Source organism: Hypanus sabinus, unplaced genomic scaffold, assembly GCF_030144855.1.
Source record: "Hypanus sabinus isolate sHypSab1 unplaced genomic scaffold, sHypSab1.hap1 scaffold_809, whole genome shotgun sequence".
Taxonomy (NCBI): domain Eukaryota; kingdom Metazoa; phylum Chordata; class Chondrichthyes; order Myliobatiformes; family Dasyatidae; genus Hypanus; species Hypanus sabinus.
In genome coordinates, this window is record NW_026781661.1 from 46,937 (window position 1) to 115,000 (window position 68,064).

Genomic DNA, 68,064 nt, shown 5'->3' on the forward strand with positions numbered 1-68,064 from the left:
AAGAAGTTTCACTATATGCCTCTAACAGGGAGAGAATGACTGGACACTGTTGGAGGAGGTTTAATTAGGGCGATGGGACAGTGTGGAGAAAGCTACACTCCGTGTCTGACCCCGGGAGTGTGCAATGTGATGTTGTGGATGGAGCGTTGCTCAGTGTATGACTGTCGGAGTCATCTTCTCATAAAATTCTGGCATTAGGACAGGTTTCAATGAGAAACAATTAGAAAGCAGTGCCACGAAGTTTTTATTTATTTATTTATTTGTTTGTTTGTTTGTTTGAACAGCGAGCAAGCGATGAAGCCGATTCATTAAACAAGTGCAAGAAATTATGACATTGATTGTTATTTTTCAGTTAATCTATAGTTTGCTTCTTTATAATTGCACAGTTAGAGCAGTAGGAATGTCTGGCAAGACAGTTGAATGGTTTCATTGCAGGGCATGGGACGGAAGAGAGATTTCCAGTCACACCGATGACGTCACCTGTGAGAAGTGCATCCGGTTGGAGTTTCTCGCACTCGGCGAACACTAGGGGGCGCCAAACCGCTCCACGTTGCACAGCCACCTCATTTTCTCTCCCAGCGAGTAACTTCTCAGTTTACACCTGAACTGCAGTGGACATCACACCTCAGTGGGGCGTTTGCATTAAAAAGGGGGAATGGTGCGGATTAAACTACAGTTGCAGGGGATTGAAAACCAGACTGGCATAACATGGAGTGGTTGTTGGGGCAGATGTTGGGTAATTCCTCTGACAAAGTCAGGAAATAAAATGTTGAGCCTGCTGGGACTCATGTTCTGAGCTGCGTACATTTCAATGCAGGAAGTATTGTAAGAAAGACAGATGAGATCAGCGACTGGAATTATGGTATTTCAGTCGTTACTGGGAGGTGCTTGAAGGGCGGGCAAGCCAGTTAGCTCAACATTCCGGATTTTGGTTAAGGAGGAAAGAATTCAAGGGAGATGGGCGGCTTTAACTGTCACATCAGATGCATTGACAAACACAGGGGAAGAGGGGTTCAAGTGGCTGTTTCGCTCTGAGTTTGACAGACGGAGTCGTTGTGACAGCGCCTCGCGTTTCGTTGAACCACAAACTATCAGGGAAGCGGATTCATCAGCAAAGACTAAAACACATGAGACAGGAGCCACTGTTGATGTATTTGTTTTCAGTTTATTTATTGTTTCCTTCAATTAGAGCAGTAGGCCATGCCTGGCAGGAGAGTTGAATGCTCCTATTTCAGGACGTGGGGCGGCCGGGAGACCTCAGTGTCTCTGACCACTTCACCTGTGAGAAGTTCATTCTGATGCAGCTTCTCAGATTCGGCGTTAAGGCGTTGGAACTGTAACTGGATGAATTCGGGATCATTCGGGAAGCTGAGGGGATGACAGGGAGGACATATTGGGAGGAAGTTAAACCTAATGTACAGATGACAGGAAACTGGGTGACGGTCAGGATGTTGAAAAGTGTTAAACAGTAGAGTAGAGTGCCCCCTGTGGGCAACCTCCTCAATAACAGGTAAAACTACTTGTATACTTTTGGATGGGGGGAGGGGTCAAATGACCAAGTAGAGGGAAGTATCTCAGGTCAGGTCTCTGGCACTGGTTTTGGACTTTGGTTCAGAAGGGAAGGGGAGGGCGAGATGAGGAGAGGTGTGATGAGAGGGGGCCATTTGTTAGGGAATGAGAAAAGAAGTTCTGTGTGTGATAGAGGGATTACTGAATGGTATTTTGCCTCCCGAGGTGTCGGGGACACTACCACACTGAGCGGGTCCTCAGCAATATTAAGTGGGAGGGTGAGCAGGCGAAGTTCGGTACGTGCTGATGTGGCCAGAAATAGGAAGGCAACACCTACTAACAGGTGGCTAAGGTGTCGAGGTATGAATGAGGGCTTCTGATGGCTGGAACATTGGGTTCTCTTCTAAGGAAAGTGTGACAAGTGTATGAGGACTGTTTCAATATAATCCGAGTTGAATTTTCATTCAATCTTACATGAATAGGCATAAAAGCAGCCAGACGAAAAAGCGTTACTCCAGAACCAAGGTGGAAAAACAACTATAATATATGAGGCTTAATCTAGGCCACAACGCAGCTTGAGTCCCGGGGTCCACTGAATGCGACCGAAGTCTGGATTAGAGACCAACAAATGTTGTCTTCTGCCGTGCGAACACTAGAGGGCGGCACATACCTGCCCGGAGGCTGCGCCACAGCGCCCCCACGTGGCGCAGCCCCTTCATTTTCTCCGCCACCGAGCAGATCTCACTGTTTCCACCTGGACTGGACTGGACTGGAACTCATGTTCCATTGGGAAGTTCTGTCGTTAAAGAGGAGGAGGGGTGGGGATTGAATCAGAGATGCACGGGGATGAAAAATAGAATGTCGAAACAAATAGCGGAGTGTTTGTTGAGACAGATGGGGTTAAGACCACAGACAAATCAGGAAGCCAAAGATTGAGCCTGCAGTTAGTCATGTTCTGAGCTGCCCCCGTTTCTCTGCAGGAAGTATTGTAGGAAAGACCAATAAGCTCAGGGCAGGGGTCAGTGGCCGGAATTATGATTGTGTAGACAGCAGTGAGACGGCGTTTCAGGGCTGGCAGGAGCATCCGCTCAACATTCCCGGTATCGCGTGTATTAGTCGTGATGAAGCAGGAAGTATTCAAAGTCGAGGGGCGGCTTTATTGGTCGCATGAGATTCATTGACAAACTCAGGGAGAGAGGGCTTCATGTGCCTCTTTGACAGGGACGTTAATGTGAAGGGAATGCAGGGAGATGGTTGTTGTGCAGTCAGAAGTGATTTACTCAATTGGTATATCACAGCATTGTAGGCCGAAGGGTCTGATCTGTTAGGTGACTTTCGTTCACTGCTCTGCAAGAGTGGCAAAAGACAAATTTCAACTCTTCGAGTGGGCAGACAATGGGGTGCGTTATATCACAGACTCTGATGATAGATACTTCAAAAAGGAGTACAAGAACTTCACAAACAGCATCGGCAGTGAGCGAGACACACAGTTGTCATTGTGACACCTACACACACCTCACCGTGACATGGACATAACCCCGACCGGACGCTAAGCGACTCCAACCCGTGACACCCACACGCATCTCGCCGTGACGATCGGCGTAACAGGGATGGAACTGGAACGGGATGAACTCGGGAATCATTCGGGAAGCTGAGGGGGTGATAGGGAGGACTTATAGAGAGTTAATTACAACCAGGGTGTAGGATACAGGAAACTGTGTGACAGACAGGCAGGTGAAAGGGGTTAAACAGCCAGAAGCAGTGCAGAGAGCCCTTGTGGCCAACCCGCTCGATAACAAACAACCCCCTTGGATACATCTGGATGGGAGGAGAGAGGTGCAAATGACAAAGCAGGGGAAAGTCTCACCGGTCAGCTCTCCGGCTCTGACTATGGTTCTGTGGCTCTGCAGTGAAGCGGCTGAAATATGGCGAGCTGTATCGATAGGTTTCTCTTTTTTTGGGGAACGGAAAAGCGGTACTGTGGACGAGTACGGGATTCCTCGATGGTATGCGGTCGTTACCGTCACCAGCGTATTGGAGGGAAAAGGGACTCTGTTCTCCAAACTTATGTATGTGCAGGGGTGTCCAAAATTAGAAATTTAGAAACACACACACACACACACACACACACACACACACACACACACACACACACACACACGCACACGCACACACACTCGCACGCACACACACGCACGCACACACACACACACACACACACACACACACACACACACACACACACACACACACGCACACACACACACGCACACACACACACACACACACACACACACACACACACACACACATATTTATGCAGCTTGAGACACAATGGGCATTTTTAATGTCACTGTATTCTACATTAGTTCACAGAACAGGTTTTATTCTGCCGAGCGAACACTGGGGGGCAGCACAGACTCCTGCCTGGAGGCCGAGCCACTCGGCCCCCACCTTGCTCAGCTCCTTCATTTCCTCTCTCATGAACAATTTTCTCAGTTTGCACCTGAACTGGAATCGAACTAATATCCCAGCGGTAAGTTTTGCCATTAGAAGGGAGAGTGGTGGTATAAACTAGAGTTGCAGGGACATGTAAACAAGAACACCATTACAGATAGTTGAGTGGTTGTTTACAGAAGTCTCAGCAACAGTCAAGAAGCAAAAGGTTGAGCCTGCTGGGACTCATGTTCTGAGCTGCGTACTTTTCAATGCAGGATGTATTGGTCGAAGGGCAGATGCTCTCAGGTCAGGGGTCAACGCCTCTAAGCCTGACACGGCAGATATTAGTGAGTCTAGATTGCAAGTGGGACAGTACCGTTTGCATAAGCTATGAACGAAACACACAACCCTCACTGTGATAGGGAGACGTTCTTCAATGGAACACTGAAAGTGTTTCGGTGTCACTGCCACAACCCACATCTGACGTGAACACGCCCCTCATCGTGACACTGACAGAGACAGGCTCTGCACCACAGCAGGATCTCACCACTCAACGATACCAACACAGAGTCAGGCCCTGCACTGTAACTCGAATACAGTCCTCCCCGTATGCATAACACCCTCCCTCTCCAAAACCACTCCCCTACTCCATCACCCGACTACTTCACCGTTCCCAATCACCGTCACACAGACTGCAGTACACCACTCCCGTCTCCATCACGCGTCCCTTGCCTACAAGCAAACCCATATACGTGATCCACACCCTCTTCTGCACACTTCGCCGTCTCCATCATCGGTTACGTACCCACACGCCCCGCCCCTTCCCTGATACACTCCACCCGCTAAATGCTTCCCATCTACGTCGCCTTCCCACTCTCCTCGCCCCCTGCGACACAGGCAATTGTGCGGAGTATGAGGGGGAGATGATCGCTGGTGTTTCACCTCCCCCCGTACCCTGGCTATCGATCGCCAGGATCTGAACCTCTCCACAACTCTGCATGCGCATGCGCGTTGTTCCTCACCACTTGCATCAGTGTTTGCATTTTCACCACCCTTTCCCTGGCCTCCTCTCTCCTCCCCTTCCTTCCTCTAAAGGCAGCACACAATCCGCTCACACAAACACACACACCATCTCGGAGAGACACACACATTTCAAGGCTACTGGAAAGCAGAATATTTGGGCATTGGTGAGTGGGCAGACGGTTTCGTACTTTTTTCTGATTCTCGTAGAGTGTGCTGCGATGGTGCGGGAGGTACTTCACATGTCTGACCCCGGGAGTGTGATGGGATAACATTTGGGTTACGTTGCTGTTTATCTGACCCTGGAAGTTGGTGATGCGACGGTGTGGACGGAGCTTCATTCTGTGTCTGACCCCGGAGTGAGAGCTGGTACAGTGTGGAGGGCGCTGCACTCTGTGTCTAATCCCGGCAGTACGTGATGGATCGTTGCGGAGGGAGTGTTACTCAGTGTATGTTACAGGAAAGTGTGGTGGGATTGTATGGAGTGATTCTCGGTCTGTCTCTGACTCCGAATCAAGGGTCAGTGGATTTCGGCTTTCAAACAGTCCATTCAGAGATAGGGACCAGGAAAATGGCACCTTACACGTTCTGCTCCAAAGGCTGAATCTGACCCATTTCTATGGCCTGTACTCTCCTCCCCATCCGTCCTGTTTTCTCAGCGCACCATTCATTCTCTATGATTCTCATGTGGGTGAGTGAGCAGCACGAGGTCCTGTTCCATATTGGTACCCGTGAAATCGGTATGCATGCGAAGGTGATTCTGCAAAGTGAGATCAGGGATTTTGCAATTGAATTAAATAACAACCGCACTACCCGCCCTAGTGAGGCCGCCTCAGAAGTTTGAGCATGATGCGACTGGTGTCCTGACCTGCGGATATTTAAAGACAGGAAGCTTTAAAGAGAGGCAGTTGAGCTCAGGACTGAATCAATACATTGAATTATGACATTGTAGACATTATTGAGAATTGTGTGTAGGAGGAGCAAGCAGGAAATCTCGATATTTCGGGATTCCCTCGCATTAGACCAGAGAAAGCGGAAGGAATAACAGGAGGTGGGGCGACATTACAGGGCTGAGAAAATGACACCGCAGGGCACAGTCAGAACAGACAAGAGAACTCGTCTCAGTGAGGCTTTATCGCTGAAAATGAAGAATAAGAAATGTATGACCGTAATCATTGGGCTACATTATAGACCTGACAACAGTCCGCTGGAGGAACAGGAAAGAATCTGTCGAGAAATCGCTGGCTGTTGCAGGAAAAGTAAGATTATGTTAGGAGGTGATTTCAGCTTTCCACCTGTTGACTGAGTCCCAGACTGAAAAAGGACCAGTGGGACAGAGTTTGTCAAACATGTTCAGGGAAAGACCCGTAATAAGTACGTAGAAGTCCCAATGAGAGAGAACAACGCTTAATCTCCTACCAGGACATGAAACAAGTCAGGTGACGGAGGTTTTTGCAGGGTGTTATTATCATAGAAGATAGGACAATACAGCACAGTACAGGCCGCTCGTCCGGCCATTAAACCATGCCTGACATGAATGGATAATATGAGGGATATAACATTAAGGTAACTGGAGGAAATTGTAGAGGGGATGTCCCATGTAAGGCTTTTCTTTTCCTTTTGCTTACACAGAGAATGCTCCGGGCTTCGCACATGCTGCCAGAGCTGGTGTACTTGGCTGAAAGATTACGGGAGTTTAGGCGACACATGAATGGAAGTAAATTAGAGGATTATACAGAGGAGTCATTTGTTATATCTTGGAATAGGTTCAGTGACGGTGGGACTGGTACAGAAAAGACGACTTGTATCTGAACTGAAAGGAGACTAATGTCCCAGAGACAAGGTATGTTAGTACTGCACACAAGGTATGGGGGGTGGGTGTAATTTTAATAACCGGGGGAATGCGAACCGGACGGCCAGATCACTGGAGAACTCGCCTAGTGAGGTGTTCCCTGTCCGAAGGTTTTCGAGGACTGGATTAGTGGAATTCCCAAACTGTTGAAAGAAACAAAAGGTGATGAAAGTTGAATTTAACTTTCCAGATTTTGACTGGGAATCCCACACTGTAAAAGGACTGGGGAGAGTAGAGTGTGTCGAATGTGTTCCGGTTAGTTTAGTACATCAGTACCTGGAAGTCACAAACGTGAGATTGTGCAAAACTTGATCTGTTTTTAGGAAACGAGAGAGATCCGATGAGAGACGTTTGCGTAGGGGAACACTTTCCAGTCAGTGATCCGAATGCCATTAGACTCAAAGTAAATATGCGTAACAGACAGGTCTGGTCCGCTAATATTGGGCTGGACTACAACCAGGCGTGTTTGGTTAAGGTCTAAGGTGCAGACATAATGTCGGACAATGTGAAACTTTTTTCACTCAGAGGGTGATGAGAGTATGGAATGAGCTTCCAGAACGAGTGGTTTATGCGAGCTCGATCTCGACGTTAAAGAGATAGTTTAGAAGGCAGGGGTATGGTCGGTATGGTCCCGGTACAGGTCGATGGGAGTGGGCAGTTTAAAGAGCTCAGCCGAAGGGTCTAATTCTGTGCTGTACATTTCTCAGACTCTTTAACTCTGACTCGTTGATTCCTTGGTCGCGGATTCACAACAGACCACAGGTTGATCACACAAAGGACAGAGTAAATATCAGAAGTTGAATTATTCGAGCTAAATTCAAAACGAAAATTGGCGGATATTCTCGGGTATGTTTTGAGGTTGTTACAAACTGCCCCGCCCACTGCTCCAACCGCTCCCCCTCGCCGATCTGGGAAGAGGCCAGATGATGGATTGATTTGGAACATGCGGGTTGTTTATCTGTGAGAATCGGGGCGCAGGAATGTGTGTCAGTAGCTGTCTGGCCCTGCGCATTCTTCAGATCGGGGAGCGGCATTTCTGCCGAAACCAAATCCAGACAGTTCGACAATTTACTCTCATTCGACTCTGAACAAAATCACTTTAATATGGTATTTAAGCAGCTCTGCTTCAGGGAAGAGCGACAGGAACTTTAACGTGATTCAATGAAAGCTGCCTGGAGTCTCGAACCCGCAACGTTACCGGTGACAGCTGCTGCCCTATTGGCAGGGAGTTTCCAGCATTTTATTGTTTACAACAGACTCGCATCATCTGCAGCAGTTAATATATATACACACACACACACACACACACACACACACACACGCACACACACATACACACACACTCAATATATATCAAAAAATTGAAAATTATAAAGAAGGGTTGAATAGATTCGATTTGTATTCCTTTGAATAAAGATCTCACAAAGGTAGTCAAAATGAGGGGTTGATAGCATAAATGCAAGCAGTCGGTTTCCACTGAGACTGTGTGGAGTTACAAGCAAGAGGTCATGGGTTAAGTGTTGAAGATGAAAAGGTTAAGGAGAGCATGAGAGGAACCATCTTCACTCAGCGGGTCGTGAGAGTGTGGAACGAGCTGCCAGCTACACATGTACATGCGAATTCGATTTCAACATTAAGAGATAGTTTGGATGGAAGGGGAACGGAAGGTTTTGGCCCAGTACAGTTCCAAGCAATTAGGCAGTTTAAATGGCTGATACGAAAGGCCTGGTTCTGCCATAGAACGACAGAAGCATCGAACATGACAACACAGAAACAGGCCTTTTGGCCCTTCTTGGCTGTGCCGAATCATTTTGTTGTCTAGTCCCACTGACCTGCACCTGGGCCTCCAAGCCCCTCTCATCCATATACCTGTCCAGGTTTTTCTTAAATGTGAATCCTGAGCCCACATTCACCACTTCATCTGGCAGATCATTCCACACTCCCACCACTCTGTATGAAGAAGCCACCCCCCCCCCCCACGTTCCCTTTAATCTTTTGCCCCTTCACCCTTAACTCATGACCTGTGTTTTTCTCCCCTGGCCTCAGTGGAAAAAGTGTGATTGCATTCACTCTATCTACACCCATCATAATTTTATTCACCTTTATCAAAACACCCCTCTTTCTCCTACGCTCCAAGGAATAAAGTCTTAACCTATTCACCCTTTCCAGTCCCGTCTACGTTCCTATTTCTCCTTGATCTCTGAATCGAAACAGAGAAAACGGGTTGATTAAACAAAGATCAGAAATAATTATCAGAAATATAATTTTTCACAGCCAATATTCCCCAATACTATTCTCAGAACTAGTATATGTTCTGGTCTTTTCAAGCTGCCACTTCTCGGAGCTCAGGGTCTGTGTGTTTTCATCCGCTGGACCCTCGGAACAGGGAGCGGCCTTTCTGCTGAAACCAAATCCAACCGGTTCTACAATTCACTGTCATTCAGGTGTGAAATCATTCACTTTTATAATGTATTTAACAATTTCTGCTGCAGGGAAGGCCGATAGAAACATTAATTTGTCTTAAGAACCTGGGGTCTCGAACCCGCAACGTCATCCGTTACCGTGTTGCGAGTGTTTGCTGCGAGTTTCCAGCATTTTACGTTCCCCTCCGACTCGCATCATCTGCAAGTATTCTACAGGTTTTTTCAAGATTCCTTCAAATAATGAGTCCATGGCATTCCTTACTGCAACATTAACTTGGCTATGTTGTCAGTTGCTGTTGACAGTAATATTTAAATGTTTCCTGTAACCTTGAGGGTGAGGGGGAGGGAGAGGCTGATGGAAAGGAGAAGAGTGCGGTTTGATGGAGTGAGCAGCCGGAGGAGGGGCAAGATGAGTGTGTAGAAGTTGGAGAGGGGTAAGAGGAGGGTGGGGTGAGGGAGAGGAAGGGTTGTGGACGAGGCGGGAGAGTGGGAGGGGTGAGAGAGAAAAGCAGTGATCAAGAATGGTGAGTGACTGGGAAGCATAGGAGAGAGGAATGAGTGAGGTGGGCAGCAAGAAGAGAGGGGAGTGTAGGGGTACTCTATGCATCTCGTTATCGCAATGCCACCAGATTCAAAGGAAATATGGAAAAGGGTATCTGCGTGGGTTCAGATTAGAATTTGGAAAGGAAAATGTTGATGGCATCAGAAATGACCCTGTGGAAAGGACAGGCCTTTTTCCGGCAAAGGCGTTCTAATAAGCGGGAGACAGTCAAAGGTAAAACTTTGAGAGTATAAAGTGTATATGTGCCTATCAGAATAAAAGGTAAGTGGTTTGAAGAAACTTTATTTTTCAGAGAGATGTTGAGTCTCTGGTTACGATATAAAAGGATGATGTTACCACAGTATTTTTAACATACCCATACAGTACCACAGATTTTACCATACGCACCAGAGTAGTTTTAGGCAGATAGGTAATGATTGAGTGTACGAAATGCAAGGTAACACTCAGAAAGAAATCAAGTGTGCTAAGTGAACGCTTTGGGTGAAGGCCGGTTCTAACAGATTATTCAGATCAGAACAATAGGATTGCAAGGGATAATATTGGTCCTCTGAAGGATCAGAACAGTAAATCATACATGCAGCCAAAGGAGTATGGGGAGATGAGGAGATGGAAGAAATGGATTTCCTGCCTCTGAATTTACTCGGGACAAGGATACAGAGTGTGTATATGACTTGAGGTCCTGGATCCTATGTGGATTAGAGAAGATCATCCATTTCAGAAAAGGTCTAAAACTCTGTGAGAATGTTAAAGGGATGTGATCAGTAGTGGGAAAGATATTGGGAGCTATTCTAAAGGATAGGATATATGAATTATTTGATAGACATTGACTGATTATGGATAGACAGCATGGCGTCGTAAGTGCTTGGTCTTGCCTCTGCAATCTTATAGATATTTTTGACGGTGCTACCACAAAGGTTGATGAAGTCAAGGAGGTGGAGATAGTCTTCATCGAATTTAGAAGGGAATTGCCAAGGTCCCGCATGGGAGTACTCTCAAGACGGTCCAGTCACACGGCATTCAATAAACTGGGTGATAGATTGTCTTGGTGGGAGAAACCGGAGAGTAGCAGCATCTGGTTCCCTCTCTGACTGGAGCCCTGTGACTGTGAGCTGCAGAGATCAGTGCTGGCTCGGTTGTTCTACGTCATCGAAAGCAACAATCTACATCACACTGTAGTTATTCGGATGTTGCCGGGTCTGGGCGACCTGAGTTAAAGGACAGATTGAGAGGATATTATTGAAACCATGAGGCATATGGGGAGGGTAAGCCCAAGCAAGCTTTTTCCACAGGGACTGCAACCAGAAGTCATGGGTGAAGGCGGAAAGATGAAAAGTTTAAGAGGAACATGAGCGGAAACTTCTTGGCTCAGACGGTTATGGAAGGAGCGGCCAGCAAAGATAGTGCATGCGCACACGATGTCGCTGTTGAAGCGATCGTTTGGTGGGTAGGGGTATGGTGGACTATGGCCCACACTCAGACCGGTGAGATTAGGCAGTTTAAATTCCTCGGCTGAAGCGCTGTTTCTATGCTGTACTGTTCTATGACTCTTTGACTCCCTAATCTCCGATCCATAATGCAGACAACAGTCTGATTAAAAGATGGCACAGAATAAATATCAAAAGTTTAATTATTCACACCCAATTCTCCAAGAATACTCCAACAGTGCAGATATGCTTGAAGTCATTCCACGCTGCCCGTCCCTCTGCACCACACGCTCCCTCACGCCGATCTATCGTACCCATGGAACACACTCAAGATGCTGGAGGAACTCAGCAGGTCAAGTAGCATCTATGAAACTGAATAATAATTTGATGTTTCGGGCCGAGCTGCCTCTGTGGAATTGGAAAGAAAGGGGGAAGAAGCCAGATCATTGATTTGGATGATGCGGATTGTTGTTCTGAGCTCAGGGTCTGCGTTCCGGCTCTGCTGGTCCGGGCACATTTCTTAGAACAGGGAAGGGCTCTTTGCTAAAATCAAATCTATTCAGTTTGACAATTCCCTCTGCTTCGGGTGTGAACAAGGTCACTTTATATATCGTATTTAACCATTTCAGCTGCAGCGTAGAGTGTTAGAAACTTTAGCATAATTTAAAGAACATTTCCAAGGGTCTCGAATCCGTGACGTTACAATTTACAGTTGTTGCCATGTTTGCTGTTTGTGTTTACCTCAGACTCGCATAATCTGCAGTTGGGTTAAAATAATCTCCAAAGGTCTTGTAAATAAATCAGTCCATGCTCTCCCAATCGTGACTACATCCCTTAATGTGAAGGTCATCACCTCCGAGCTGGAACCTGCGCGTTCCCAGTTACGGATTCTTCGAATCATTTCAGTGCTGTCGAGGTGAGGGTGAGGGGCCGGAGCAGAGTGAGGTGTGAACAGGATCAACAGGCAGCTGTAGATGAAAATGAGTGTAAGGGCAGACAGCAGGTTTAGAGAAACAGAGGGGGGGTAGAGGGAGAGAGAGAGATGGGAGAGAGAGCTTGAGAGGGGAGAGATAAAGGGAGAGAAATGGAGTGGACGGTTGGTGACTAGTTGAGTGAGAAGGATAGTGAGGCTTGGAGATTGAAAGAAATGGGTGAGAGGGGGAGATAGAGAGGAGAGAGGAAGAGAATATGTGAGCTCAAGGGAGAGTGTGAGGGATAGGAGTGAACATGGAGTGACGTGTGAGTTAGGGAGAGAAGCTGAGGATTGTGGGGTGAGAGTGGGAGTAAGAGAGTTGAGTTGTTAGGACCACAGACAAAGTCAGGAATCGCAGGTTAACCACGGTGCGACTGATGTTCCGAGCTGCGTACATTTCAGTGCCAGAAGCATTAGCTGCGTACATTTCAGTGCCAGAAGCATTGAAGGAAAGGCAGATGGGCTCAGGGCATGGATCAACACGTGGAGTGGTGACATTGTAGCCATTCGTGAGGCTTGGTTGCAGGAGGAGCAGGAATGGCTGCTCTGGATTTCCATTGTTTTAGATGCGACAGTGCATGTGGGATTAAATGGGGGAGGGGTGACGGGAAAATGTCCCGGCAGTGCTCAGTCAGGAAAGACTTCATGGGCAGAACTGTGGAATAAGAAAGATATGACCACATTAATGGGGCTATATTACAGACAATCCAACAGTCTGTGGGATTCAGTGGAGCAGATTTGCTGAGAGATTGCAGTCCAGACCTCTCCTGCATGCTCTGGAGGCAAGTGCAGAAATTGCAGGGCCCGAGCAGAGATCTTCAAATCATCCATGGCGACATGTGAGGTAGCGGAAGACCGGAAGATAGATAATGTTGTTCCACTGATTCAGAAAACCTCCAATTATAAACCAGGAAATTCGAGGCCGGGAATCCTGATATAAGTAGTTGGACAGTAATTGAAAGCTATTCTAAGGGACCAGATCTGTGATTATTTGGGTAGAATTTGACTGATTCGGGATGGTCAGGTTGGCGTTGTGCCTGGTAGGTCGAGCCTCAGCGTTCTTATAAAAGACAAGACAGTGCATGTTACCTAAGTGGACATTTGCAAAGTTCAACTTGGGAACAGGATTCAGTTGCTGGACACTCAAAATAAGGCAGTAAATTGAACTAAACAGTGGTTTGGTGGGGGAAGCCGCGATGTGGTCGTTGATGGTCCCCTCTCTGACTGGAGGCCTGAGTACAATGGAGTGCTGCAGGGATCAGCGCTGGCTCGGCTGTTCTTTGCCAGCAAAACCAACAATCCGGACGATATTGTGGTCAACTGGATCAGCAGAGTTACAGAGAACGCCGATCCTGGGGATATAGGGATCAGCATCAATGGAACTGGACAATGTCAATGCTTCAAGCAGAGGCCCATCAGTGAAATTGGAAATGGAGGGGGAAGAGGACAGATTATGGATTGATTTGAAGGTTCGGGTTGTTGTTCTGTGAAACTCGGTGCTCAGGGCCTGTGTGTGAGCTGTTGCCTGTTCACGCACATTCCTCAGAACAGGGAGCGGCCCCACTCCAGAAATCAAATGCAACCGGGTCTGAAAAAAAAAACACCCTCAGGCAGGCGCAAAGAAAGTCACTTCAATATCGTACTTAACCCTTTCTGTTGCAGGGAAGAGCGAGATGATCTCTGACATGATTTACACAGGGCCCCGAACTCGCAACATTAACAGTTACAGTTGTTGCCCTGTTTGCCGCGAGTTTCCAGCACCTTATGTTTATCAATTCCCCTGAATCGAGAGGCGCTGAGGAAATCTTTGTCCAGATTTGTTACAGTTGAGTGTGAATATATATGGTCGGAGGTGTTTGGATTAATTTCAGCAGAAAGGCGGCTCCCCGCACCTGAACAGCTGAGTGACGTTGGAGCTGAAAATACCTACACCGGGCAGTCCTGTTTACACACAGGGGGCGGAAACTCAAACCCTCCCAGAACCCGGGCTGGATCAAATTTTTAGCCTGGGACTGGCTGGGTTAAACAGAGAAACTCTGCCCCACTTGTTGCGATGAAAGAAAAAGCAGCGATCAACGCGGAAATCCGGACAGAAAGGTTAACGCAGCCTGTTTGTTTTCCTCTTTAGGGTTGCCTCATTGATCCCACTCCCGCCTCCTCCTGCTGTCAGACCCGTCCTGAGCCGGTGAGAGTTAGTGTGACCCGGACCGCGGCAGTCCCGCTCTACCCCGGCTCACCCGGCCCTGTCCATGGGTTCACAGCCGAGCGGCCACGGGAGCAGCAGCATCGACTCAACTCTCCGGACAGGGAGAACAAACCGGTTCCAGGCCCATTGACGTCACACCCCGATATCAGACTGTTTTCCCGGGACCACACTGATCACCAACCGGTTACGATATCAGAGGTAAGTGGTGTCTATGATTCTGCACAACAATTCAGCGAGGCTCGGCTCTGTTCGGGATCGGGAGTGAACTTCATGGGAAAAGGGAGTCCTGACGTGTTCGTGCTATCGAGTCCATTGTCCAGATGGATGAAGAGAAGCGTGCTGGGTGCAACTGAGTGCGAGCAGAAGGAACCTTTCACCCTGGTAGAAACATATGAAATATCCCCCGGGACAGCGACCCGTCACCGATCTCTCTCGAATAAGAGAAAACAGCAGATGCTGGAAATCCGAGCAACACACACACAATGCTGGAGGAACTCTGCAGGCCAGGCAGCATCTGTGGAGAGACAGTCCAGTCACCTTGGAGGCCCCAGGTCGTGTTCTTTACATCGCGCCATTGGTTAAATACAATATTAAACGGCCTTCACATCTGAACCACAGTGTCTTGTCGAACCGGTTGGATTGGATTTCAGCGGAACGGCCGCTCCCTGTTCTGAGGAACGTGCACAGACAGGCAGCCGGTTACACACAGACCCTGAGCACCGAGTCTCACAGAACAACAAGCCCCACCTTCCAAATCAGTCAATCATCTGCCCCCTTACCCTTTCCACTCCAGTCCTGATTAAGGGTCTGTTTACACCTATCCAGAGATGCTGCCTGACCTGCTGAGTTCCTTCCAGCATTCTGTGTGTTGCCATGGTTACGAAAGTTCCGTGTGCGGCGTTCGGCGGGGTATTTCTAAGAAACGGCCCACAGTACCCACACTGTCAGAATGTTCTTGGGGAATTAAGGTGAGAATAATTCAACTTCCGATTTTTTTTTCATATTTATTTCCAACTAACTAGTTGTCTGTGCTTTGGATCAGCGAACAAGGAGATATTTGTTTTTTTTTACGCTACTTCTGCTGCTGGTGCTCTTTGTGTTCCTACTGTTTTCTGTTTGCACGAGTGACATTTTCCACAGGTCAGGTGAAGTTTAACATCAGCGCCCAACAGTTTCAATGCAAGGGTGCGTGATGCAAACTGCAAGCACCGTCTCTGTTTCCGGAATTTCCTATTTCAGACCAATACATCTATTGTTCCTGTGTCGATTGAGGGTGTTTTGACCTCTTCTCCACAAGGGCCAGTGGAAGCAAAGACGGTCTTGAAGTGATGCAGGGATCCGCATGGGGGAATACGTAATGACATTTTAGATCAGTTCAGCCGTGTTCTCATTATCTACACGGCAGTTTCGATTGGACGGGTGGTCCAATTATGGGTTTAGTTGCGTTGACTGAAAAAACTCTGACAATTCAATTAATGTGAGCTTACTAGCATGTGAAAGGAGATATTATTTTATTTATATAGTTGATCTGAATACAAGAGGTTTGCTTGATTTAATGATTTGCGTTCAGCTTTGTGTGTTAAACGTGTGCCCCAGCTGTATCAAGGTGTCGAACTTCTGACTCATTCAGTGAGCTGGCCAGCACAGTACGGGACCGAGGGACGCGCTCCCCGTTCCCCATCCCTGACTCTGCAGCCTCCACATCTGCCGCGCGCTCCAGCTCACCGCCCCGCCCACTGCCCTCGCGCGCACCAGCTCACCTCCCCGCCCACTGCCCTCGCGCGCACCAGCTCAGCGCCCCGCCCACTGCCCTCGCGCGCACCAGCTCACCGCCCCGCCCACTGCGCTCGCGCGCACCAGCTCACCTCCCCGCCCACTGCCCTCGCGCGCACCAGCTCACCTCCCCGCCCACTGCCCTCGCGCGCACCAGCTCACCGCCCCGCCCACTGCCCTCGCGCGCACCAGCTCAGCGCCCCGCCCACTGCCCTCGCGCGCACCAGCTCAGCGCCCCGCCCACTGCCCTCGCGCGCACCAGCTCACCGCCCCGCCCACTGCCCTCGCGCGCACCAGCTCACCGCCCCGCCCACTGCCCTCGCGCGCACCAGCTCACCGCCCCGCCCACTGCGCTCGCGCGCACCAGCTCACCGCCCCGCCCACTGGCCTCGCGCGCACCAGCTCAGCGCCCCGCCCACTGCCCTCGCGCGCACCAGCTCAGCGCCCCGCCCACTGCGCTCGCGCGCACCAGCTCACCGCCCCGCCCACTGCCCTTGCGCGCTCCAGCTCAGCGCCCCGCCCACTGCCCTCGCGCGCACCAGCTCAGCGCCCCGCCCACTGCCCTCGCGCGCACCAGCTCACCGCCCGCCCACTGCCCTCGCGCGCACCAGCTCAGCGCCCCGCCCACTGCGCTCGCGCGCACCAGCTCAGCGCCCCGCCCACTGCCCTCGCGCGCACCAGCTCTGCGCCCCGCCCACTGCCCTCGCGCGCACCAGCTCACCGCCCGCCCACTGCCCTCGCGCGCACCAGCTCAGCGCCCCGCCCACTGCGCTCGCGCGCACCAGCTCAGCGCCCCGCCCACTGCCCTCGCGCGCACCAGCTCAGCGCCCCGCCCACTGCCCTCGCGCGCACCAGCTCACCGCCCCGCCCACTGCCCTCGCGCGCTCCAGCTCACCGCCCCGCCCACTGCCCTCGCGCACACCAGCTCACCGCCCCGCCCACTGCCCTCGCGCGCACCAGCTCACCGCCCCGCCCACTGCCCTCGCGCGCACCAGCTCAGCGCCCCGCCCACTGCCCTCGCGCGCACCAGCTCACCGCCCCGCCCACTGCCCTCACGCGCACCAGCTCACCTCTCCGCCCACTGCCCTCGCGCGCACCAGCTCACCGCCCCGCCCACTGCCCTCGCGCGCACCAGATCACCGCCCCGCCCACTGCCCTCGCGCGCACCAGCTCACCGCCCCGCCCACTGCCTCGCGCGCACAACACGTGGCCAACCCACTGGAGATTTTCAATCCTCCTCGTCAGCTGTCTGGCTCCACGTCTTCAAGCATTGGCTTGTCCGATCTTCTTGCTGTCGGATGCACTCTTAACACTTTCCTTCACCATCCAGTTTCAAAGTCGTCGATTGTTTTATAATCAGCCTCACTAACAGTCCAGCTCTCACAGCCATACATCGCAACTGGAAATACCATAGACCCGACGCTACGGTTCTTCGTAAACGATGTCATGTCCCTGCACTTTAGAATTTTATCTAATTTTCCCGTTGCTGCCCTGTCCGGAAACAAGAGGTTTTTTTTTGTTTGTTTGTTTTTTTTTTAATTTCGTGGCTGCAGTTACCATCTATACAAATCTTTGAACCGACAAAATCTGTTACTGCTTCCACTTCCTTTCCATTTATTACCACGAAGTTGTTAGGGCTGGCCGGTGTATTGAGGAACAAGTCAACTTTCCCACTTTCTTCTCTCACGCTCATTAGAAGCTTCCGCAGATCCTTCTCACTTTCAGCCATTGGAGTCGCATCACCCGCATGTCTGAGGCTGTTAATGTTTCATCCGGCAGTTTTACAATTCCTCCCTCGGAGTGTCAGGCACCCTGAGCCCATAGGCTACTCCTGGACTGATCCCACTTATTCCACTTACTGTTATTTAATGATTTATGGTTTCTATATTGCTATATTTCTAATACTATTCTGGTATGTTGGTTTTCCTGATGGTCTTCAGTTTCATTCTGAATATTGCAACAAGCGGCTCATGGTCTGAGATTGCCAGAGACCAGAGGAACTGATTTGTTCACTCAATGCGGCGACACTGGGCTGTGAAGGGGTGTTTGTCAAGTTGTCCTTCAGCAGTCAGGGTACTGAGTGCAGGAGTTGGGACATTATTTTCTGTGAGATAACATCAGCCCAGTAAGTCCCCTGATTTAACCTTGCCGCAGGACAATTTACAAGCTGCACACCGGCACGTCTTAAGACTGGGGTGAAACTGGATCACCCGGAGGATAACCATACGATCGCGGTGAGAAACTGCAAACTCTCAAAAACTTTCAGAAATTGAAACCGGGTAGTTCCAACTGCAAAGAGTTCTGTTAACCACAATCGGGCCGTTTTATAAGTCGTTGGTGAGACTGTGTTTGCAATACAAATTATAGTTCCAGCCACCCCGTTTGAAAAGGCTTGATGAAAGTGGAAGCAGTGCAGGGCTGATTTGTGAGTGTGTTGTCAGGGCCAGAAGGCCTCAGTGCTAGGGAGAGGATGCCACTCTATGTCCTTACTTCCTGGAATGTAGGAAACTGAGCAGCGACCTTAGAGAAGTGTTTTAAATTATGAAGGGCAGAGGAACTGACTCACTCTGGTTTATTTCTGCTGCAGATAATAGCCAGCAGGTGGTACTTCCTTCCGCCCGGAAGGCGGACAAGCAGACGGCAAGCAAGCAACGTCAGTCAGATTCAAAATGGACACAGGTATGCTCAATGGGCTCTTTCTCGTTAAAACTCTGTCATCATGGTACACGTCTAGTCGAATCATCAATAATTCAGAGTAATAAACGTGGGCGCTAAAGGGGCACAAACAGTGATAGCAAACGGGGTCTTTGATCGCACTGGTAAAGCGGCCTTGAGCGATGGAACAATTCATCAGGTCCAGCGTAGGGACCTAACAACGGAAATAGCCGAATAACTCCGGGCAAATCTTCACCTGACTGAAAGGAGAAGGAGCTCTTGAATAAGGCGGGTGTGGGTAACACTCAGACAGCAATACACCAGCGGGCAATGTAACAGTCCAGGGAGCAGATGGAATTCCTGTCAGTATTTAGGACGCCCTGATGTGGGAAACGCCTCCGACAGCCAGTGAGAGAAACAGATGTTGTTTTCTCTTTGGGAAGGGAAATGCTGAATTCTCCCCGGATTTTTGGGTTGTCGGACAGTGGAGGTGCGGGCTGTTTCCCGCAGTCTGCTTTCTGTGGCCGAGTTAAAGAACGGTATATTGTGGGAGAATGGGCTAGGTGCAGGAGATAGCGAGCAGGATAAATTTTAAACAGGGAATCTGAGTGAGCTACCAATATATGGTGAACGGGATAAAATTGAAACAAGAGAGTAAGTAGAGAAGGCAACACACACAATGCTGGACGGACAGCAGGTGAGGCCGCATCTCAAGAGGGATATCAACAATCGAGATTTCCGGTTCAGGAATGTTAAGCAGAGACTTTGTATATTGATTTCAAAGATGTCTCGTTGACATAAAGTAGAGTCAGGACTAGAGGAGCATTCTTTTGGGTGAAGGTCTATGACTAGTCGTGTCCGCAAGGGTCACTGCTTCGCCATGCGTCGTGTGTGATGTATATAAATTAGTAATAAACTATGCATTACGCAAAACGATTACAGAATCACATGGGTGGACTGATTCGTCGATTTACAGAAGTTGGCGCTGTCTTGTAAATTTGAGACTGTTGTCGAAATGTTCAGCATCCAACTATAAATATGAACAGACAGTCACCAGGTAAAATGAATTAGGGCAAATATGAGGAGTTGAACTTTGGGAGGTGAACTTCGCGAGTAACGTGCACAGTGTTTGCTGGGACCGTTAGCAAGATTGATGTACGGACGGGTCTTGTGATGGATGTGCTTAGTTTCCTGAAATTGGCAACACAATTGGCAGCGTGCAACGGCAAGTGGGAGGTTTGAGTATGCATTTTTGAAAATTGTGTTGTATCTGGAAGAATTTTGGTTAAGAAAAACATTCGATATTGTGCACTGATCTGATAAACACATCGCGAGAATCATGTGGAGTGTCTGGAGAGAGTGCAGATGTGTGTAGCAATGATTACAGAATATTGGCTTCCAGAAGAGGTCGAACAAACTTGGGTTCCTTTCTCCGGACCGGTGGACACTGAGACCTTTTCTCAGAGAAATGTGTGAATTCATGATAGGCATAGCTAAGGTAGCTAGTCTGTAACTCAGGGCAAATGTTAAATACCCGAGCGAATAGGATTAAGGTTAGAAGGGAAAGTTCAAAAGGGATCTAGGAAGCATGTTGTCCTTAGAAATAGATCAGTTTCTGGAATGTGCTGCCGAGGGAGGGACTAGAAACGGACTCTCGGCAGCATCGAAGAAACGTTTGAACTCATGCGTCGGCCGGGAACGGAGGGATATTGACCATGTTCCTGAAGAAGGGACTGGTTTAAATTGGCATCGTGTACATCTACTATTTTATGTTCTGTGACTGACTACAGATCTGAACTCGGCCTTCTCCGCCTTCCTGTCAAATTGTGAGGATCACCAACTTTTCCGGTTGACGAGATTCTACAAGGAGCGACTGGAGCAGGCGATTGAGGAGGGTGTGGAGGGAGTCGGATTCATGTTAATGGGCGATGATCACTTCACCGGGCCAGAGTATCACGTAAGTGAGAGGGAAGTACACTGAGTTTAGATTCTACTGAATTTATCAGACCGACTGAACCGGTGTAACGGCACCTCTGGGCTATGAAAATCCTACAATGTTTCTGGTCAACATCAGGAAAAGTGTTTTCGTTTGCGGATACACTGAGCCTAAATTCACCACTACAATCCCCTGACCAGTTTTCCAAACACTTTCAGTTTTGGACAGGTTAGGATGCAGACAATGATTGACAGGTGACTTTAGTGTGTGACTCTTGACGGACTTTGCAAGTGAACAGAGAACCACTTTACACCTCGCTGTCTGACATCACATCATGCGCCTAATGCTCGACCTGAAGGGCCATTCATTAGCCTGTATTCTCCTGATAAACCTCGGGTTTTTTCACAAATCAAATATATAGTGATTAATTTCTCAGCTCATTTCTCGGGTCCAGCTTAAACCCCATCATCATTGAACCAGGCAGAGCTGAATCTCGTCTCTGTTAAACTGCTGATCCGTTTTGCTGGTTAATATCCCAACATGCCTCTTTGTTCCGTTACTTTCTGATCCTTGTGACTGTTCCACTGTGAGTTTGTAACTACCACCACATGTACTATTATCATTGAAAAGAGCAAAATCGGTATCATTGAAAATATTCCAAGCATCTAAAGCTAACACAGAATTACAAATAAACAGCTTTCCAGTCGTCTTTCTGATACTGGAGTGCATTCACCTATTGCCAGCCAGACCATTCCGAACTCGACATTCCACAGGAGACAGCCGGCAATTTCAATCCAAACCTCTTTCTCAACATTACCACACGTGCACAGAAGATCAGAATTTGCTGTCTGCTCCTCACTGCCAATTCCCAGCTGTCTGCTGACACTGGACCCCTCATGGAGCCTGGCAGTGAAGTGTGAACCTTTTGTGGTTCACCAGCAATTACGCCAGGGAAAATCAACAATGACCCTCTCATACTTCGACCTAGTCGTAGTCGTTGAATACAGCACAGCAACAGGCTCTTTGGTCCATCTAGTCTTCACTGACCTAACTTTTTCTGTGCCTTCAGCTACTCCGTAGTCTCTTCCCTAACAATCGATTCCAAAAACTGATGTCAGGCTAACAGGTCTATAGTATCCTTTCTGCTGTCGCCCACCCTTCTTAAATAGATCAGTAACAGTTGCAATTTTCCAGTCATCGTGGACAATGCCAGAATCTATCGACTATTGAACAACCATTGTCAAAGTCTCCTCAATGTCACCGGCTACTTCCTTCAGAACCTGAGGGTGCATTCCATCAGGTCCAAGAGATTTATCCATTCTCAGACAATTAAGCTTCCTGAGCACCTTCCCAGTCGTAATTTAAACTACACATTCTTCACTTCCCTGACACTCTTGAATGTCCGCTATACTGCAGACTTCTTCTACTGTGAAGACTGATGCAAAATACACATTCAGTTCCTCTGCCATCTCTGCGTGTCTCACTGCAATAGTTACAAAGTCATTTTCTATTGGTCCCATATCTACCCAGAACTCTCATTACACGTTATATACTTAAAAAAAAAACTTTAGGTATCTTCTTTGACGTTAGTCCCCAGCTTCCTTTCATAATTCATATTTTCCTGCCAAATGTTCTTTTTTAGTTTTCTAGTTTTCTTCTGCAAGCTTTTAAAATCTTCCAAATTCCCGATCCCCAAGTGGACTCAACTGCAAGCAGTTCTAAAAAAGCCATGTCTCAGAAAAACTACAAATTACCTCTTTTGATGTCCAATAGTGGCCTGGTGTTTCCAATCCACTATCATTTAAAATCGCCAGCGATTATCATGACGTTGACCTTTGACAACGTCTTTTCTATCTCCTGCTGTAATTTGAAATCCACATCCAGGCTGCTGTTTGGAGGCCTGTATACAACTGCCATTAGGGTCCTTTTACCCTTGCTATTTCTTAACTCAACCCATTGAGTTTCTACACTGTCCGATCCTATCTCAACACAATCTAATGATTCAATATGCTTTCATGTACACAGGTCCACACAACCCCCTCTACCTACTATCCAATCGTTCCGATATACCATATATCCTTGGACTTTCAGCTCCAAATTGCAGCCATATTTTATTCAAGTTTCAGGAATGGCCAGAATGTCGTACTTGCAATTATTTAGCTGAATTTCAAGATCGTCTATTTTATTTTTTGTAGTTGTGTGCATTCAAGTATAACACTTTCAGTCGAGCCTTAGTTGTTCTCTGTGGCACCACGCGTCTATAACCCTGTAACTCAAGCCACAGGCTGTTACTGTCCTTACCTCCTGCCTATCCTTTCTATCGTCTATGTTTTCCCCATTCTCAACCCTAACACTCTGGTTCCCAACTCCCCGACAAATTAGTTTTAAATCTCCCTAACATCTCTAATAAACATGACTCTATTCTAATTTCTGTATTCAAAACTTTGATTTATGAAGACCCACGCCCTTAAAGTTTTACAACGCTATCTACTTTTGACAACAGTTTCAAGAAATTTTGGATCTCTAATCCCTGATACCTTGGTTTTACCAAACTGCTCAATGCCCTACCAATAAATGTATTCGTGCTATCGTGCTTTTTCCACAAAAAATGCAACACCTCACACTTGTCCTCATTAAATTCTAACTGACAATTTTAATCCACACTTTTCCAGATATTCTAACTCCCGCTGGAAGCTTTGATAACCTTCCTCGATGTCCCTACTTTGGTGTCATCCACAGGTTTGCTGACCCTCTTTATCACATTATCATACAGTGTTGATGTATGATATAAATGTCAGACAACATCCGACACAGCACAGGTCCCCGAAGAACCTCCACTACCTGTCTTAGCTTCACTCACAAACCCAATATGTAAACTAACTTACTGTCATGTCATCAATGCCAAGCAACTTAATCGTACTGACCAGGCTCCTATGATGGACTTGTCAAAGGTCTTGCTGCAGTTCATGTAGACCACATCCACTGACTTCATTACTTGCTTGGTAATTTACCCGAGAATCTCTAAGATTGGTTAGACAGGATCTACCAGGTACATATCAGTATTGACAATTCCTAATCAATCCTTGCCCATCCAAATACTTATATCGAGTTTCTCTAATACCTACCAATAACGTTACCACCACTGGTGTCAGGCTAACCGACCTGAACTTCCCTGGCTTATTCCTACAGCCTTCTCAAACAGCAGAACATTATCTAGCACTCAACACTTTCGTATCGGACGTTTCAAATTTCTTTGCAGCTCTCCCGCAGTCTCTGCACTAGCCTTAGACAAGATGCGAAGGAAAACCCTAGGGATTTGTCCACCCTAATCCACCTCAAGCCAGCAAACACATCCTTATCTGTAATTTATATAGCGTCCATGATTTAACTGCGATATTGGCTCACTCTAAATACTCTGTGTATATCCTGAATAGATACAGTGCCATGCAAAATTTTGGGGACACTGCATGGTCAGTTCTTAATCACACCCACTCTGGCAAGTGTCACAGCTTGTAAACTCTTTCTGTAGCCTGCAAAGAATATTTCAATTCCTTCTTTAATTCCTCCCGCTCTATTGAATCATGTCTAACGCAAAGGAAAGCTGCAATGCTGAACAGTCAGACCTGCACCTCTTCCTATCAAATCACATCAATGGTTACAATGTTGTATTTCAATGTGCTGATCCACGCTCTAAGCTCATCTGCCTTTCCTACAATAATCCTTGCATTGAAATAATACGCAACTCGGAACATTAGTTTCACCATGTTCACCCTTTAATGTCCTGACTCTGGAAAATGGCGTAACAACATTGTTCCTGCACTGCCACTCCACCTGAAGCCTTCCATAATGCAATATCTGATCAGCCACACGTTAGACTGTATTATCGTCCTATTTCAGACCTCACTCGCACGTGGTACGGAGAGCAATCCTGAGAACACAACCCTGGAGTTCCTGCCCTTTAGCTTAACGTCTAACGACATAAGCTCACTTTGCAAGACTTCGTCACATTTCCTACTCTTGTCATTGGTGCCAACGTGGACCACGACCTCTGGCAACTCATGCTGCCCCAAAGAATGTGTCAGACTCGAACGGAAGATATCCCTGACATTGGCAAGACACCATTCAACAGTCTGCTTCTCGTAAAGAGAAACTCCAGCCTGTTCACCTGACCATTGAACTCCCGCTGTCAGTGCAGCTCACCACTTCTCATCCCTTCTGAATCGCAAATCCAAACTCTGTGCCAGAGGCATAATCGCAGTGGCTTTCCTCTTCTAGGCAATGCCCCGAGGCAGAAAGCTGTATACCTGTTACAGAGGAGTTTTCGGTAGTGGTTGCCTATCCCCTTCCCCCCTACTGACAGTTACCCAATTACCTACGGACTGCGCCTTGTGTATATCTCCGTCCCTGATCAGTCTGTGAGTCAACCTCTTAGCATTCTGAGTGATCGTGGGTTCATCCAGCCCCAGCTCCAATTCCTCAGCACAATCTGTAAGAAGCTGCAGCTGGAGGAAAAGCCTGAAGGAGAAGTTGTCAGGCTACCCCTGTCTTGCTGCATCCTGTAGGATGAGCATTGGACTATTCTGCCTGGCATTCCCACTGTTCTAATCATGAAAAAGAGGGAAAGTTTTACCCAAAATCTACCTAAAGCCTCCACCCCTCCGCACTGAACTCTCACTGACACAAAACCTCAACTCCCCAGTCTATTTCTGGCTCACTCACGCTATGTGTGCTCTTCTTAAAAGTCGTGAAGTGGATAATTACCCCGCCGTCTATGACGTGCAGGAACTCCTGACTGACCCCGCGTGCATCTTTTAAAGCTATGAACACTTCAATGGTTGTGAGTGATCTACAGTGAGTAGAATATGCTGGGTCAGTCCATGTTCAGCGTAGATTTGTACCCACCCCTCCGCTACTCAATATATTCCCCATTGTTCATTCCAGAGCGTGACTGAGCTGGCGGAGAAGGCAAACCGAGCGGGCGCTTCCAAACTCCTCCTGAATCTGGTGATGGAGAAGGGATCAGGGGCCCGAAGGGTGATGTGGGAATCCTTTGTGGATCTACATCACCATTTACCGAAGCTTAGCAGAATACTGAATGAAATACGGGAACGTGGTACGGTGAACTAAACACTGAGTGTTACAGATGTAAATGCTGATGAATTTTCACTATTACACAGTACAGACCTCATGCAGTTTAATCTGTTTGAACAGGTGACGGCCAGTTCGCCTACATGGACACTGAGCGGGGTTTATCTGAATTGCCCAAGCATCTGAAAGGTAAACGATGGAACAGATATTGCAAAGTATTTATATTACTCTGAGTAGGGAGTAGGACCAAAAGCAAGACACAGACACTGAACTACCAGGAACAGGACTAGGCGTGAGAAGGAATCAAGGAAACCGGGGAAGAAAGGATGCTGGACATGACTAAGGTGAGGATATAAGACGAGGAGGGGCACAGGACGGGACCAGAGACTCTTGGACTGGACAAGGGAACCTCAGCACAGGACGAGGTAATCCTAGCATAGGGCTGGGCAAGGCACATGACGGGATGAGAACCCAGAACCTTGGTCGAGGGTGAAACAAGACTGCACGTAAGACTCCTGGGCAAGGGAACCCCAGCACAGGACGAGCGAATTCCAGCACCGAGCTGGGCAAGGTACTCCTGTGTCGGGCGCGGCGCATGGACATGACAGGAAACCAGAACCTAAGTCGAAGAAGAAACAGGGACATTGAACACCGAGCCGGGAAACCTCTTTGGGTACAGCACGTCGGGCCGGAACACAAAACACAGAACACAGGGCAGGTCCCCTCCTTGAGTACAGGTCGTAGGTCCGGGACTCATAACACAGAACACAGAGCCGGGACCCCTCCTTGGGTACGAGAGCAGGTCCGGGACAAATTACACAGAACCCTGAACACGACGCGACAGTTCCCAAGGGTAGGTAGCGGCCAAACGGCCAGACCTACCTATCGAAGGCATGAAACTAGACTGACAGTTCAAAACAGGGCGAGGCTCCAGACACAGGCAAGGTAAGGCAAGGCTCCAGGCAGAGGCGAGGCGAGACAAGGCAGGGCTCCAGGCGAAAGGTGAAGGGATGGGACACACACAGTGGCTTTGGACAGGAACAATCCGGCATCCAGAGGCTGAATCCAAGAAGCTATTTATGAGGCCAGCGCAAACGAGAATCAGCTGCCTCAGCAGAAACTAGGGAACTCGGAAAACCGGGAATAAGGAACTTATTCCGTGAACCGGAATGCCGATCTCACGGACAGGACCATGACACTAAGAGCCTGAATACCTGTTTTTAGAGGCATGGTTTGAGACTGTCAGAGTTCAGGCGGCACTTCTTGAGCTGTGGCTGGCGGACGGATAACCATTTGCTTTTTTCAGAACACCGTTTTACCGTCCGTGTCTTCGGCTGTGCACGTGGAGAAATCAAGGAGTTTGCTGAACAGACATTCCCGGCAGTCAAAGAAGAAGCATAGAATAGATAGCATAGAAAAGTGTAGAACTGTCTGGCAGTTCGGCCAACAATATTGTGCCGACCTTTAATCCCTGGCTTCCATATAACCCCCCACATTAAATTACATCATATACCTGTCAGGTCGTCTCTTAAAATTTACTCGTGTATCTCGCTCAGTCAGCGCATTCCACGCACCAAACACTCTCTGAGTGACAAACCTTCCTCTTATATCCCTCTTGAACTTCCCACCCCTTACATTAAAGTCAGGTCCTCTGGTACTGAGCAGTGGTGCCGTGGGGATGAGGCGCTGCCTGTCCACTCCATCTATTCCTCTTGATATCTTCTACACCTCTATCATGTCTTCTCTCATCCTCCTTCTCTTCAAAGAGTTAAGCCCTAGCTCCCTTGATCTCTGATCATAATCCATACTCTCTAAACCAGGCAGCATCCTGGTAAATCTCTTCTGTACCATTCCCAATGCTTCCACATCCTTCCTAGAGTGAGGCGTCCAGAACCGCACACAGTACTCCAAGTGTGGCCTAACTAGAGTTTTATAGAGCTGCATCATTACATCGCGTCACTTAAACTCTATCCCTCGACTTATAAAAGCTAACACACCATAAGCTTTCATAACTCCCCTATCTACCTGTGAGGCAACTTTCAGGGATCTGTGGACATGTACCCCCAGATCCTTCTGCTCCTCCACACTACCAAGTATCCTGCAAATTACGTTGCACTCTGCCTTGGAGTTTGTCCTTAAATAGTGTTTTACCTCACACTTCTCCAGGTTGAACTCCATCTGCCACTTCTCAGTCCACTTCTGTATCCTATCAATGTTTCTGCGACAGTCCTCTACACTATCCACAACACCACCAAAGTGGTGTCATAGACAAACATGCTAAGCCACCCTTCTACCCCCATATCCAGGTTGTTAATAAAAATGACGAAAAGTACAGGTCCCAGAACGGATGCATGAGGGGCACCACTAGTCAGAACAGTCCAAATCGAATACACTCCTTCCACCATGACACTCTTCTTTCTGCACGCAAGCCAATTTTGAATCCACCTGGCCAAGCTACCCTCGATCTCATGCCTTCTGACTTTCTGAATAAGCCTACCGTGTGGAACCTTGACAAATGTCTTACTAAAATAAATGTAGATCGCATCCACTGCACTACTCTCATTTATATGTCTGGACACATCCACAGCGAACAATATATGGCTTGTTAGACACGATCTGCACTTCACAACGCCATGCTGACTGTCCCTTATCAGACCCTGATTTTCTAAATGCCCACAGATCCTATCGCTAAGAAACGTTTCCAACAGCTGTCCCACCACAGACGTAAGGCTCACTGGTCTGTAGCTATCCGGGCTACCCTTACTGCCTTTTTTGAACTAGGGGATAACATTCGCCTCTCTCCAATCCTCCAGTACCCTGCCCGTGTATACCGAGTACATAAGGATCCTAGCCAGACACTCTGCAATATCTTCGCTGGCCTCGTGGGGAATGTTCCGTTCGGCCCCGTGGACTTATCCGTCCTGATGTATTTTAACAACACCAAAACTTCCTCTTCCTTAATATCAACATGCTCCAGAACATCAACCTCGCTCATGTTGTCCTCATCGTCATCAAGTTCCCTCTCAGTGGTGAATACCGAAGAGAAGTATTCAATGAGAGTCTCGCTCACTTCCACAGCCTCCAGGCTCATCTTCCCTCCTTTATTTCTAATCGGTCCTTACTTCACTCCCGTCATCCTTTTGTTCTTCACATAACTGAAGAATGCCTTTGTGTTTTCCTTTACCCTACTCGCCAAAGCCTTCTCATGCCTGGTTCTTATTCTCCTCAGGGCCTCCTTAAGCACCTTTCTTGCTACCCTCTGATCCTCTATAGTACCATCTCATCGTGGCTTTCTAAACCATGCTGCCTTCCTGCGCCTGACTAGCTTTTATACCTCACTTGTCACCCATGGTTCCTTCACCCTACCATTCCTAATCTTCCTCACCGGGACAAACTTATCCCTAACATCCTGCAAGAGATCCCTAATCATTGACCACATGTCCTTAGTACATTTCCCTTCAAAAACAAAAAAAAAACATCATCCCAATTCACACTCGCAAGTTCTAGCTTTATAGCCTCATAACTTGTCCTTCCCCAATTAAACCGACATCTTCCCCTTACTGATTTTATTCTTGTTCATGAAAGGCCAGGGATCTGTGAATTGACACAGTTCGCTACCTAATACTAGATCTAATATGGCATTCCCGCTAGTCGGCCTATCAACATACTGTGACAGGAATCCGTCCTGGACATACTTAAACAATTCTGCCCCATCTAAACTATCGGAACTAATCAGTGTCAATCAATGCTCGAGCAGTTAAAATCACCCATGATGAACACCCTGTTATTATTGCACGTTTCCAAAATCTGCCCCCCAATCTGCTCCTCGGTATCTCTGCTGCTACTAGGGGGCCTATAGAATTGTCCCAATAGAGTAACTGCTCCCTTCCTGTTCCTGCCTTCCGCCCATACTGACTCCAAAGCGATTCCTGCTGCATTACACAAACTTTCTGTAGCTGTAATAGTATCCCTGACCAAAAATTCCACCCCTCTTACCCACCCTCACCGTATCCCTTATAAAGCACTGGAATCCGGGAATATTGAGAAACAATTCCTGCCAGCTCACATTTCTTTACCTTTGCTCCTCATGCTTCTTGCAAAGAAATACCCGCACTTTAGCCCTTCTGCCTTGCTACCTTTATACACTTTATCCTGCTTCTCTTTATCAAAGCCTGCATATGTTAGATCTGGCTTTACACCATGCAATATATTTGCAGCTCTCCCATGACCCGTATCCACCTCAGTTCAGTTGCAACACGTCCCGTCGAAACAGGACCCACCGTCCCTGGAATAAGGCCGAATTTTCCAGAAGCATGAAGCACTCCCTCCTGCAGCAACTCCTTAGCCGCGTATTTAGCTGCATTATCTCCCTATTTCTAGCCTCACTACCACGTAGCCGGCTCATCCTGAGATTGCATCCCTGAAAGTCCTGTCCTTCAATTTTGCACCTTTATCCTTAAACCGTTTTTGTGGGACCTCCACCTTCTTCCTATCCACGTCATTGGTCCCTACCTGCACCACGACATCCAGCTACTCACCCTCTCCTCTTTTCCCTCCTTCCATTCTGAGCTGAGGATCCAGTCTCGGTGCCAGAGACGCAACCACTGCAACTTGTCCCTGGTCGGTCATCCCCACAAACATTATCCAAAACGGTACGCCCCCGCACCCACTTCTACCGTCTGCAGTGTTGCAGAGTTCAACATAAGCTGGGCAGCGAAATCAGTGAAATCCCAACTCCACACAACACTCTCCTCTCCAGAATCACGTGCCCACTTTGTGCTCGCTGGAACACCGGGGAATCTACAAACGCGAACAGCGGATCTGAATTCTGGGACATCGTTCATTTTCACACAATCTTATCTCTGATTTCCCGACTTCACCAAAACTTAACATTTTTTTTTACAAATTAGGGGAAATAAGTGGGTGTTCCGTGTTCATCAGATCAGGCTTTGACAACCTACTTCTGTCCGTCCTCAGATGTTCAACAGAAACACAAGGAGACTCTGCGGTCACAGACTGAAACACTGAGAGGGAACACGATCCTGATGAGGGAGAAGGTGAAGGTTTTCCGGCTGGTCGATCGATACGCTGAGCTCACGGTCATTTCTACTGTTCGAGATCGGACACTGGTGGAACACGAGCTGCTGGCAAGAGGCAGAGACCACGAGGAGTGGAGACAGAAACATCTGCGCAGCGAGCTGGAGAAAATCCACATTGATCATCTGTTTCACAATAGTTACGCACATAGTTTCCGGGACAAAATGAAAAGATTCATCACACGATCAACTTCGGGATGCCCGGTAGCAATGGCCGGAGTCCCGGGGATCGGGAAAACGACACTGGTACAAAAGATTGTTTACGACTGGGCCACGGGGAAAATATTCCAACAATTCCACTTTGTCTTCTGTTTCAAATTTCGGGATTTAAACTCCATTAACTGCAGAATAAACCTGATGGAACTAATTCTGGATCAGTATCCATACTTTGGGAATTCTCTGAGAAAGGTCTGGAAGAACCCAGAGGGATTGTTGTTTATATTCGATGGTTTAGATGAATTCAAACACAGAATCGATTTTGATGACAGTCGGAGATACACAGAACCCAAGCACAAGTGCCCAAATCCCGAGTGGCGTTGCAAGGTGTCTGACATTGTGTACAGTTTAATCCAGGGCAAGCTGCTCCCAGGGTGTTCAGTGCTACTGACCTCCCGTCCCACTGCATTACATTTGTTGGAAAAGGCGAAGATCAGTGTTTGGACTGAAATACTGGGATTTGTTGGTGAGGAACGAAAGGAATATTTCATCAGGTATTTTGAAGATCAGACGGTGGCGGAAGCTGTTTTCAAACACGTGCAGGAGAACGAGATCCTGTACACCATGAGCTACAACCCCTCCTACTGCTGGATCCTCGCTCTGGCACTGGGCCCCTTCTTCACACAAAGAGTCAGGGACCCGCAGAGAGTTCCCAAGACCATCACTCAACTGTACTCCTACTATATTTACAATATCCTGAAAAACCACGGCCGGGAGACTGAGAACCCCCGTGAAGTGTTACTCAGGGTGGGTCAGATGGCCTTCAGAGGAGTGTCCGAGAAGAAGATTGTGTTTACAGATGGAGATTTGATCAAGTTCAATCTGCAGCCTTCCCAGTTCCTGTCCGGGTTCCTGATGGAGCTTTTGGAGAGAGGAGATTCTGCCCAGAGCGTGGTGTACACATTCCCACACCTCACCATCCAAGAGTTTGTAGCTGCAGTCGTACAATTCCTGAAACCACATAGCGGGGATATCCTGAAATTTCTCACTGAAGCCCACAACACGACAGATGGACGGTTTGAAGTATTTCTCCGTTTTGTTGCTGGTCTCTCCAACCCAATGACAGCTCGGGGCCTGGAGGAGTTTCTGGGTCCATTTCCTCATCAAACAACCTGCCGGGTGATTGACTGGGTGAAGGAGGAGGTTAAACGCCAGAGTGGAAACACGGGTGACACTGGGAGAAAGAGACTCCTGAACACATTGCACTACCTGTTTGAGTCTCAGAATCGTGGTCTGGCTCAGGCCGCACTGGAATCTGTGGACACACTTTCATTCACAGGAATGACACTGACCCCGATTGACTGCGCGGTCCTGTCTCATGTCATCGGACTCTGTGATACAATAAAACACCTCGACCTGGAGAAATGCAACATTCAGTGTGAATGAATCCAGCGACTGGGACCCGGGCTGCACAAGTGCCAGGAGTTGAGGTAACTTGACTGATCTCTCACTCTGAACTCTGAAACTGTTCTATTGTGCTGTTTCAAATTTGGTAAAATTGTGGATAGGGTGGTGAAGAAAGCTTTTATTATGTTGGCCTTTATAAATTGAGTATAGGAGTTGGGATGTAATGTAAAAATTGTACAAGGCATTGGAAAGGCCGAATTTGGAGTATTGTGTACAGTTCTGATCACCGAATTATAGGAAAGATATCAAGAAAATAGAGAGAGTACAGAAGAGATTTACTAGAATTTTAGCTGGTTTTCAGCACCTAAGTTACAGGCAAAGGCTGAACAAGTTAGGCCTTTATTCTTTGGAGCGGAGAAGGTTGAGGGGGGACTTGATAGAGGTATTTAAAATTATGAGAGGGAAAGATAGATAGAGTTGACGTGGATAGGCTTTTTGCATTGAGATTAGGGGAGATTCAAACAAGGGGACATGAGTTGAGAGTTACAGGGCAAAAGTTTAAGGGCAACACGAGGGGGACTTTCTTTACTCAGAGAGTGGCAGCTGTGTGGAATGAGCTTCCAGTAGAAGTAGTAGAGGCAGGTTCGGTATGTTCATTTAAAGTAATATTGCATAGGTATACGGACAGAAAAAGAATGGAGGGTTATGGACTGAGTGCGGGTCGGTGGGAGTAGGTGCGAGTAAGCTTTCGGCACGTACTAGAAGGGCCGAGATGGCTGTTACCGTTCTGTAATTGTTATATGCTTATATATAAATTGCAGTAAATCAAATAATGTGACAAATAACTGCAGGGCTGCTGAGTAATTACCCAGGATATAAACGTTTTGTGGGATGTTGGTGACTTCAGTCGATAACGGCCGTTGGTTTAATGGTAGCAAATAACAGGAATGGCCGTGTTTCTCGCTGCCCGTTACACGTCCATTGACAATCTTCCTTCTCACTGTTACTGACACCCAGACCGACACTGACTGCAACTGATGGGTCAAAGCTTCACACAGCCTTCACTGTCAGGAACAATAGACCATCAGCAGATTGCCCCGGTGAAAAGGAAAGAAATACCATTGAGAGATTGTCCTACCCCACCCTTTTCCGTGCGTCTCTCTCACCCTCAGTCTCACCGTGTGACGGCTCACTAGCAGATACCCAGATCCCATTCGGGTACCTAATCTGCCGATTGTGGACCTCATTTGTGACCCACCCCTCCCGTGCAATCTATTTCTGAATCCCCTCGTTTTGTAGGATTATATTTTCCCATCGGCATACTCCTCTGGGATCTCTTCCAGATCCCGCTTCCTTCTGTAGGATGTGTTTTCCTTTCTTCTGTCGGATCACTCTACTTCATTCCCCTTCTTTCTGCAGCTTCAATCTTCCCATCCCTTTACCTTAGCTGGGATCTCCCCTACCGTCTCCCATCAGCACTCTCCAGATTCACAAATCTTTCTCACTGTGGGACTTCCTCCCACACTTCAACCCTGCTCTTTCCAACACTCTCAGGTGAGGAACACTTTTCTGACAATCAGGGAATGAGACAGAATACATGGAGTTTACAGACTAAATTACTGACATTCTATGAATCCCCTGGAGCTGGCCAGTGAGGGACATTGAGAGTGACGGGAACTCCGATCAGTGATTTACCGAAGGGTTTATTTTTTTCCAAACATATCCGAGTAAGAGAAATTCCCTCAGACACTCGGTTTGAATCACTTTGTTCATCAACTTGCCTGTTTTTGTTTAGACTTGGGAAGAATAAACTGGGAGATTCAGGAGTGAAACTGGTGTCTGCTGCTCTGAGGAACCGGGAGTGTAATATACAGGAACTGTGGTAAGTACCAGACTGTGGGAGATTGTGTTTACAGTCACTGGGTGTTTGACACTGAACATTAATGTGATCAGTAATTGTGTTACCGATTATCACTGCCGATTTGTACCGTCTCCTGTCTCTCTGTGTCCTTCACCCTCACTCTCTCTCATCTCCAGGCTGAACAAAGTCTGTCTCACAGATTCTGGAGCCGAGGATCTCGCCTCCGCTCTCAGTACAAACCCATCACTGACAGGTCTGAGTCTGAGTGGTAACAAATTGGGAGATTCAGGAGTGAGACTTATGTCTGCGGCTCTGAGGAACCCGGAGTGTAAAATACAGAAACTGGAGTAAGTACCAGACTGTGCGAGATTGCGTTTACAGTCACTGGGTGTCAGACACTGAACATTAATGTGATCGGTAATTGTGTTACTGATAAACAATGGACATTTGTACCAACTCCTGTCTCTCTGTGTCCTTCACCCTCACTCTCTCTCATTTCCAGGCTGTTCGATGTCGGTCTCACAGATTCTGGTGCCGAGGATCTCGCCTCCGCTCTCAGTACAAAACCATCACTGACGGAGCTGGACCTGAGTGGTAATAAACTGGGAGATTCAGGAGTGAAGCTGGTGTCTGCGGCTCTGAGGAACCCGGAGTGTAAAATACAGAAACTGGAGTAAGTACCAGACTGTGGGAGATTGTGTTTACAGTCACTGGGTGTCTGACACTGAACATTAATGTGATCAGTAATTGTGTTACTGATAAACACTGGGGATTTGTACCATCTCCTCTCTCTGCATCTTTCACCCTCACTCTCTCTCATCTCCAGGCTGGACGGTGTCGGTCTCACAGATTCTGGTGCCAAGAAACTCTCCAGCGATCTGATTATAAACGGATCACTCACGGATCTGGAGCTGAGTGGTAATTGTGTTACTGATAAACACTGGGGATTTGTACCGTCTCCTGTCTCTCTGTGTCCTTCACCCTCACTCTCTCTCATCTCCAGGCTGAGGTATGTCGGTCTCACAGATTCCGGTGCCGAGGATCTCGCCTCCGCTCTCAGTACAAACCCATCACTGACGGTGCTGGACCTGGGATACAACTCTCTGACAGACGGATCTGTCCCCGGTCTCCGCCGCCTCATACTGACCCTCCCGAGTCTGGAGCGGATCGGGTGAGTGTTTGTGTTAATGTTCAATGTGATAAAATGTCAGCGGATCCGCGGGTTTTCTGGTGATATTTGTCTGTGAGTGTTGTTGAAACATTAACCCCGGCCCCCTGTTACTGACACTGTTGTGTGATCTGTTTATTCCATCTTCATTCTCCCATCTGTTTCAGGCTGTACGAGAATCGGTTCAGTGAGACCGGGAGGAATGAACTGAGATCTCTGTGGGGAGTCAGACCCGGACTGAGAGTGGATCTGTGAACATCTGAATGTGTGAACATCCCCGCCCGCGGGATGGAGCCGATTCCCCCCTCACCTTTAACTACCCCTCCCCCTCCCCTTTAACTCCCCCTCCCCTTTAACTACCCCTCCCCCTCCCCTTTAACTCCCCCTCCCCTTTGACTACCCCTCCCCCTCTCCTTTAACTACACCTCACCCTCCCCTTTAACTCCCCCTTCCCTTTAACTCCCCCTTCCCTTTAACTCCCCCTCCCCTTTAACTCCCGCCCTTACCTTTAATGGCCGCGCGCCGGGGCTGATTCCCAACGGTTTTAACGGAACCGGCTCCGGTCTCGAGCTCGGTAATCTCGGAAGCGCTCCTACCGTGACGTATTTCCGCCCGCTGTCCGGCGGCGCCACTTCCGCCGGATGTGCGGGTCCGAGACTCTCCCGCGTGACACCCCGGGGAATTACCCGGACGGGAGGAGCCCGGGGGGCCAGGGCTCAGTCTGGGACACCGGTGTCCCGGGAGAGAATCCTTTTGCCCCCTCTGCTGAGGACGGGGCATTCGGCTGTCTGGCCGATATAATGGTGTTAAATTGACAAATACCTCGGCAATGACCTTGGATCCGCAGCGATCCCGGACACGGCCCTGGAGTGTGATTGGATGCAGAGTGACGGGGAGGAACGGGACTGAATAATCTACCGGTCACCCGTTGTCGCCGGTCAGTTAATTGTGAGTGACTGTGAGTGAGGACGGTGCATTCGGCTGTCTGGCCGATATAATGGTGTTAAATTGACAAATACCTCGGCAATGACCCTGGATCCGCAGCGATCCCGGACACGGCCCCGGAGTGTGATTGGATGCAGAGTGACGGGGAGGAACGGGACTGATTAATCTACCGGTCACCCGTTGTCGCCGGTCAGTTAATTGTGAGTGACTGTGAGCGAGGACGGTGCATTCGGCTGTCTGGCCGATATAATGGTGTTAAATTGACAAATACCTCGGTAATGACCTTGGATCCGCAGCGATCCCGGACACGGCCCCGGAGTGTGATTGGATGCAGAGTGACGGGGAGGAACGGGACTGATTAACCTACCGGTCACCCGTTGTCGCCGGTCAGTTAATTGTGAGTGACTGTGAGTGAGTCGGGAACAGTGTGGCGACCCACTTTCTGCGCAGGCGCACCGGCTCACAAATACCCAGGGAGTAAATGCCAGCACCAGGAAGTTTGAATAAACTAGTCTGGAACAGATTTACCGAATGCCAGTCGTTGTCTCTAACTCTGTATGTAGTACATCGCTACAGCAGCTTATTTACTCCCGCAAGACAGCAGCTCACATACTGTTTAATTTGCATTTATCATGATGAAATCAATAAACCGCTGTAACTTCCTGACTTGGTGTCTGACTTGAGTTTGTTTGAGGTTTCTGCTGCCCCCCGCACCCTGTGCACTGCAACAGTGGGTCGGAGCTCCTCACACTGACACAGTAGAGTCTCAGCTCCAGGCTGAGGGAGGTCAGACTGGCAGAGTCTGGGTGCCCAGGATCTCGTCTAAAATTAACCCCGTTCAAGGCTAACTATACCCCTCCTGTACCACTCAGACAGTTATTATCCTCCAGAATATCAGATGTGAGTCACTGAGGTCCCGAATACCAGACGGATGGAGGATGGAATACCGGCGTGAAACACAGAGTGAATCTCCCTCCACACCGTCCCATCACACACTCCCGGGGTCAGACACAGAGTGATTCTCCCTCCACACCGTCCCCTCACACACTCCCGGGGTCAGACACAGAGTGATTCTCCCTCCACACCGTCCCATCTCACACTCCCGGGGTCAGACACAGAGTGATTCTCCCTCCACAGCGTCCCATCACACACTCCCGGGGTCAGACACAGAGTGAATCTCCCTCCACACCGTCCCATCACACACTCCCGGGGTCAGACACAGCGTGAATCTCCCTCCACACACTCCCGGGGTCAGGCACAGAGTGAATCTCCCTCCACACCGTCCCATCACACACTCCCGGGACCAGACACCGAGTGAATCTCCCTCCACACCGTCCTATCACACACTCCCGGGGTCAGGCACAGAGTGAATCTCCCTCCACACCCCCATCACACACTCCCGGGACCAGACACCGAGTGAATCTCCCTCCACACCGTCCCATCACACACTCCCGGGGTCAGACACAGAGTGAATCTCCCTCCACACCGTCCCATCACACACTCCCGGGGTCAGACACAGAGTGAATCTCCCTCCACACCGTCCCATCACACACTCACAGGGTCAGACACAGAGGGAATCTCCCTCCACACCGTCCCATCACACACTCCCGGGACCAGACACAGAGTGAATCTCCCTCCACACCGTCCCATCACACACTCCCGGGGTCAGACAGAGTGAATCTCCCTCCACACCGTCCCATCTCACACTCCCGGGGTCAGACACAGAGTGAATCTCCCTCCACACCGTCCCATCACACTCTCCCGGGGTCAGACACAGGGGGAATCTCCCTCCACTCCGTCCCATCACACACTCCCGGGGTCAGAATGTGACTGACGTCATAATCAGAATAATTGCCTCAGTGGAATCGCTCTCTGTTGCTTATAACTCTGTAAAACCGATCACCGGTCAATATGAGCAGTTGGAGCGTTCCGGACAACTGAACGCTGCTTGTGACGGAATATAGAATAGGCAGCGATTTACTACAACCCGAGCATTTTCTATCCTGCAATTGTAGCGATCGGTGTCCCTGGTTAGATGCTGGAGTTGGTCACTAAATATATGGTGCCGTCGTCCTGCTTTTTGTTTCGCTGCGCTGTTCGGAATTTTATCAGCACGAATGCTACCCTCAGTTTCGGTGTCCTTATTTTTCCGATACGGTGATTTTTTTTCTCTTTTGTCAAATACGTTGTTGCCGATATGGCCACAGCTTCATAGACTGATCTTGCTCGGCTTTCTGAAGAGACAGTGGTCGCTTTTTCCAGATCGGCAGCTTTTTTCAAATGACCTCCCAGTCGAAAATCGACACGCAGGTCAGTTCTTGCATTAGCACTAAATTGTAACTTGTGCTTTGGACCTCATTAATTTCACTTCAATTTAATCCTTCCGCTGTTTCATCTCTGATAATTGAAATGGTGTTAATTATGAAATGATCTACCGTTCAGCGGTACGTGCGTCGTGGTAATCAGATGCCCCGCACCAAACTGTCGGAAGGTCGGCAACTCCGGTACGTTGCTGTCCCTCCAGCCGGGGTGCACCGATGAAGCCGGGACATTATGGATTTCCGTTTTTATTTATTTCCAAAAAGAAACTCTGCCCTGCTATATCGAGAGATACCGGCCACATGACAGATGCACTGCCACCTGGCTGTTCGGAGGACACACCACATGCCAATCAACATTTGGTGCACTGCCACCTGGCTGTTCGGAGGACACACCACATGCCAATCAACATTTGGTGCACTGCCACCTGGCTGTTCGGAGGACACACCACATGCCAATCAACATTTGCTGCACTGCCACCTGGCGGTTCGGAGGACACACCACATGCCAATCAACATTTGGAGCACTGCCACCTGGCTGTTCGGAGGACACACCACATGCCAATCAACGTTTGCTGCACTGCCACCTGGCTGTTCGGAGGACACACCACATGCCAATCAACATTTGGTGCACTGCCACCTGGCTGTTCGGAGGACACACCACATGCCAATCAACATTTGGTGCACTGCCACCTGGCTGTTCGGAGGACACACCACATGCCAATCAACATTTGCTGCACTGCCACCTGGCGGTTCGGAGGACACACCACATGCCAATCAACATTTGGAGCACTGCCACCTGGCTGTTCGGAGGACACACCACATGCCAATCAACGTTTGCTGCACTGCCACCTGGCTGTTCGGAGGACACACCACATGCCAATCAACATTTGGTGCACTGCCACCTGGCTGTTCGGAGGACACACCACATGCCAATCAACATTTGGTGCACTGCCACCTGGCTGTTCGGAGGACACACCACATGCCAATCAACATTTGCTGCACTGCCACCTGGCGGTTCGGAGGACACACCACATGCCAATCAACATTTGGAGCACTGCCACCTGGCTGTTCGGAGGACACACCACATGCCAATCAACGTTTGCTGCACTGCCACCTGGCTGTTCGGAGGACACACCACATGCCAATCAACATTTGGTGCACTGCCACCTGGCTGTTCGGAGGACACACCACATGCCAATCAACATTTGGTGCACTGCCACCTGGCTGTTCGGAGGACACACCACATGCCAATCAACATTTGGTGCACTGCCACCTGGCTGTTCGGAGGACACACCACATGCCAATCAACATTTGCTGCACTGCCACCTGGCGGTTCGGAGGACACACCACATGCCAATCAACATTTGGAGCACTGCCACCTGGCTGTTCGGAGGACACACCACATGCCAATCAACGTTTGCTGCACTGCCACCTGGCTGTTCGGAGGACACACCACATGCCAATCAACATTTGGTGCACTGCCACCTGGCTGTTCGGAGGACACACCACATGCCAATCACCATTTGGTGCACTGCCACCTGGCGGTTCGGAGGACACACCACATGCCAATCAACATTTGGTGCACTGCCACCTGGCTGTTCGGAGGACACACCACATGCCAATCAACATTTGCTGCACTGCCACCTGGCGGTTCGGAGGACACACCACATGCCAATCAACATTTGGTGCACTGCCACCTGGCTGTTCGGAGGACACACCACATGCCAATCAACGTTTGCTGCACTGCCACCTGGCTGTTCGGAGGACACACCACATGCCAATCAACATTTGGTGCACTGCCACCTGGCTGTTCGGAGGACACACCACATGCCAATCAACATTTGGTGCACTGCCACCTGGCGGTTCGGAGGACACACCACATGCCAATCAACATTTGCTGCACTGCCACCTGGCGGTTCGGAGGACACACCACATGCCAATCAACATTTGGTGCACTGCCACCTGGCTGTTCGGAGGACACACCACATGCCAATCAACGTTTGCTGCACTGCCACCTGGCGGGTCGGAGGACACACCACATGCCAATCAACATTTGGTGCACTGCCACCTGGCTGTTCGGAGGACACACCACATGCCAATCAACATTTGCTGCACTGCCACCTGGCGGTTCGGAGGACACACCACATGCCAATCAACATTTGGTGCACTGCCACCTGGCTGTTCGGAGGACACACCACATGCCAATCAACGTTTGCTGCACTGCCACCTGGCTGTTCGGAGGACACACCACATGCCAATCAACATTTGGTGCACTGCCACCTGGCGGTTCGGAGGACACACCACATGCCAATCAACATTTAGTGCACTGCCACCTGGCTGTTCGGAGGACACACCACATGCCAATCAACATTTGGTGCACTGCCACCTGGCTGTTCGGAGGACACACCACATGCCAATCAACATTTGGTGCACTGCCACCTGGCGGTTCGGAGGACACACCACATGCCAATCAACATTTGGTGCACTGCCACCTGGCTGGTCGGAGTACACACCACATGCCCATGAACATTTGGACCCTCCCAACTAATCAATGCACACCTAAATTATTGGTCACCTTAATTGGATTATCTCGCCCAGCCCCATGCAATACAAGGTGAGACTTGTCCTTGGCTCGCCCTCTCTTACAGACCACCTCATTGCAGGTAAGAGCATTGATTTATGTTTGGGAAGGTCTATCGTTTGTCCTGGTAAGGGAGCCGCGGCTATCCAAGGTCAAGGGGGATAGCTGTCGTAGTGTTTTTCCCTTGTTCTTTGTGTAACCGTACCCTGTCCCCACACCGCTTCCTGTGTATTGTAGTTGCTTGTCTTGACCCGACTTCCCCTTGTAAATAAATCCCTTTTTATTAAAACTGTGTTTGTCCAGGCCTCTACTGTTGAGACTCAAAGAACCAGTTATTTTCCATCACAACCCCTGCATAGCGTTGGAAGAATGGTGGGTATTCAGATAGTTCAACTAAAGATAATTCTGTGTTGATGCTTTTTTTTTCCTGAAAACTTCTTACAGTCAATTTAACGGCGATCGTGATCCTATCTCGGGGGAAAATGCGGACTCTCCAAATGCATCACCCGTTACCATGCTGGAATGGCGACAGCGGATCTGATGGTGGTTCTCGGTTTCGCTTTGGTGGATCAGACCAACAAAATCTGCATTTATTCCAGATCCCTGCTCCTCACTCCTGTATGCCCTCTGGCTCTTGTATTTCACGTTGTCACCGGGGACTGTTCTGTTTGGTTTACAGTCAGTTTTACTTTCGATCGTTTCATCGCGATAAACCGGAATCCTCGGGAACGATACTGCACTGAGAGAACAGCAAGAGTCGTCATGGTGACTGTTGTTATAGTGAGCTGCGGGAGATGTGTCCCGTTTAACTTTGCTGTTGAACCTTACGTCATCACTGACAACACGCCGTGGCTTTGCGCCCCCGTGTGGAGAGGAAACGAAGTGTTGGACCGCATTTTAACACTGATGCTACCTATCGGCTTAATTCTGGTGTTCAATGCGTTAACAGTGAGACCTATCATTGCGGCAAATAGAGTCCGCAGAGGTCTTCGGAACAGCAGTGAAAATCAGCAGGATACCGAGAGAGAAAACCGCAGGAAATCGATGATTTTGTTGTTTGCTGTATCAGCTAATTTCATTTTATTTTGGATAACCTATGCAGGTCATTCCTTGAAATAGCAAACGGAAAACTATTTGTATCAGGACAGATATTTGAATTCCCCGGTATATACACTACAACAACTTGGGTTCATGTTGCAAATTCTGAATATGTGCACCAATACTTGTATCTACACACTGACACAGAGGAAATTCAGAAAGAAACTGAAGAATGGAATGAAGTAAGTGCTTACATTGAATGGCCATCTATGTAGGTAACGCCCGCTACAATTGCAATTCAGCGGAATTTTCTAAACAAACAGTTTTACAAAATGAGTAGGTCATGAATTCAGACTACTATCAGCCTGGTAACCCTGAAATTACAAAATTAAGGAAGGTAACATACTTTATACAGTTTAGGTAGGAAATTCAGGAAACGCTCAATAAACTGGCATGATTGTTATATTCTGTGAATCACTCCAAACTATCACAGAGACTTGACAAACAGAAGGGCGGGAATAGCTTCTGTACTTACCCGGGTCCAGATGTTTCAAAACTGACAGAGTCGGGTAAAAGAGAGTAAAGGGAGTGTCGTTGAAACACACGGAGAGAGTGATAGTAAAACAGCTGCAGAAAGGGAAGAAACAGCTGAGAGATTGTCTATCGGTAGACTGTGAGTAGAGTATCACACGGAGAGAGTGATAGTAAAACAGCTGCAGAAAGGGAAGAAACAGCGGAGAGGTTGTCTATCGGTAGACTGTGAGTAGAGTATCTCACGGAGAAAGTGATAGTAACACAGCTGCAGAAAGGGAAGAAAGCGGAGAGATTGTCTATCGGTAGACTGTGATTAGAGTATCACACGGAGAGAGTGATAGTAAAACAGCTGCAGAAAGGGAAGAAACAGCGGAGAGATTGTCTATCGGTAGACTGTGATTAGAGTATCACACGGAGAAAGTGATAGTAACACAGCTGCAGAAAGGGAAGAAACAGCGGAGAGATTGTCTATCGGTAGACTGTGATTAGAGTATCACAGGGAGAGAGATAGTAAAACAGCTGCTGAAAGCGAAGAAACAGCGGAGAGATTGTCTATCGGTAGACTGTGATTAGAGTATCACACAGAGAGAGTGATGGTAACACAGCTGCTGAAAGGGAAGAAACAGCGGAGAGATTGTCTATCGGTAGACTGTGATTGGATTATCACACGGAGAGAGTGATGGTAACACAGCTGCTAAAAGGGAAGAAACAGCGGAGAGATTGTCTATCGGTAGACTGTGATTAGAGTATCACACGGAGAGAGTGATAGTAACACAGCTGCAGAAAGGGAAGAAACAGCGGAGAGATTGTCTATCGGTAGACTGTGATTGGATTATCACACGGAGAGAGTGATGGTAACACAGCTGCTGAAAGGGAAGAAACAGCGGAGAGATTGTCTATCGGTAGACTGTGATTAGAGTATCACAGGGAGAGTGTGATAGTAACTCAGCTGCTGAAAGGGAAGAAACAGCGGAGAGATTGTCTATCGGTAGACTGTGAGTAGAGTATCACACGGAGAGTGTGATAGTAACTCAGCTGCTGAAAGGGAAGAAACAGCGGAGAGATTGTCTATCGGGAGACTGTGATTAGATTATCACACGGAGAGAGTGATAGTAACTCAGCTGCTGAAAGGGAAGAAACAGCGGAGAGATTGTCTATCGGTAGACTGTGATTAGATTATCACAAGGAGAGTGTGATAGTAACTCAGCTGCTGAAAGGGAAGAAACAGCGGAGAGATTGTCTACCGGTGGACTGTGAGTAGAACTCAGAGGCAGAAACTGAGCAATCACTCGCTTGGGAGACCGCACACCCCGCAGACTATCTCAAAAGAACAAAAAGTCCGGAGGCATCGAGGTCCTGATCAGGAGATAGATTTTGGCCAGTGTGCCATATTAACGTGGTTCCTGTCGCAGGCAACTTAAACTTTCCAAATATTCATTGGCACTTCCTGAGGTTAAAAGGTTCAGATGTGACAGAAATTTCTCCATAAGTCTGCAGGCGAACAACAGAACAGTCCATTCAGAGTCTAGTATCAGAAACTTTAACAGTCCTCCTCGCGGGTCAACTATTCGATATGTAATATAACCTTACACTGGATAATAGATGATACTATGGAATGTAGTTAATTGGTGCTATCAGGTAGGCACATGGAGTCCAATTTGTAAAATTGTTTGCTGCCTGAAATGCACAACGAATGGCTGCTGATGGAAAAGTTAATTGCGTTTCAGTGTCGACTTGTTTCATCGTGGCTAGGAACGGAAGCGAGTCTGAAGTAACCCCTGGTTGACAAGAGATATGGATCACATCGTCAAGAAGAAGAAGAGAGAAAGATACTTCAGTTTCAGGAAGAAATAATCAGACAAGGCTCTGGAAAGTCACAATGTAGCCAGAAAGGAAAGTAGTAGGAATTAGAAGAATTAGAAAGGGACATGAGAATGCCTTGGAGAGTCGCATTAAGGTACATGAAGAACAGAAGGGTAACGAGAGAAAGGGTGGGACATATCTCTGGATTGCAAGGAGGCTTTGAAGGTCTTTAATGATACTTTGTTTCGGTATTCACCAGCAAGCGAGACCTTGATGAACGTGCATCCAGCGTAAAAAGGCGGGTATAGTGGGACATACTTACGTAAAGATTTATGCGTTGGAAACTTGTTAAACACTAAAATAAACCTTTCACCAGTGATAGAAGGTATATACCCCCATGTAATTAGAGAAAGCGGACAAAGATATTACTGCCCTTTTGGACATGATATGTGCGTCATCACTGGGCGCCAGGGGATTGAAGGACAGCGAATGCTGTATTTTTGTTCAAGAAATGCAATAGGGATAGTCCTGAGAATTACAAGCCAGTGAGTCTTCAATCAGTGGTGGGTAAGCAAATGGAGAAGATTCTTAGAGAGCGAATTTATGAATATCTGGAGAAACGTATTCTGGATGGGAACAGCCAGCGCACACACACACACACACACACACACACACACACACACACACACACACACACACACACACTCACTCACTCACTCACTCACTCACTCACTCACTCACTCACTCACTCACTCACTCACTCACTCACTCACTCACACATCTCTGCACTTGAGCCCCTGGGTATTTTGCATGCCACTGCAATCTACAATTGTTCACAACTGAGCTTTCTTCTGCCGAGTGAACAATAGGGGGCAGCACAGACTCCTGCGGTGGCCGCGCCTGACCGCCTCAACCTTGCTCAGCTGCTTCATTTCGTCTCCTCTGAGCAATCCTTTAATTTACACCTGAACTAGATTGGAACTAATATCCCAGGGGTAAGTTCGCCATTAAAAGGGGAGAGTGGTGGTATAAACTAAAGTTGCAAGGGGATGTAAACAAGAACGCTATGACAGATAGTTGGGTGACCGTTAGGACAGATGTTTTCAGAACACAGATAAATTCAAGGAAATAAAAACATTGTGCCTGCAGGGACACATGTTCTGAGCTGCCTTCAGTTCAATGCAGGAAGTTTTGTACGAGAGACCAATGAGCTCAGGATAGGGGTCAACGGCTGGAATTGTGATATTGTAGACATTAGTGAGACGCCGTTGCAGGGCGGGCAGGAGCGTCAGCTCAACGTTCCCGGTTTCGGGTGCATTATTCGTGATGAAGCGGGAAGTATTCCAAGTTGAGGGGCGGATTTGCTGGTCACATGAAGTTCATTGACAAACTCAGGGAGAGAGGTGTTCATGTTCCTCTTTGACAGGGATGTTAACGTGCAGGGAATGCAGGGGGATGGTTGTTGTGCAGTGAGTAGAGATTTAGGCCAGTTGGTATATCACAACATTGTGGGCCGAAGGGTGTGTTCTGTTCGGTGATTTGCATTCACTGCTCTGAAAGAGTGGCAAAAAGACAGACTTAAACTCACTGAGTGGGCAGAGAAGGGCCGTGGGGTAGATCAAGGACTTTGGCGATAGATTGCGAAACACCGAGAACAACCACTTCCCAGGCAGCATAGGCAGTGAGCGAGACACACAGCTGTCACTGTGATACCTACACACCCCTCACCATGACATGGACACAACCCCGACCGGACGCTAAGCGACCCCATACCGTGACACCCACACGCATCTCGCCGTGAGACTCTGCGGAACATCGCTGGAACTCGAACTGGATGAGCTCGGGATCATTCGGGAAACTGAGGTAAGATAGTGAAGACATATAGAGAGGTATTTATACCCAAAGGTGTAGGGTACTGGAATCTGGGTGACAGACAGGAAGGTGAAAAGGAATAAACAGCCAGAAACAATGCAGAGACACCTTGAGGCCAACCCGCTCAATAACAGGTAGACCACTTCGGATTTTCTGGATGGGAGGAGAGAGGTGCAAATGATCAAGTGGGGAAAGTCTCACCAGTCAGGTCTCTGGCACTGACTATGGTTCTGTGGCTCTGCAGGGAATAAGTGGTGAAATTTGACGAGCTGTGTCGATAGGATTGTCTTTGTTCGGGGACCGGAAAAGCGGTACTGTGGACGATACCGAGATTCCTCGATGGTGTGCGGTCGTTATCGTCACCAGGATATCGGTAGGAAAAGGGAGCCGGTTCTCCAAACTTATTTATCTGCATGTGGGAGCAAAATTAGAAATATCATTCAGTTTAAAATGTAGCTGAAGAGTTCAGGTTGAAACGCACATAATATATATAAAATATAAAGATAGCAAACTTACATAAGTACAATCACGCATTATGTACACACACACACACACACACACACACACACACACACACACACACACACACAGACACACACACACACACACACACACACACACACACACACACACACACACACACACTCACACACACACACACACACACACACACACACACACACACACACACACACACACACACACACACACACACATTTATGCAGCTTGAAGCACACCGGGCATTTTGAATGCCATTGCAATCGACAATTATTCACAAAGCAGATTGCATTGTACCGAGCGAACACTGGGGGCAGCACAGACGCCTGCCTGGAGGACGCGCCACACCGCCCCCACCTGGCTCAGCTCCTTCATTTCCTCTCCCGTGAGCAACTCTCTGAATTTACACCTGAACTGGAATCGAACTAATATCCCAGCCGTCAGGTTTGCCATTAGAAGGGGTGAGGGCTGGTATAAACTAGAGTTGCAGGCACATGTAAATAAGAACGCCATTTCAGTTAGTTGAATGGATGTTGGGACAGATGTTGTGAGGACTTCTGAAAATGTCAAGAAGGAAAAAATCGAGCCTGTCGGGACTCATGTTCTGAGCTGCGTACGTTTCAATGCAGGAAGAATTGTTTGAAGGGCCGTTGCGCTCAGGTCAGGGGTCAACGCCTCTCAGCCTGACACAGCAGATAGTAGTGAGACGAGATTAATAATAGTTGGGTAATAATAATCAGAGTAATAGTTGGGCCGCTCAGCTATGAAGAGAGATGAGGCGCTGTTGTTGGGCAATATCGTGGTTTCACAATCCGGCCTTGCATTCGAATACAAACCGGGGCTTTTGAAACGAAGCGCAGATGGGCGATCCCGGGTTGAAGAGAAGGTCATTCTGACAAATCATTAAAACTCTCTGGCACTTAATACTGACACCATCTTTGTATAGATTTCCGTCCACGCATTAATCACACTACCCCCGTCTTTGGATATAATGCACTGCGCAGTTTTGGTGGCCTCGTTTAGCAAGGGCTGAAAAGAGTGCAGCCAATACTGACAAAGATGCTGCAAGGTCTCTAAAGGCTTAGGTAGAGAGAGAGGTCCGGCTGTATTTTGTTCCTTACATAGAGTGTTTTATTCCTAAAGGTCGGAGAAAGAAGGGTAACTTTACAGAGTGGTGTAAAACAAGGCGCAGAGTCACTTGTATCGCCATAAGTTTGTGGAACCGAACTAAGCGGAGGGTGGGGGGTATGTTGATGTCCAGAGGGCCAAGATGTAGTTAGATTCCAAGAGAAATTTTATCACACAGAAGGCGGTGTGTATATGGAACTACCTGGCAATGGAATGGGTGATACAGGATGGTTATCGATGTTTTAAAACCAATATTGATTGCGAAAGATTTAACAAGATGATGTCCAAATGTAGACAAATGGAAACAGCTCAGCTGGCCGTGTAGATCGGCAAGGAGATATTGGGCCGAAGGAGCTGTTCCTGTTGTTACGAAGGATGAACAGCTCTGATGGGCCGAATGGTGCAGAGTTGCCCATGTCTCCCCCCCCCCCCTCCCCCGGCCGGGAGAATCATAAACCGTTACTGTTGCTTTGCTGCTAATGAGAGAGAGATACATAAGGGAAAACATGCTGGAACTGGGACATCTGCTACAGATAAGAGAGAGATATAGCAGGGTAGTCAGACTTGTTGATTCACCATATTATGACTTCTGAAAGACTTATGGCTTCTGAGAGGGTTATTTATCTTAAACAATTCTATTCATTAAAATTCCTCAGTGTACAGCCGGAGTGGGCTGGTTTGATGGACACAGCCATTCAAAATTGATTGACATCTGAGACCCCGTGAGTAGGGATAAAAGTTAGGACTGGGAGTCACCTCTCAGATACACCAGGAGACACACTATTGAGCACTGATTGAGTGTTGGAACCCACGGAAAGGTGTGGGGCATCGGAGACCGAACAAAGAAATCGGTCAGTTTAAATCACACTGTTATAGCAGGACCGGTGGGGGCTTGTGAGTGTGTCCACTCATGCCAGAGTGACGAGTCTACCACAGAAGAACGGTCTAGCTGAAGGACAGAGGGGTCATACCTGAATGGCCACAACGAAACGACGGATCAATAACGTAAAGGAAGGTTTGCCTGCCTGCAGCTGTTACAGCTCTCTCTCTCTCTCTCTCTCTCTCTCTCTCTCTCTCTCTCTCTCTCTCTCTCTCTCTCTCTCTCTCACGATTACAACACAACAACCAACATCTACTTCAGCACGTATGAACTGAACTGAACTTTATATTTTCCCATGATAATTCATTATCCCCTAGACAACGATAGAGCTTGTTTATTATCGATTATTATTATTCCCACACGTTTAGGTTTATTATTGCTAACGTGTATTATCTATATATTTGCATTATTGATATTGATTTGCTTATTTTACTAATAAACACTTGAAAATAGTAACCACCAGACACCAACGGATTCTTCTATCTCTGCTGGTTAGACACCCAGTTTCGGGGTACTTAACACTGTGCTCTATCATTCTTGGACTCTGCTCAGAACTGCTGTAGGCCACAAACGTGTGGAGACCTTGTGAACTTTTGCGACCATTAATCGCTTTGTGCCGTGTTCAGGTGTTCACATAAACAAAGGTGTGTACTTAGTCCCAGTGACAAAGTTCATCCGAAATAAACCATGGTTGTTATTTCAGGCGGACAAGGTCGAATAACTACACAAAAAGCGGTTAGATCTTGTCTTCGGTCTTTGTTTCACCGCAGTTGACCTTGTGGCAATCACTATTCTCTGCCGAGGAAATTGCAACGACGGTCTGGAGAGGCAACTGGGTGTGTTACGGTAAACTCCTATTCCCTTTTTCGGTAACGTTTGAGGGATTTTATTAGGCAAACCGCCTGCTGAATCCGCTACTTCCTTTCTTCCTCATTTTGACCCTCAATGCTCTGACCGTCGGACAGATACTGGCGGCGAGCAGAGTTCGCAGGGGACTGAAGGGACGGGGAAATTGCGGTAAACAGCGAGATCCGGAGATGGAGAGTCGGAGAGTATCTTTCTCTGTTGGGCGACAACCACTCTGGTCTTCATCCTCATGCGGTACCTTTCCACCGACCTGGCAACGTCTATCCGGCTTTTTTCAGGCTCACAATTGAGGCTCTGTGACTCAGAATTTCAGCAGCTGCACAAATACATTTATTTACGGACCAGATTCAGACAGCAGATGAAAGTTCTTCTGCAATCCCCCCGCTAATTTAGTTTTGAAGCTTCTTAGATGTTTGTACCGCTCAGATGGAAGAGTCAAGTAATTCTCTAATTTTTGGAAATAAAGACACATCTGCGCTGCGAACATATTGAAAAGTTTAACTCCCTGAAAACGTTGCAGTTCTCAATCAATCCGTTTGCTCCCAGCAAGTCTGTCTTTCCTTTCCTTTAACTTAAAGACTACTTTACTCTGTTGTCGATTAAATTGTCTGCTTAATTCCCTTCTGTAAGATGTGTTTTACCTTCCACATTAAATCACCATAATATCCAGTACTGAAAACTCATCGATCCATTCTCGAAGATTGCATTTCATAAATCTTTGGAGTGAACTGTCCGTGTCTACTGATCCGGACATCAATTATCTTTCAGTGGTGTTTCATTGTTTACTGTTTCAGTTTGCCTTCTGTACCGGCTGCTGTTTGATCTATTGCCCTTATTTTGCCTGGCTATTAATTTCTAGCGTCAGCATATGTTGAAAATCACGGAACAAATGAGATATAACGTTGCCTTGGTCCAGTTTCACTCGAATTCTACAACACATCGGTACAGTTTCCCTACTGGCCGAACAGTATTTTCCACAGTAAATACAAGTGGATCTTGCTACAGCGGATTTACACACAGTTCTTTTAGAGTTAGGATGTCGAATAAGATGAACTCAAGCAAATTAAAATACCTTACGCTTTATACGTTAAACTTATTTTAAAATGCTTATCTTCAAAATTCTTACTCAAGTGCGAGTTATTAATATCCCAGTCATTCAATCTATATTCCAATATTAAGCAATCCGGGATTCCTTTCTTTTTTTACCCCAGGGCTGTTTTGCTTTAATGACATTGAACTGTGACCTGGTTTGTCATGTCGTGTGTCGCAAGGAGTTGGATCGTAATGTATGACGATAATTTAATAGCTCTGGGTCTGTGCTTGCTGGAGTTTGGAAGAATTGGGGAAGAACACATTGCAACCTATCGGACAGTGGAAAGTCCAGATTAAGAATATGGGGAGACAATATTTCCTATTGTGACTGAGGCTAGGACCAAGGTGCTGAACCTCAGTATTGAGAACATCCAATTAAAACACAGAGGACGAAGTTATTTCTTTAACCAGAGAGCGGTGAATCTGTGGATTGCATTGGTGTAGGCAGCTATGCAGGCTAATACATCTGAAAAGTTGAATCTATTGGAATCTGCTGCGTCTCCCGCTGCGCATTTTAAAATTCTGCTTCCAAGATACGCGGGGACTCGTTCTATTATGGCGTTGCATCATGGGAAAATTAGGCTAAAGGCCATCTAGTGAAACATGCTCATTGGAAACTAAACAGTTTGGGCAAAAGATCCTCCAGTGGAAATATAGACCCCTACAACAATTTTATACAATTTTGTAATTTTATTTAATTTTGTAATTAGGGAGACTCAGTGAGGAGCAATATATAGAAACACATTCCATCAGACTGTTTTCCGAGATTAAAACCGACAAGTAAAGCTGGACAATGTGTGAGAATCATAATTACCAATGGAATTCTGACCTGACAGGCGGCATTGAAAACAGTTAAATTGAACTCAATCCAGGTGTTCCGGAGTTGTTCGCTGTCGAGCACTTACGTTTCCCGTTCCTTGCTCTCCAGTGACGTTGTTCAGCCTCTCAGTGAATTCTCTCCAGTTACGGGGGAGTTATCGCTAACACGCTCTGCAATGATCTCAAATCCCAATGGGAAACGAACTGAATAATCTGCTTGTATACAGCAGGCAGTGAAAGTCGTCACGTTGACTTTGGCCTGGAACAGGTTACACGGCTGTTCTTTCCTAGTGAACCAAATGAAATGAACAACTACTTGTCCTTATGTAACTAACTTTCTAAGAAAGTGGGCGGATTGTTTTGTTTTATTAATTTGTTTAATTGAATTCAAATTTTCCGAAACTTTGTTCGGTTGTGAGCTCATTCCCCAATATTCAACGATGCAAGCTGAATGTTGGAAAATGTCATAGGAATGTCAACAGTGGCATGTAAAAGTTTGGGCACCCCTAGTCAAAATTTCTGCTACTGAGAATAGCTAAGTAACCAGAAGATGACCTGATCTCCAAAAGTCTTAAAGTTAAAGATAAAACATTTTTTCAACATTTTAAGCGATAGTAGTGTATAATTTTTATTTTCTACATTTTTAGAGTGTAAATAAGGAAAGGAACACCATGCAGAGGTTTGGGCACTCCAAGAGATTTGAGCTCTCAGATAACTTTTAGCTTGTTAGGCTAGGGCTTGTTCAAAGCAATCGTTAGGAACGGCCAGGTAATACAAATTTCAAAGTTGAATGAATACCCTGACTTGTCAAACCTTGTCCCAACAATCATCAGCCATGGGCTCCTCTACGCAGCTGCCTAGTACTCTGAAAATTAAAGTAAACAATGCCCCCAAAGCAGGAGAAGGCTATAAAAAGACAGCAAAGCGTTTTCAGGTAGCCGTTTCTTGAGTTCGTAATGTAATTAAGAAATGATAGTTAACAACAATGGCGAAGGTCAAGTTGAGGTCTAGAAGACCAAGAAAACTTTCCGACAGAACGGCTCGTAGGATTTCTAAAAATGCAAATCAGTCCTTTCAGGAAGATTTAGCAGACTGTGGAGCGTTGGCGAACTGTTTTACTGTGCGGCAGCAACACCTGCACAGGTATGACCTTCATGGAAGAGTCATCAGAAGAAAACTTTTAGTGCGTCCACAAAATTCAGAGTCGGAAGTTTGTGAAGCAGCATCTAAACAAGTTTGATGCATTTTGGCAAGTCCTGTGGACTGCAAAAGTTAAAATATAAGTTTTTGGCCGCAATGAGAAAAGGTATATTTGGAGAAAAACGGGTACAGAATTTCATGAAAAGAACACCTCTCTAACTGTTAAGCACAGGGGTGGATCGATCATGCTTTGGGCTTGTGTTGCAGCCAGTGGCACGGTGAACGCTTTCCTGGTAGAGGGAAGAATGAATTCAATTTAATCCCAGCAAATTCTGGAAATAAATATCAACTGCCAGTAAAAAAAAAGCAAAAAAGCTGAAGTTGAGACGAAGATGGCTTCTACAACAGGATAATGATCCGAAGCACACGTCAAAATCCACCATGGACTACCTCACGGGGTACAAGCTGAAGGTTTGGCCATGGCCCTCACAGTCTCCCGACCTATCGTCGAAAATTTGTGCATATACCTCAAAAAAACAGTGCATGCAAGACGACCCGAGAATCTTACAGAACTAGAAGCCTTTTGAAAGGAAAAACAGGCGAAATCCCCCAAACAAGAATTGAAAGACATTTAGCTGGCGACAGAAAGAGTTTGCAAGTTGTGATACTTGCCAAAGGGCGTGGTTCTAAGTACTGACCATGCAGGATGCACAAATTTTGCTTTGGGCCTTTTCCGTTTTTTTGTTATTTTGAAACCTGTCAAAGTTTGAAACAAAATAAAATAATAATCTTGCTTAAAAAATTAAATAAATATCACATCTTTAACTATACACCTTTTAAAAATCAGGTCATCTTTTACTCGCTTAGCTATTCACATCAACAGAAATTTAAGCCAGAGATACTCAAACTTCTGCATACCAATGTAGTTTTCTTGTGAGGCACACCTGAGAACATCTATTGAAACGTAACTCTGAACAGGATTAATGAACAACAAACTGTGCAAATAAATATATAAACAGATAGCAGTGTGTGAGGATCTCAGTAAATGTATGGAAAGTTAAATGCGCCTACTCTAGCAACTTTATGTTTCTTGCTACAGTCTATCTGCGAGTGTGTTCCTCTGAATCCCGAGGACTGATACGTGATTTGTAATAGGGCCCCATTATAGTGGCCATCTCCACTTTCTTCCCCAGTTCCACCGTTAGCGCCTCACTGGACGAATTTTCCAATCTGTGCTGACTGAGCAGTGAGATGGCATTTTCCGTGACTAACAACACCGCCCCTCCCACGTTTCTCCCTCCCGCTCTGTCACGTCCAAAGAAAGGGAATATTAAATTATTGCCCCTCCTGCAAGCAACTCTCACTAATCACTGCGTTATTATATTTTAATTCCAGGTGCCTTTAACTCATCTGCCTTTCCTACGACATTTCCGGCATTGGAACATGCGCTGCTATGCACATTTGCCTCACAGACCAAGCCTATGTCTCCGCAGTCACATATGAAACGGATAAGACAGGCTAAAGGGGCTCTGGTAAAGCTCTTTACGCCCATTCCCTGCACAGTTGATGGAGCGCTGATGACTTCCAACCATACGGCCAACCCCAAATGGACGATGGAGATCAGAGATATCGATGGCCTACTCGCCACTTTCGAGCTTGTGAACAATTAAGGGAGAAAGAACATTAGTCGCACATGTTCAAATATTTGATTTATGCTTGAGGTCTCAGCATCATCTGCCTCCACAGTCCATTTTTAAATATTTTCTGACAGTCGGATTACCATCCCTTGCACTCTCGTTTAACTCTGTCACTCTGTCCCCTGCAAAGCAGCTCTCCCCAGCAGGATATTTGTCCCCCTCTAGTTCAGTTGCAATCCGTCTCCAAGGTACAGGGCTCACCTTCCCTCGAAGAGACCAAGCCGCTTACACCAGTTTCTTATTCCCGTGTTAAAGTGTATATTCTTCGTATTGCATGTCCCTACTGTCATGTGGTAGCAATCCTGAGATCACAACCCTGGACGGCCTGTTCTTCAAAGGTAGTCCCTAACTCTCTGAACCAATGTTGCAGAACTTCGTCACACTTCATATCTACGTCACCCGTAGCCAAATGTACCACAGCCTGTGACTGTTCACCCTTCAGCTTAAAATTCAGAGGACTCGATCCGGAATACCCCGCAATCTGTCATCTTGGAGTTGAGAAGACATCCGGGATTCTCTCTCTCATTCACAGATCTTCCTTTCAGGGATCATTTACAAAACAGGTATCATATCAATGAAGAGGAGGATTAGTAGACTGGGCACATAGAAGATACGACAGCGTGGGCATTGCTTAACAATATCGTTTGTTCGGGAAATACATTTAATTGCTGAATGCTGTTTTCGATATTAAAGATAAACATTGTTTATTTCAATATTCTGTTTGCAACCGCTACAATTCCAGTAATCCATTACATTCCATATTTAAGTTTAAAATGAACAAGTATTGAGATGGAGATGGTAAAAATCATTATATGCGGGAAATTTAATAAGTGAGTAGTTGGGAATTCGTCTGGAGCCAGCGAGATGAAAGGCGTCGTTTCCCTCCACTGGCCTGCTGGCCGCTACTGCGATACATGTCGAACCTGCTTGGCAGCCTGATCAAGGTCACGTGAAGCCACGGCAGCGGCTGTTGGACGATTGCATGAGCAGCTGTGTCTCACAAGTCCTAGTTATGTGACTGATGATGCTAGGCAAGCAATCTCTGAAGGTTATTTATCATGGCCGCGTTACCCAAATTTCAAAGACACTGCCCACAATAAAGCAATCATCATCATCACAGATTTCATCACAATGATTGGCGTCAGTGCCAGCAGATGTCACTGACCAAAACCATAAGAAATCAGAGCAGAATTAGACCATTCGGCCCAAGGATTCAGCTCCGCCATTCCACCATTCCATCATTTATTGTCCCCTTCACGTCCATTCTCCTGCCTTTACTCCGTAACCTTTAACTCGTTAATAATCAGGAAAAAATGTTTTTTTTTTGTTTCATATACCGAATGGCATGGCATCAACAGCTGTCTGAGGGATTGAAGTCCAAAGATTCACCACCTCCTGGCTGCAGAATTATCTCCTCGTCTTTCTTCTATAGAAACGTCCTTGTATTCTGAGGCCGTGCAGTCTGTTCCCAAACCCCACAATGTGTGAATTATTCCCCACGCATCCACTCTTTTCTGGTCTTCCAATAGTCTATAATCTCAATTAAATCCATTTGCAATCTCCTGAACTCCCGCGAGTGCGGGCCCAGAGTCATCAAACGCTCCTTATACGTTAACCCTTTCAAATCGGCATCACTCTTGTGTCAGTCATCTCGGCCATCGCCAGTGCGATCGCATCCATTCTCAGATAAATTGCCGACACCAGTCGCAGTATTCCGAGTGTTGTCTGACTAAATACTTATGAAGCCTCAGTATTGCATCCTTCCTTTAATATTTTAGTTCACACAGAATGAGTGCAAATGTTTCATAGCGCCTGTCTTTATGCCAGTGGGCAGCAGCTTGTGAAATGTTGAACGTGTCTATCTGTGGTCTGGCGCGCACACAGACTGAGCAGTCAGTCTGGGATTTTGACGTAACCAGCAGCCTTACGGGGATTGGCTGTCCGCAGAGTCCTCATATTTGCCGTTGCTGCAGACATTGCCTGGTCACCTGGAGGTGTTATGTTGACGGGGTCATAGGTCAACCGCTGGTGTCACGTGTGCCCACAGAACCGATAAATGGATAAAAAATCACAAACAATCTGTCGATGGCGGAACATGTTTTGTTTGAGTTTGACGTCCTCTGCTGACACCCTGCTGGATTCACATTATTGCCGATTCCTTTTGCACTCCTATAGCTGCCCGCCCGTTCCCTGTAAACTTACACACTGTGAATTCACTGCGATTGAGGAGTGCTGGCAGAATGATACGTGCAGCCTTACACACAATTACCCTGATCAAACGATCCTGCTCAACCAACAGCGCGAACTGAAGATCATCGACCGGACTTCAGGTGTGCAAAGGATTCAGCTATCCAACACGTACAAGGAGACTTGTTATGGCTCCTGAGTATCGGTAACGGAGGTGGCCCGTGCCTAAAGTTGCAAACTCTGCTGGCACAGTTACATTATTAATCATAGAATGCAAGAGGATAGGAAACTGAAACACCCGGCCACTCAGCCGCCTGAGTTTGCTAAAGAATCCTTCCTAAATCAGGTCTCTGATTCAATGGCAGACTAGGTTTAATCTGACTGTAGGAACAATGAAAGTCTGTTTGCTCATTTTGCATGCGCTGGAATTGTACAGCATGAAATCAGACCATGCCGTCCATGATGACCGCGGTGCCTTCAAAGCTCGATCTATTTGTCAGCGTTCGGTACCTAACCTTCCCAAATAATGCATCCCTTGAACTGCTTTTAAATGATGTTATTGTACCTGTTATTGTAAGTGATGGCATTGTAAACGTTATTAACATTTAAGAAAAACCTGGACAGGTACGTGGATGAGAGGTGTATGGAGGGATATGGGCCACGGGCATGTCACTGGGACTGGTCGGAAAAATGGTTCGGGACAGCCAGGAAGGGCCAAAAGACCTGTTTCCGTGCTGTAATGTTCTATGGGTCTGTGACACTTGGCTACACCCTTTCCTCCCCTCACCCTCCCCTCACCCGCCCTCCCCGAACAAACAATGACAGCTAATGTATTTACAATACAACACTTCACAAAAACAAGTACGGACATTTCACAGCCCCATTTTCACAGACGCCCACGGAGTTTTTCTAAAAAAAACATATTACGTCATCTAACCAAGCAGCAGCAGATGGGGGAGTGGCAGATTTCCAGACCAGTAAGATTCTCCCACGTGGCACAAACTACGGTGCAGGTGGGTGGGCTTCAAAATACATTGTGGTTTCCCCTCCCCCAAGCAACATGGTAACTTCTCTTACCATCTCTTATGTGCGCTTACCATCTCTTCCGTACAGATCCACATAAGCTGCAGGGGAGCTGATAGCCCAGCGGGAAGGTTTGTCAGTACTGTGCATGAGAGGTATTGGGAGAGTAGTTGAACTCGATTTGCCGTCGGATGGGATTCAGAGTTCGCGAGCAGATAGCGGAGTCGATACGGAGACAGATATTGTTCAGACCTCAGACAAAGTAAGGAATCAAGAGGTTATGCATCACGCGACTGGTGCCCTGAGCTCCGTATAATTCAATGCAGGAAGCTTCTAAGAAGCGCAGTGGAGCTCAGGGCATGAACACAGTGAATATGACATTGCAGCCATTATTGAGAACAGGGTGTAGGAGGAGCAATCAGGACAGCACGATATTTAGGGTTTCCCTATTTTCAAACGGGAGAAAGCGGAAGGAATAACAGGGCGAGGGGTGTCATTACAGAGCTGAGCAAATGTCACCGCAGAGCGCAGTCAGGACAGACAAGGGAACACGCACCATAAATATGGGGGCTCGTCCGGGATTGGTTCGTTTGAGTTTAAATGCTTGCTGACCTTTGAATCGGTGTTTTGGAAAAGTGGAATACTCGATACTTTTGTTTGATTGGCTTGTAAGTGGTATTCGGCAACAATGATTATTGATGAGTTTCTGGTTTCGCCAGATGCGGAGTTGTTAACGAAGGCGAAAAAGACTGAGGTGACTGAGATAGCTAGTAAATTGCTAGTATTTAAGTAAATACTTAAAGGTATTTTACCGACTACATCAAAGGCTGTTATACAGAGAGAAATCGCGTCACACTATATGGATTCGGGGGTTTTTGATGAATCGATTTTATGGTCAATTCCAGTAATTAATCTGGAGATGCAGTTGCAAATCGAACAAGTGAGGTTCGAACAAAGTAAAGCAGAATTGGAGCGTTGTAAGTTGGAGACTGAACAGAAACAAAGGGAATTTGAATATGCAATGTCGGAATTAATGTCTGGGAATCAGTCATCTGGTTCTAGAAAACCATTTGTTGCTAGTCAAGAAATTAAATTTGTCCCTCCATTTAGTGAAACAGAAGTGGAAATATATTTTCAACATTTTGAGACTATTGCTCGGATGTCAGAGTGGCCGAGAGATAAATGGTCAGTGTTGTTACAGAGTGTAATTAAAGGCAAAGCACAGCAAGTTTTCACAGCTTTAACTGTTGTGCAAGCACTTGATTATGATATTGTGAAGATGCATATTCGAAAAGCACACGAATTAGTCCCAGAAGCTTATAGGGAAAGATTCAGAAGTTTGAAAAAGTCTGTGGAAAAAACTTATGTGGAATTTGCCTATGATAAAGCTATGTGTTTTGAGAGATGAGTTTCATCTAAAAATGTAAACGGGGACTAAGATACATTGAGAGAGCTGATTTTAATGGAGGAATTTAAAAAGAAGCATTCCTGTTGAAGTAAGGACCTAATTAAATGACAGGGATAGTGATAAATTGCAGGGCTGTGCTCGTTTAGCTGATGAGTATGTTTTAATCCATAAGAATAAATTTCCTCAGGGCAGAATTTTTAAGAGGAAAAATAACATGGAGGCTCAAGGTAAATCAGAAATTAAATCAGAAGTTAATGAGAAAGGTAAGGAGGAAGGAAAACCTGTGAAGGAAAGACAGTTTTTTCTTATTTGTAACTATTGTAAGAAGCCTGGCCATGTAATAGCTAACTGTTTCCGATTGAAAAAGGAAGAGAAGGAAGCAGTCTCAGACACTTGTGTGCAAAATTCTGAAACACCTGTAAACCCACAGTGTTTGATAAACACAAAAGAAGTTTTGTTAGAGTCTGACCATGTTCAAAAGGGATAAGGGATATGATCATTTTATAACTGAAGGGTTTGTATCCTTGAAAGAAACATCTACTCCAGTGCCAATAAAAATCCTTAGGGATACTGGAGCTTCGCAATCACTGATGTTAGACAGTGTGTTAAGGTTTAATGAAGAGTCTGATACTGGTGAGTTAAATTATATACGAGGTGTTGGGAGTGCCATTATGCCTGAACATTTGCATAAAGTAAATTTAACGTCAGGGTTAGTTACAGGATTTGTTAAAGTAGAATTGCAGCCTAGCTTACCTGTGAAGGATATTTCTTTATTGTTAGGTAATGACTTGGAGGTTGGATTTTTTTTCCTGAAGTGCACTTGACAATGGAGTCAAAGGAACCACAAATGAATGGAACACAGATTCTTCCTGTGTTGTGGCTAGAGCTATGGCTAAGAAGATTGAGGCGCAGAATGAGGTGGTTACTCATGTCTGTTCAACTCAGGATTCCAGTTTTGAGGATGTTTCAGATACTTTCTTACCTACCTTGTTTGAACAAGATTCTTGGAGTAAGTCTGAATATGAAGATTTGTCTTTGACTCGGAAGGAGATGATAGCAGAGAAGAGTAGAGACCCTGAGATTATAAAATTAAGAGAACAATCTCTACCAGATAGTGAAATTGAGAAGGTGCCAGTAAGGTATTACTTTGAAAAAGGAGTGTTGATGAGAAAGTGGAGATCGCCTTCAATTCCTGTAAGTGATGAATGGAATATTGTTTACCAGGTAGCTGTCCCTAAAATTTCTCGAAATGAGTTTTTGACTTTAGCTCATAGTGTGCCCTTAGGAGGACATCAAGGAGTCAGGAATACAGTGGACAAGATTTTAAAACATATTGACTGGTCTGGTCTACGAAAAGATGTGGCGATGTTTTCTAGAACATGCCATACTTGTCAGACTGCGGGCAAAGCAAATTAAGTTACACCGGTGGCTCCATTACAACCTATTTCAGCATTTGGTGAACAGTTTTCTAAAGTTATTATAGATGGTGTCGGTGCATTACCAAAGACAAAAACTGCTTATCAGTACTTGTTGACAATTATATGAACTTCGTCTAGGTTTCCAGAGGCAGTACCACTTAGGAATATAACAGCTAAAACGGTGACAAAGGCTCTTATAAAATTATTTACTTATTTCGGATTACCTAAGGAAATACAATCTGATCAAGGCAATAATTTTATGTGTGGATTGTTTCAACAGACAGTTTATAAATTGGGAGCTAAGCAAATCACTTCGTCTACATACCATCCGGAATCGCAAGGTGCCTTGGAGAGGTTTCATTCTACGCTCAAGAATATGATTAGGACAAATGGTGTGGAAAATTAAAGTGATTGAGATGAGGGTATAATCTTACTTTTATTTACGGTAAGGGAATCGATACAAGAATCTTTAGGTTTCAGTCCATTGGAACTTGTATTTGGGCATAGAGTTAGAGGACCTTTAGCTTTATTAAAATAACAGTGGATTAGTAAGGAAGTACACACTAATTTGTTGGACTGTGTTTTGAAATTTAAGGACAGATTACCTAAAGCTTGTAGGTTAGCCAAGGAAAATTTAAAATTGGCTCAGGAGAAAATGAAAAGTTGATACGACAAAGAAGCTAGAATGAGGATGTTGAAGCCTGGAGATAGGTTGTTGGTTCTTTTCCCAGTACAAACGAATCATTTACAAGCTATAAATCATGGTCCTTATGAAATTGTGTCTAAAGTCAATGATATGGATTCACATGATGTAGATGTTGGAGATGCCGAACCCATTAAACAACACCCATATAGGATCAACGTAGAAACATGTCAACTTGCTGAGAAAAAAATTAAATATCTGTTAGAGAATAATATTATTAGACCCTCTAACTCGAATTGGAGTTCGCCATGTGTTTATGGTGCCAAACCCAGACGGTAATATTAGGATTTCTACGCATTATAGGAAGGTGAATGCTGTAACGAAAACAGATACATATCCAATTCCTAGAATAGATGATTGTCTAGATGAAGTTGGAAAAGCAAAGTTCCTTACAAAGGTTGATTTATTGAAAGGGTATTGGTGTGTTCCACTAACGGACAATGCGAGAGAGATATCTGCATTTGTAACTCCATCTGGGCTATATGAATATAATGTTCTTCCATTTGGGATGAAGAATGCCCCAGGTACTTTCCAGAGGATGATTAACTTTGTGATTCAGGGATTGAAAGATACAGATGCTTATATTGATGATTTAGTGACAGGAAATGATTCTTGGGAAGCACACAGTATTGCGTGGAGAAATTGTTGGAAAGGCTTTCTAAAGCAAACTTTACTATTAATTTAGCTAAGAGTGAATTCTGACATGCCACTGTGACTTACCTTGGTTATGTTGTAGGTCAAGATAAGGTAGCTCCTGTTCAGGCAAAAATTCGGGCAATTTTAGAGATTCCCGCTCAAACGAGGGAAAAAAAACTCTCAGGAGATTCTGGGGCATGGTAGGATATTATCGAAAATTTCGTAAGAATTTTGCTAATATTGCCCTTCCATTAACTAACCTCGTGAAGAAGAATGAGAAGTTTATGTGGACAGTGCCTTGTCAAGAAGCATTTGAAAAATTAAAATCAGTGATATGTCAACAACCTGTGCTCAAGGCACCTGACTTTTGAAAAACTTGTTTCATTAGCTGTAGATGCTAATGATGTGGCTGCAGGAGGAGGTTTAATGCAAAGGATGAGGGTGATGACGTTGATCATCCAGTAGCTTACTTTTCTAAGAAATTTTATGAGCATCAAAAAAACTATTCGACAATAGACAAGGAATTGTTATCTCTTGTTTTAGCTTTAGAACATTTTGACGTATATGTTGATACAACTCAAAAACCACTTATTGTTTACACCGATCATAATCAGTAAGTTTTTCTGAGTAAGATGAAAAACAAAAACCGAAGTTTATTAAATTGGAATTTGATGTTACAAGAGTACAATATTGTGATAACTCATATTATCGGTAAAGATAATACACTGTATACAGTGTATGTTATAAAATTTATACATATTTTTCTTGTAAATAATTGTTAAAATTTTGTTCTTGATAGACCAGATTTTTCTGGATGGAGGTTTTACGTACCCGTGGGTATATTTTACTTGTCACGTGAGAGTGGTGTTGAATCTATACTGGACTTAAGGTAGTGGTCTTGTGATGGTGGAGTGACATCATTTTCCGGCAGTAGAGTCAGGTGACAGTTTTTATATAGGGTATAAAAGGAGGTCCCCTCCCTGTGTGGAGGGGCAGTTCGTGGGTGGATTTGCAATTTTTATTCCATGCCACTGCGTGGTCCAATATCATAACATAGTTTGGTTGAAAGGTGGAGTTTTATTTGATGCCTAAAGTTTAAAAGGTCATTGCCGGCAGTTTATTTATAATACTGCCAGTTAAAAATCAGTGGAGAGTGAAGATCGGAGTTCGGGAGCTAAAAGATCGAGGAAAGTCTATTTCGACAGTGAAGTAGGTTCAACCTTGTTTGATCCTCATTCCGAAGGAATTCGTTGGCTGTTCCCGTGTTAACCCCTGTGAATAATAGCAGAAAGGGTTGGGTACAGTTTTGTAAAGGAAAGGTCAGTGCCTTTAAGCCATTTCATTCTCATCTTCATAAATTCTCCGGGAAAAGTATAATTCGACTGGGAACCGCAACAACACGACGTGAAAGAGAATTTAAATCGTCTAAAAATTCTCTCCTTTCATGGATTGTACGCATTTTGAACTTACGTGTTACTACTTTGATGAACTGTTTTTGCAACATCGCTTTAAGAACTGTTTTCGCTTTATTCCTTTAAGAACTGTTTAATCTGCCGCACAGCAGATGATTTCCGGTTGCGTTAGTCGTTTGTTTACTTTTGGGGGGGGGGTTGTTTTTCAGTGTTTAATAAATGTTTTATCTGTTATTAAAAACCCTGCCTCACTTATACATTTATTGTTGCTGAATCCGTAACGCAACCTATTAAAATTTAATAGTTAAATGTCCGCTTAGTAGGACCCAGAGTATGTTATAACATATTTAAAACATTTGTCATGGCACGAAACCGCAGGAAAGTGCAGTATATAGCAAAAAGCTGCGCACACCATTGCACAGTAAGTGATTAAGTAAAAACACTCTTGGATTTCCAAATCGGTCCTTAACTCCAGCCATTGAATACAAGTGGCATATGTTTATGAAATTCCGATTCTGTTTCTACTGATCCACTCAAGTGCCCAGATTTAAATTTGAAGGGATATTAACAGGAATTAATGTCAGAAGACTTCGGTGCAAATGTACAGAATTCGGTTTAGTCTTACAGATGAAAATTTGTGTCCGGAAGGTGGGAATTGACAGAGAGCTGGAAAAGAAGGGTATTTCCTCCTCTTAGTTTCACCTATCACCCTCTAGAGTTTGTAAATATTCATCTGGTTGGGTTTGACGTTGCTGCTCGTCTGCAGAGACCTGACCTGTTTATTCTGTTCCTTGAAATAAGTTCTCTCAATCGAGATATATTTACAAACTATTACAAAATCTGTTAAAGAAAACTGTCTCTGTGATTGTACACAAACTGCAAGTACTAAACTGTAATGGGTTAACTTCATCTCATCTTGACTGTGATTAATCGGATCTGTTATGTGCAATAATTTTCTCGTGTTATTCTACTCCGCCTGCTTGAAACAGCAACAATGTGCAGATTTTTTTGCAGTATACAGGTTTTCCCCCCAAGAGAACCGTCCGTAAATTTACATCTCTGGAGGATAGTTTAACAATTATATTTACTGTTCTATTTAGATAAAATCATGACGGTTGTGTAAATGTGTAAGCGATGAAGACTCGTCATTCCTATATTCCTCGATGGTTCCCATTATCTGACCCTACTGAACAATGTCCGAATTTATTTTCGTGCGGACCGATTAAGTAAATGAAGAGCGCCGAATTTCATTTAGACATACGAAAATAAATATGGGCCGGTGCCTCTATCTATCAACACGCCCAATGTAATGACAGGAAAAAAAAAAGTGAATATCTCTTTAACAGCAGAGTTACTCCTGATATCAGTACAGCAATAATACCAAAAACCGCGGTTCAATGACTTTACGTTGCACTGATGCTCGGGTACTCGTTGGTACACTGATAGAACATCGCTCCCCTTTGAACTGTACAACCGGTAAACTCATGCCCATAACTATAAGTTACATGGAAGTTCTATCGACATCAAATAGCCATCCTCTGCTCTGCAGGGTACTATCAATGAGATTATGGGGTTGATTCCCCCCTTTGTAATTTGCTGCGCGATCAACATTTTATTTGTGGCAAAGGGAGCGGGCATTCACAAATAAAGGCATAACCTGTAGGCTCTGATATTCAGTGACCGTGTGGTCAGCAATGACACAGGGCATCGGCACTAACTGTGTGAGAATGCTGAGGGAAATTTTTATAAAGAGCGAAGTTATTATTTGTTATGGTCTCATGGTCAGACATCTTACTTTCGCTGTGCCTATCGTGAGACTGCCAGCAATGAAATTGCCAGTATATTCAGAGATGGATCTGAATAAGCAGTGACATTTTCTGTGTACGAGATCGTGAGACCGAACGAGCTGTGATAATAACATTGCAATATTGAGGGAAGTGGGCAAGAAGTGACCTTGTCTATGAGGTCGATGGTATGTTAGAGTAAGCACTGATAATACCAGTGTGGTCAGTGATGTGTCTGCCGAGCTCGGACAGGCGTCTTCATTGCAGTAATGGATCCCTTTGAAGGAGGGAAATATTCCCAGTTGTCTCCTCACAGCACAGAAAAGGAATGAAATTATCTGCCTCGCAAATGTTATCCTTTTCAATCTATCTATCCAAATTATCGATTTATCGAGCCTATACATATATATATATTTGCGCACATAGGCGATAAACTGAAAATTCCTTTCTTTCAAGTAAGCGCGGAACCTATTTCAATGGAATGTACTAGTTCATAGCTAGAAAACAGATGCATATCAGCAATGATTGTGAAAATATTGCAAGGTAAAAGCCCGGAATAATGTCAATGTTAGCTCTGTGTTACTTCCAACCTGATACCATTTGTTATTGAATTTCTAATACATTTTAAATACTATTTGTTGGTTTTAGCTGTCCACATTTCTGACAAGGACGTCAATCTGTGCGAGAAGAATTTCATCGTTGCAAATCCATTGCATTTGGCAAATCCACTGGCTCTCGGCCTCGGAATTTCTGGGTCGAATGGCGAGAAATCGCCAAGATTGGAGACCTTACTGGTGGCCATGACGCCTTCCGTGCCGGGTTGTCCTTTTCTGTCTCCTCCAAAGTAAATATTTCATTTCCCTTGATTCCCTTTTAGATTGTCACTCTGACCCCATCGTGGAATTGTGTAATAATGAAAGCAAAGAGAAACGGCCCATTATATGTCTTCTCCTCAAAGAGTTAAGGTTTTTTGAATCCTTCCGCCTCTCTTATTCTCTGGTCATTTAAAAACAAAATAGTAATCCTCATATCAACAACAGAAGCTTCGGCGTTATTGCTCGAAGTTTGGAATTATTCCTTGAAATCAGTTTAAACGCGTAAAAGGAAAGCGATCACAATTTCCACTATCCCTCCGTTAAACTGTTGCGATGTCTCATGCTCCCCTGGCCAGACCCCTCACCATGTTAGCTGTATCATAGTTATATCTACGATTGGAATTCAACTTTCGTAAAATGCCAATATTTTTACTGATATTTGGCGGGTGCATTTGACTCAGTGATATACGGTAGTCGTTGCCTAAAACTGTTTGTATTCTCCAATTGCATTACAAAAATGTCCTGTTTTGTTATCATCGGAGTTTGTATTGGACTGTGAACTCAATCCTTGCTCCAAACTGATAACCAACCTGCAAACTGTAAGATTGTGAAAAGGCCACGATATCCTTACTGCGCTCCTTTGGAAGGGGATCACAGCTGCGGCTAAATAACATTTCGTCTGAAATGGAATAAAATGCATAAGTATGAGGGGAATGCCGCTAATTCGGGAAGGTGTTTCTGAAGGGGATAAAATACCTTGCAGGAATTATTCCAAGTGAGTAGGATCTGAGCAGGTAAACTTCGGCCTGTGATCACATCATTTGATGCAGGAAGGTCGGCTCTTCCACTCACCGTTCCTGAAAGTCTACCCGTTTCTCCAAGCTTTATTTCGGCTGCTTTGGATCAGTTAATGTGTCGTGTGAAACTTGGTTCGATTCCGCAGCTCTGACACACTTGCTCAGTGAGCGGATTCAACGGAGCTACTGCTGACAGGATGATCAGTGACAGTACCCTTTTGGTTAATGCATCGGGCTAGCATAGGATCTATCATAGGACAGATAGGATGCTCAGGACCTTTGCACAGTACTGTACTACAGGAATTTTATGCACTGCACTGTGAGGCTACTGAAAACAAAATAATTAATTCATTGACATTAGAGAGTGATGAGGAACCTGATCTGCTGTTGACTGACAGTGGGAAGAGAGCAGGGAGAGGGGAATCACGGTTGGGAAAAGAAGATAGAAGGACGGAGCGGGAAGCATTTTAGAGACATTCTTTAATGATCAATAAACAAGAATAAAATTACCCTGCCCGGTGACTCAGGACAGGGTGTGTCTGCACCCACGCCAACACCCCCCCCCAGCAGTCCTCCTCTGCCACTGTTCCACATCTCCACCCTCCCCTTTCCCAACATCGTTTGCTCCCGCCAGATTCGCAAACTCGCACTCCGCTGTACGTTGATGAAGATGTCCCTGTTCAAAAGTCTTAGGCAATCCAGCTATATTATATATGCGTAAGACCTTTGCACGTTACTTTATCATGATCAAGGGCAGGAGCCTGTCTTTGCTCAGAACAGAGTCAGTGTTGCGGACATATAATTAATGGCAATTACGTTTCACCGGAGTTAGCATTTAATGCCCCCTACTGCATCTTTTCCCTCAACATGTACGAAATTGTGCAATCATCAGTGATCGTTATCTTTGATATTTAATGCTATTTCCTGCGTGATATTTGTCAGCAAATATTCTGCTCGGCGTTTCACTGATTTCAAATAGTAATTGCTCTTCACTAAAATTAAATACCTCCCGAGCTGCAATGATGTTCTAACATGACTAAGCACAGAAACTCACGAGATATATTATATGTCCATTTAATGGAGAATTCTTCCTGATGCGTACTGACTGATTTTTTTAT

General features: G+C 46.4%; 1 pseudogene; it reads left to right on the forward strand.

Moving 5' to 3' along the window:
* The first annotated feature begins 18,228 nt into the window (after window positions 1-18,228).
* Window positions 18,229-35,736, forward strand: LOC132390233 (NACHT, LRR and PYD domains-containing protein 3-like; annotated as a pseudogene).
* Window positions 35,737-68,064: the final 32,328 nt, after the last annotated feature.